This window comes from Hordeum vulgare, chromosome 3H, assembly GCF_904849725.1.
Source record: "Hordeum vulgare subsp. vulgare chromosome 3H, MorexV3_pseudomolecules_assembly, whole genome shotgun sequence".
In the NCBI taxonomy this organism is placed as follows: Eukaryota; Viridiplantae; Streptophyta; class Magnoliopsida; order Poales; family Poaceae; genus Hordeum; species Hordeum vulgare.
In genome coordinates this window covers 525,749,451-525,821,539 of record NC_058520.1, presented here as the reverse complement: position 1 = coordinate 525,821,539, position 72,089 = coordinate 525,749,451, and the positions used below count along the sequence as shown (strand labels likewise).

Sequence of the window (72,089 nt, the reverse complement as noted above, 5' to 3'; positions counted from 1 at the left end):
TGTTTTCCTTCGAAGGTGATGGTGGTGGAGTTGCTGCAGTCTGGGGTTGATTCTCCGTCTTCCAAGGGATAGGTGCTCCATCATGGAAAGATGATCGAGTCTCCGGAATCCTCAAATCTGCAGCCAACCGTATTGATTTAAATCTATACTCATACTCACACTGGGCTTGGAGGTGATCAATTCTGTCATAGAGCCTGGAGAGGTGCTTCCCAATGTCATTGGCATCGATCTTGTGCTTGTTGGTGAACTCCGTGATCATCATGTGGTTGGCGTTGAGTCCGCGTTCCACCATCCCTTGGCACTTGAATACTTGTTGCTCCATTGCTTCGAGCCTCGCCTCCATGCTTCCGGTCTTCTTGGGGCCCTCAACATCATGGTTGTGCAGCACCCCCTCATGCATCTTGATAGATTGAGGGTGTTGCAACACTCCCGTGAGGTAGGGATTGATGACCTTCTCGAAGAACTTGTCCTTCGGAACTTTTGGGGACGCCATAGCGATCTATATTTGTCTACACAGTAGCTCAAAACGAAAATAGAGGATATTTGCGTGATACGAGGGCCAGACCTTTTGGGAGAATATATAATGAATTTTTTGTTGGGCAACGTCGCATGGGAAACAAAAAATTTCCTACGCACACGAAGACCTATCATGGTGATGTCCATCTACGAGAGGGGATGAGTGATCTACGTACCCTTGTAGACCGTACAGCAGAAGCGTTAGAGAACGCGGTTGATGTAGTGGAACGTCCTCACGTCCCTCGATCCGCCCCACGAACAATACCGCGATCAGTCCCACGATCTAGTACCGAACGGATGGCACCTCCGCGTTCAGCACACGTACAACTCGACGATGATCTCGGCCTTCTTGATCCAGCAAGAGAGACGGAGAGGTACAGAGTTCTCCGGCAGCGTGATGGCGCTCCGGAGGTTGGTGATGACCTTGTCTCAGCAGGGCTCCGCCCGAGCTCCGCAGAAACGCGATCTAGAGGGAAAACCGTGGAGGTATGTGGTCGGGCTGCCGTGGAAAAGTCGTCTCAAATCAGCCCTAAAACCTCCGTATATATAGGTGGGAGGGAGGGGGCCTTGCCTTGGGGCTCAAGGAGCCCCAAGGGGGTCGGCCGAGTCCAAAGGGGGGAGGACTCCCCCCCCCAAACCGAGTTGGACTTGGTTTGGTGGGAGGGAGTCCCCCTTCCTTCCCACCTCCTCCTTTTTTTTCCTCTTGATTTTCTCTTCTTGGCGCATAGAGCCCTTTTGGGCTGTCCCACCAGCCCACTAAGGGCTGGTGTGCCACCCTCAAGGCCTATGGGCTTCCCCGGGGTGGGTTGCCCCCCCCCCGGTGAACTCCCGAAACCCATTCGTCATTCCCGGTACATTCCCGGTAACTCCGAAAACCTTCCGGTAATCAAATGAGGTCATCCTATATATCAATCTTCGTTTCTAGACCATTCCGGAAACCCTCGTGACGTCCGTGATCTCATCCGGGACTCCGAACAACATTCGATAACCAACCATATAACTCAAATACGCATAAAACAACGTCGAACCTTAAGTGTGCAGACCCTGCGGGTTCGAGAACTATGTAGACATGACCCGAGAGACTCCTCGGTCAATATCCAATAGCGGGACCTGGATGCCCATATTGGATCCTACATATTCTACGAAGATCTTATCGTTTGAACCTCAGTGCCAAGGATTCATATAATCACGTATGTCATTCCCTTTGTCCTTCGGTATGTTACTTGCCCGAGATTCGATCGTCAGTATCCGCATACCTATTTCAATCTCGTTTGCCGGCAAGTCTCTTTACTCGTTCCGTAATACAAGATCCCGCAACTTACACTAAGTTACTTTGCTTGCAAGGCTTGTGTGTGATGTTGTATTACCGAGTGGGCCCCGAGATACCTCTCCGTCACACGGAGTGACAAATACCAGTCTTGATCCATACTAACTCAACCAACACCTTCGGAGATACCTGTAGAGCATCTTTATAGTCACCCAGTTACGTTGCGACGTTTGATACACACAAAGCATTCCTCCGGTGTCAGTGAGTTATATGATCTCATGGTCATAGGAATAAATACTTGACACGCAGAAAACAGTAGCAATAAAATGACACGATCAACATGCTACGTCTATTAGTTTGGGTCTAGTCCATCACGTGATTCTCCTAATGACGTGATCCAGTTATCAAGCAACAACATCTTGTTCATAATCAGAAGACACTGACTATCTTTGATCAACTGGCTAGCCAACTAGAGGCTTCCTAGGGACGGTGTTTTGTCTATATATCCACACATGTAAATGAGTCTTCATTCAATACAATTATAGCATGGATAATAAACGATTATCTTGATACAGGAATTATAATAATAACTATGTTTATTATTGCCTCTAGGGCATAATTCCAACAGTCTCCCACTTGCACTAGAGTCAATAATCCAGCCCTCACATCATCATGCGAATTACATTGTAATAAATCTAACACCCATACAGTTCTGGTGTTGATCATGCTTTGGCCGTGGAAGAGGTTTAGTCAGCGGGTCTGCTACATTCAGATCCGTGTGCACTTTGCATATGTTTACGTCCTCTCCCTCGACGTAGTCGCGGATGAGGTTGAAGCGTCGTTTGATGTGTCTGGTCTTCTTGTGAAACCGTGGTTCCTTTGCTAAGGCAATGGCACCCGTGTTATCACAGAACAAGGTTATTGGATTCAGTGCGCTTGGCACCACTCCAAGATCCGTCATGAACTGCTTCATCCAGACACCTTCCTTAGCCGCCTCCGAGGCAGCCATGTACTCCGCTTCACATGTAGAATCTGCTACGACGCTTTGCTTGGAACTGCACCAGCTTACCGCACCCCCATTAAGAATAAATACGTATCCGGTTTGCGACTTAGAGTCGTCCGGATCTGTGTCAAAGCTTGCATCGACGTAACCTTTTACGGCGAGCTCTTCGTCATCTCCATACACGAGAAACATCTCCTTAGTCCTTTTCAGGTACTTCAAGATATTCTTGACCGCCGTCCAGTGATCCACTCCTGGATTACTCTGGAACCTACCTGCCATACTTATGGCCAGGCTAACATCCGGTCTAGTGCACAGCATCGCATACATGATAGAACCTATGGCTGAAGCATAGGGGACGGAGCGCATATGCTCTCTATCTTCATCAGTTGCTGGGCACTGAGTCTTACTCAATCTCGTACCTTGTAAAACTGGCAAGAACCCTTTCTTGGATTGTTCCATTTGGAACCTCTTCAAAACTTTATCAAGGTATGTGCTTTGTGAAAGTCCTATCAGGCGTTTTGATCTATCCCTATAGATCTTAACGCCTAGAATGTAAGCAGCTTCTCCTAGGTCCTTCATAGAGAAACTTTTATTTAAGTAACCTTTTATGCTCTCTAAGAACTCCACGTTGTTTCCAATCAGCAATATGTCATCCACATATAATATTAAAAACGCCACAGAGCTCCCACTCACTTTCTTGTAAATACAAGATTCTCCAACCACTTGTATAAACCCAAATGCTTTGATCACCTCATCAAAGCGTTTGTTCCAACTCCGAGATGCTTGCACCAGTCCATAAATGGATCGTTGGAGCTTGCACACCTTGTGAGCATTCTTAGGATCGATAAAACCTTCGGGTTGCATCATATACAACTCTTCCTTAAGGAAACAGTTAAGGAACGCCGTTTTGACATCCATCTGCCAGATTTCATAATCGAAAAATGCAGCTATTGCTAACATGATTCTGACGGACTTAAGCATCGCCACGGGTGAGAATTTCTCATCGTAGTCAACTCCTTGAACTTGTGAAAAACCCTTTGCCACAAGTCGAGCTTTATAAACGGTCACATTGCCGTCAGCGTCCGTCTTCCTCTTAAAGATCCATTTGTTCTGAATAGCCTTGCGGCCCTCAGGTAGTACCTCCAAAGTCCACACCTTGTTTTCATACATGGATCCTATCTCGGACTTCATGACTTCTAGCCATTTGTTGGCATCTGGGCCCACCATTGCTTCTTCATAATTTGCAGGTTCATTGTTGTCTAACAACATGATTGACAAGACAGGATTACCGTACCACTCTGGAGCAGCACGTGATCTCGTCGACCTGCGTGGTTCAACAGAAACTTGAACTGGAGTTTCATGATCATCATCATTAACTTCCTCCTCAACCGGCGTCGCAATGACAGAGGTTTCCCCTTGCCCTGCGCCACCATCCAAAGGGATGAGAGGTTCGACAACCTCGTCAAGTTCTATCTTCCTCCCACTCAATTCTCTCGAGAGAAACTCCTTCTCGAGAAAAGCTCCGTTTTTAGCAACAAACACTTTGCCCTCGGATTTGAGATAGAAGGTGTACCCGACTGTCTCTTTTGGGTAACCTATGAAGACGCACTTTTCCGCTTTGGGTTCCAGCTTTTCACGCTGAAGCTTTTTGACATAAGCATCACATCCCCAAACTTTAAGAAACGACAACTTTGGCCTTTTGCCATACCACAGTTCGTATGGTGTCGTCTCAACGGATTTTGATGGTGCCCTATTTAAAGTGAATGCAGCTGTTTCTAATGCATAACCCCAAAATGATAACGGCAAATCAGTAAGAGACATCATAGATCGAACCATCTCTAACAAAGTACGATTACGACGTTCGGACACACCATTACGCTGTGGTGTTCCAGGCGGTGTCAACTGTGAAACAATTCCACATTTTCTTAAGTGATCACCAAACTCGAAACTCAGATATTCACCCCCACGATCAGACCGTAGGAACTTGATCTTCTTGTTACGATGATTTTCCACTTCACTCTGAAATTGCTTGAACTTTTCAAATGTTTCAGACTTGTGCTTCATCAAGTAGACATAACCATACCTACTCAAATCGTCAGTGAAGGTGAGAAAATAACGATATCCGCCGCGTGCTTCCACGCTCATCGGACCCCACACATCGGTATGTATGATTTCCAACAAGTCACTTGCACGCTCCATTGTTCCGGAGAACGGAGTCTTAGTCATCTTGCCCATGAGGCATGGTTCGCACGTGTGAAGTGAATCAAAGTCAAGTGACTCCAAAAGTCCATCAGCATGGAGTTTCTTCATGCGCTTTACACCAATATGACCTAAGCGGCAGTGCCACAAAAATATGGCGCTATCATTGTTAACTCTAACTCTTTTGGTCTCAATGTTATGTATATGTGTATTGCTATCAAGATTCAATATGAACAATCCTCTCACATTCGGTGCATGACCATAAAAGATGTTACTCATAGAAATAGAACAACCATTATTCTCTGACTTAAAAGAGTAACGTCTCGCAATAAACAAGATCCGGATAAAATATTCATGCTCAACGCAGGCACTAAATAACAATCATTTAAGTTCATCACTAATCCTGACGGTAACTGAATGAAACTGTGCCGACGGCGATTGCATCAACCTTGGAACCATTTCCTACGCGCATCGTCACTTCATCTTTCGCCAGCCTTCGTCTATTCCGCAGTTCCCGTTTCGAGTTGCAAATATGAGCAACACAACCGGTATCGAATACCCAGGCACTACTACGAGAGCCGGTTAAGTACACATCAATAACATGTATATCAAATATACCTGATTTTTCTTTGGCCGCCTTCTTATCTGCCAGATACTTGGGGCAATTGCGCTTCCAGTGACCCATACCCTTGCAATAGTAACACTCCGTTTCAGGCTTAGGTCCAGCTTTGGGTTTCCTCGGTGGATTGGCAACAGGCTTGCCGCTCTTCTTCGAATTACCCTTCTTGCCTTTGTCGTTTCTCTTGAAACTAGTGGTCTTATTCACCATCAACACTTGATGTTCTTTACGGAGTTCAGACTCTGCGACTTTCAACATCGCAAACAACTCGCCGGGAGACTTGTTCATCCCTTGCATGTTGTAGTTCAACACAAATCCTTTATAGCTTGGCGGCAGTGATTGAAGGATTTTGTCAGTGATAGCTTCTTGCGGGAGTTCAATCCCCAGCTCAGCTAGACGGTTTGAGTACCCAGACATTTTGAGCACATGTTCACTGACAGATGAGTTTTCCTCCATCTTGCAAGCATAGAATTTATCGGAGTTCTCATACCTCTCGATCCGGGCGTTCTTCTAAAAGATAAACTTCAACTCCTGGAACATCTCAAATGCTCCATGACGCTCAAAGCGACGTTGAAGTCCCGGTTCTAAGCCATACAAGACTGCACATTGAACTATTGAGTAGTCCTCCTTACGTGCTAACCAAACGTTCTTAACATCCTGATCAGCCGTAGCGGGTGGTTCATCTCCTAGCGCAGCATTAAGGACATAGTCCTTCTTCCCAGCTTGTAAGATTAGCTTAAGATTACGAGCCCGGTCTACAAAGTTGCTTCCATCATCTTTCAACTTAGCTTTCTCTAGGAACATATTAAAATTCAGGATGCCTGTTGCGTGAGCCATGATCTACAACACAAATATATTCAAAGTGGACTTAGACTATGTTCAAGATAATTTAGAGTTCAACTTAATCAAATTATTTGCTGAACTCCCACTCAAAAAGTACATCTCTCTAGTCATTTGAGTGGTTCATGATCCACCTACACTATCTCAAGTCCGATCATCACGTGAGTTGAATACAGTTTCAGTGGTAAGCATCCCTATGCTAATCATATCATCTATACGATTCATGATCGACCTTTCGGTCTCATGTGTTCCGAGGCCATGTCTGCACATGCTAGGCTCGTCAAGCTTAACCCGAGTGTTCCGCGTGCGCAACTGTTTTGCACCCGTTGTATGTGAACGTTGAGTCTATCACACCCGATCATCACGTGGTGTCTCGAAACGACGAACTGTAGCAACGGTGCACAGTCGGGGAGAACACAATTTCGTCTTGAAATTTTAGTGAGAGATCACCTCATAATGCTACCGTCGTTCTAAGCAAAATAAGGTGCATAAAAGGATTAACATCACATGCAATTCATAAGTGACATGATATGGCCATCATCACGTGCTCCTTGATCTTCATCACCAAAGCACCGACACGATCTTCTTGTCACCGGCGCCACGCCATGATCTCCATCAACGTGTTGCCATCGGGGTTGTCGTGCTACTCATGCTATTACTACTAAAGCTACATCCTAGCAAAATAGTAAACGCATCTGCAAGCACAAATGTTAGTATAAAGACAACCCTATGGCTCCTGCCGGTTGCAGTACCATCGACGTGCAAGTCGATATTTCTATTACAACATGATCATCTCATACATCCAATGTATCACATCACATCGTTGGCCATATCACATCACAAGCACACCCTGCAAAAACAAGTTAGGCGTCCTCTAATTTTGTTGTTGCATGTTTTACGTGGTGACCAAGGGTATCTAGTAGGATCGCATCTTACTTACGCAAACACCACAACGGAGATATATGAGTTGCTATTTAACCTCATCCAAGGACCTCCTCGGTCGAATCCGATTCAACTAAAGTTGGAGAAACCGACACTTGCCGGTCATCTTTGAGCAACGGAGTTACTCGTAACGATGAAACCAGTCTCTCGTAAGCGTACGAGTAATGTCGGTCCAAGCCGCTTCAATCCAACAATACCGCGGAATCAAGAAAAGACTAAGGAGGGCAGCAAAACGCACATCACCGCCCACATAAAACTTTTGTGTTCTACTCGAGAAGACATCTACGCATGAACCTAGCTCATGATGCCACTGTTGGGGAACGTCGCATGGGAAACAAAAAATTTCCTACGCGCACGAAGACCTATCATGGTGATGTCCATCTACGAGAGGGGATGAGTGATCTACGTACCCTTGTAGACCGTACAGCAGAAGTGTTAGAGAACGCGGTTGATGTACTGGAACGTCCTCACGTCCCTCGATCCGCCCCGCGAACAATCCCGCGATCAGTCCCACGATCTAGTACCGAACGGACGGCACCTCCGCGTTCAGCACACGTACAGCTCGACGATGATCTCGGCCTTCTTGATCCAGCAAGAGATACGGAGAGGTAGAAGAGTTCTCCAGCAGCGTGACGGCGCTCCAGAGGTTGGTGATGACCTTGTCTCAGCAGGGCTCCGCCCGAGCTCCGCAGAAACGCGATCTAGAGGAAAAACCGTGGAGGTATGTGGTCGGGCTGCCGTGGAGAAGTCGTCTCAAATCAGCCCTAAAACCTCCGTATATATAGGTGGGAGGGAGGGGGCCTTGCCTTGGGGCTCAAGGAGCCCCAAGGGGGTTGGCCGAGTCCAAAGGGGGGAGGTCTCCCCCCCCAAACCGAGTTGGACTTGGTTTGGTGGGAGGGAGTCCCCCTTCCTTCCCACCTCCTCCTTTTTTTTCTCTTGATTTTCTCTTCTTGGCGCATAGAGCCCTTTTGGGCTGTCCCACCAGCCCACTCAGGGCTGGTGTGACACCCTCAAGGCCTATGGGCTTCCCCGGGGTGGGTTGCCCCCCCCGGTGAACTCCCGGAACCCATTCGTCATTCCCGGTACATTCCCGGTAACTCCGAAAACCTTCCGGTAATCAAATGAGGTCATCCTATATATCAATCTTCGTTTCCGGACCATTCCGGAAACCCTCGTGACATCCATGATCTCATCCGGGACTCCGAACAACATTCGGTAACCAACCATATAACTCAAATACGCATAAAACAACGTCGAACCTTAAGTGTGCAGACCCTGCGGGTTCGAGAACTATGTAGACATGACCCGAGAGACTCCTCGGTCAATATCCAATAGCGGGACCTGGATGCCCATATTGGATCCTACATATTCTACGAAGATCTTATCGTTTGAACCTCAGTGCCAAGGATTCATATAATCCCGTATGTCATTCCCTTTGTCCTTCGGTATGTTACTTGCCCGAGATTCGATCGTCAGTATCCGCATACCTATTTCAATCTCGTTTGCCGGCAAGTCTCTTTACTCGTTCCGTAATACAAGATCCCGCAACTTACACTAAGTTACTTTGCTTGCAAGGCTTGTGTGTGATGTTGTATTACCGAGTGGGCCCCGAGATACCTCTCCGTCACACGGAGTGACAAATACCAGTCTTGATCCATACTAACTCAACCAACACCTTCGGAGATACCTGTAGAGCATCTTTATAGTCACCCAGTTACGTTGCGACGTTTGATACACACAAAGCATTCCTCCGGTGTCAGTGAGTTATATGATCTCATGGTCATAGGAATAAATACTTGACATGCAGAAAACAGTAGTAATAAAATGACACGATCAACATGCTACGTCTGTTAGTTTGGGTCTAGTCCATCACGTGATTCTCCTAATGACGTGATCCAGTTATCAAGCAACAACATCTTGTTCATAATCAGAAGACACTGACTATCTTTGATCAACTGGCTAGCCAACTAGAGGCTTGCTAGGGACGGTGTTTTGTCTATGTATCCACACATGTAAATGAGTCTTCATTCAATACAATTATAGCATGGATAATAAACGATTATCTTGATACAGGAATTATAATAATAACTATATTTATTATTGCCTCTAGGGCATAATTCCAACATTTTTCCCGACCAAAATGAGTATTCCACAAGAAAACGGAGTCCGAGAGGCACAAGAGGTGCCCACAAGCCACCCAGGCACGGCCACGGGGCTAGGCTGCGCCTGGCAGGCTTGTCGCCTCCTCGTGCGCTTTCCGGACTACTTTAAATTTTTCTATTTTTTCTAAAAATTCCAAAACGGAGAAAATTGCTACTGGAAAAGTTTTGGAGTCGGTTTACTTACCGAATCACATACCCCTTCGTTTTTGGCGTCTGAAACAAGCTCATAAATATCCCTTATGTACTCCTCAGGAGTTATGGTATTAATAATATTGCTTTCAAAATTTATGGGAGTACCTGAGATATAATGCTTGATTCTTTGCCCATTTACAACTCCCGGAAAATTACCTTCCGTGTTGTTGATCTTTATGGCACCGGAACGATATACTTCCTCAACAATGTAAGGACCTTCCCATTTAGAGAGAAGCTTGCCTGCAAAAAATCTTAAACGAGAATTGTATAGCAAGACATAATCACCTACGTTGAACTCGCGTTTTTATATCCTTTTATCATGCCACCTCTTAACTTTTTATCTAAACAACTTGGCATTTTCATATGTCTGAGTCCTCCATTCATCAAGTGAGCTAATATCAAATAACCTCTTCTCACCAGCAAGTTTGAAATCAAAGTTGAGCTCTTTGATTGCCCAATAAGCCTTATGCTCTAGCTCAAGAGGTAAATGACATGCTTTACCGTAAACCATTTTGTACGGAGACATGCCCATGGGATTCTTATAAGCAGTTCTATAAGCCCACGGTGCATCATCAAGCTTCTTAGACCAATCCTTTCTAGACCTATTAACAGTCTTTTGCAGAATTAGTTTAATTTCTCTATTACTTAGCTCTACTTGACCACTGGACTAAGGGTGATAGGGAGATGCAATTCTATGGTTGACATCATACTTAGCAAGCGTTTTACGGAAAGCACCATCAATAAAATGTGAACCACCATCAGTCATTAAATACCTAGGGACTCCAAATCTAGGGAAAACAACTTCTTTAAGCATCCTAATAGAGGTGTGATACGTCCCTAACGTATCTATAATATTTTATGGTTCCATGCTATTATCTTGTCAAACTTTGGATGTTTTGTATGCCTTTTATATCTTTTTTGGGACTAACTTATTAACTCAGTGCCAAGTGCCAGTTCCTATTTTTTCCGTGTTTTTGACCCTTTTCAGAGGAGAATATTAAACGGAGTCCAAACGGAATAAAACCTCCGAAAAGAAAAAAAATTCCGGAACAGAAGATACGCAGGAAGCTTGAGAACCAAGGCAGAGGGCACCAGGGGAGGCCACAAGCCCCTTAGCCGCGGCCTGGGGGCGCGCCTAGCAGGCTTGTGGGCCCCCTCTGGCTCCTCTGCCCTACTTCTTTCGCCTATAAATCCCCGAAAAATCCAAAACCACGAGAGAGAGCCACGAAAATACTTTTCCGCCGCCGCAAGCTTCTCTCTCCGCAAGATCCCATCTGGGGCATGTTCTGGTGCCCTGCCGGAGGGGGATTCGGACATGGAGGGCTTCTTCATCAACACCATTGCCTCTCCACACGCTTATAGCCAAAACAAGGCCTTTACCGATCATATTGTCGATGCTATGATGAAATCTCTTGAAGAGAAACTTGAATTGGAAGTTTCTATTCCTAGAAAACTTCATGATGAGTGGGAACCTACTATCAAAATCAAGATAAAAAACTAAGAATGCAATGCTTTGTGTGATTTGGGTGCTAGTGTTTCCATGATTCCAAAGTCTTTATGTGATGTTCTAGGCTTCAATGAGATTGATGAGTGCTCTCTTAATTTGCATCTTGCGGATTCTACTATTAAGAAACCTATGGGAAGGATCAACGAAATTCTTATTATTGCAAATAGGAACTATGTACCCGTAGATTTCATTGTGCTTGATATTGATTGCAATCCTACATGTCCTATCATTCTTGGTAGACCTTTCCTAAGGACTATTGGTGATGTCATCAATATGAAGGAAGGGAATATTAGATTTCAATTTACATTAAAGAAGGGCATGGAACATTTTCCTAGAAATAAAATAAGATTGCCTTATGAATCCATGATGAGGGCTACTTATGGTTTGAGTACCAAAGACGATGATACGTGATTCTATCGCCTTATGCCTAGCTAAGGGTGTTAAACAATAGCGCTTGTTGGGAGGCAACCCAATGAATTTATCTTTGCTTTTGCTTTCTGTTTTGTTGCGTCCACACTATCATAATTCTGTTATGATTGTGTTTTTGTGTTTCTTTTTGTGTTTCAGCCAAGTAAAACCTTTATGACTAGTTTTCGTGATGGTTGTTTGGTCATGCTGGAAAAAGACAGAAACTTTTCGCTCACGAAATTATTTTTCATTTTTATACAGAAATAGATTTTGAGTTGATTCTTTTTGCTTCTGGCTGATATGCCAATTGCCCAAATTGTCGTAATATTTCAGAACTTTTGAGATACCAGAAGTATACGAAGTATATAGATTGCTACAGACTGGTCTGTTTTTGACAGATTCTGTTTTTGTTGTGTTGATTGCTTATTTTGATGAAACTATGGATAGTATCGGGGGTACTAGCCATGGAAAAGTGAGAATACAGTAATCTAACACCAATATAAATAGAAATCAAGTTTGCTACAGTACCTAAAGAGGTGGTAGTTTGTTTTATTGTGCTAATGATATCACGAGTTTCTATTTAAGTTTTGTGTTGTGAAGTTTTCAAGTTTTGGGTGATGTTCTCATGGACAAAGGGATAAAGAGTGGAAGGATATCAAGCTTGGGGATGCCCAAGGCATCCCAAGATAAATTTAACGACACCAAAAATCCTAAGCTTGGGGATGCCCCGGGAAGGCATCCCCTCTTTCGTCTTCAATCCATCGGTAACATTACTTGGAGCTATATTTTTATTCACCACATGATATGTGTTTTGCTTGGAGCGTCGTGTATTATAGGAGTCTTTTATTTTTGTTGTGTCACAATCATCCTTGCTGCACACCTTTTGAGAGAGACATGCACTCATCGTGAATTTGCTAGAATACTCATTGAGCTTCGCTTATATCTTTTGAGTTAGGCAATTTAGCTCACATTTACTTCACTTATATATTTTGAGCTAGATAACTTTGCTCTAAGTGCTTCATTTAGATCTTTTAGAGCACGGCAGTGTCATATTTTGGAGAAATAAGAACTCTCGATCTTCACTTGTATCTTTTTGAGAGTGCTCTCTCTGAGTAACTTGGTAGTTGGCTTGTGCTATGAAAGTAGTCCTAAAGTTGATAGGCATCCAAAGAGGATACAATAAAAACTTCCATATTCATGTGCATTGATTAGAAAGAGAAGTTTGATTCCTCTCATTAGTTTTGAGATATGGATTTGGTAATATTAAGAGTCATGCTAGTAGGGAGTTGTGAATCTAGAAATACTTGTGTTGAAGTTAGTGATTCCCGTAGCATGCACGTATGGTGAACCGCTATGTTAGGAAGTCGGGGCATAATTGATTTATTGATTGTCATCCTTTGTGTTGCGGTCGGGATCGCATGATGGTTAACACCTACCAACCCGTCCCCTAGGAGTATGCGTTTAGCACTTTGTTTCGACTACTAATAAAAACTTTCGCAATAAGTATGTGAGTTCTTCATGAGTAATGTGATTCCATGGTATAGATGCACTTTCACCTTACACCAGTGCTAGACTCTCTAGTTCCACGCAACTTTCGCCGGTACACAAAACCACCATAGACCTTCATCAAAACAGCCACCATACCTACCTATCAGGGCCTTTTCATAGCCATTCCGAGATATATTGCCATGCAACTCCCACCGTTCCGTCTCATGATTTGTGCCGTCACTTTAATATTGCCATTGCATGATCGTAAGACAGCTAGCGAGTCATACGCTAAGCTAGATTGTTGCACATCCCGGTACACTGCGGAGGCATTTCCTATAAGAGTCATCATTGTTCTAAGCATTGAGCTGTGAGTAAATAAAAGTGTGATGATCATCATTATTAGAGCATTGTCCAATGTGAGGAAATTAAAAAAAAGAGGCCAAAGTTGCCCACACACAAAAAAAAGAGAGATGTGGAAAGAGGCCAAAGAGCCCAAACCAAAAAAAGAGAAAAAGAGAAGGGACAATGCTACTATCTTTTTCCACACTTGCGCTTCATAATAGCACCATGTTCTTCATGATTGAGAGTCTTGTTTTGTCACCGCCATATACTAGTGGGAATCTTCATTGTGTAACTTGGCTTGTATATTCCAATGATGGGCTTCCTCAAAATTGCCCTAGGTCTTCGTGAGCAAGCAAGTTGGATGCACACCCACTAGTTTTCCTTTGAGCTTTCACATACTTATAGCTCTAATTGCATCCATTGCATGGTAATCCCTACTCTTTCACATTGATATCTATTGATGGGCATCTCCATAACCCTTTGATACACCGAGTCAATATGACCATCTCCTATTTTTTGCCTCAAAACCTCCACCACACTCTATTCCACCTATAGTGCTATATCCATGGCTCACGCTCATGTATTGCATGAAAGTTGAAAAAGCTTTGAGAAAGTAAGAGTGCGAAAACAATTACTTGGCCAATACCGGGGTTGTGCATGATTTAAATCCGTTGTGTGGGGATGATGGAGCATAGCCAGACTATATGATTTTGTAGGGATAACTTTCTTTGGCTTTGTTATTTCGAAAGTTCATGATTACTTTGCTAGTATGCTTGCAGTATTATTGTTTTCATGTCAATAGCAAACTATTGTTTTGAATCTTACGGATCTGAACATTCATGTCACATGAAATAAGTTACAAAGGACAAATATGCTAGGTAGCATTCCACATCAAAAATTCAGTCTTTATAATTTCCCTACCCGAGGACGGGCAGGAGTTAAGCTTGGGGATGCTTGATACGTCTCCAACGTATCTATAATTTTTGATGGTTCCATGATATTATCTTGTAAAACTTTGGATGTTTTGTATGCCTTTTATATCTTTTTTGGGACTAACTTATTAACTCGATGCCAAGTGCGAGTTCGTGTTTTTTCCGTGTTTTTGACCCTTTTCAGAGGAGAATATTAAACAGAGTCCAAACGGAATAAAACCTCCGAAAAGATTTTTTTCCGGAACAGAAGATACACAGGAAGCTTGAGAACCAAGGAAGAGGGCACGAGGGGAGGCCACAAGCCCCCTAGCCGCGGCCTGGGGGCCCACGCCTAGCAGGCTTGTGGCCCCCCTGTGGCTCCTCTGCCCTACTTCTTCCGCCTATAAATCCCTGAAAAAACCAAAACCATGAGAGAGAGCCACGAAAATACTTTTCCGCCGCCGCAAGCTTCTGTCTCCGCAATATCCCATCTAGGGCACGTTATGGTGCCCTGCCGGAGGGGGGATTCGGACACGGAGGGCTTCTTCATCAACACCATTGCCTCTCCGATGATGGGTGAGTAGTTCACCATAGACCTTTGGGTCCATAGCTAGTAGCTAGATGGCTTCTTCTCTCTCTTGGATCTTCAATACAAAGTTCTCCATGATCTTCATGGAGATATATCCGATGTAATCTTCTTTTGCGGTGTGTTTGTCGAGATGCGATGAATTGTAGATTTATGATCAGACTATCTATGAATCTTATTTGAGTTTCTTCTGATCTCTTATATGCATGATTTCATATCCTTGTAATTCTCTTCGAGTTGTGGGTTTTGTTTGGCCAACTTGATCTATGATTCTTGCAATGGGAGAAGTGCTTGGTTTTGGGTTCATACCGTGCGGTGACCTCACCCAGTGACAGAAGGGGTAGCGAGGCACACATCATGTTGTTGCCATCAAGGGTAAAAAGATGGGGTTTATATCTATTGCATGAATTTATCCCTCTACATCATGTCATCTTGCTTAAGGCGTTACTCTGTTTGTCATGAACTCAATACACTAGATGCATGCTGGCTAGCGGTCGATGTGTGGAGTAATAGTAGTAGATGCAGAAAGTATCGGTCTACTTGTCTCGGACGTGATGCCTATATGTATGATCATTGCCTTAGATATTGTCATGACTTTGTGCGGTTCTATCAATTTCTCGACAGTAATTCGTTCACCCACCGTAATATTTGCTATCATGAGAGAAGCCTCTAGTGAAAACTATGGCCCCCGGGTCTACTTCACATATATATTTTCAGCCCTACACTTTTACTTTGTTGCACTTTCCGCCTTCAGATCTCACATTGCAATCAATCGTGAAGGGATTGACAACCCCTTTGTAGCATTGGGTGCAAGTTTGTTGTTTTTGCGCAAGTACTTTAGAGACTTAGCTTGATACTCCTACTTGATTGATACCTTGGTTCTGAAACTGAGGGAAATACTTACTGCTACTGTGCTGCATCACCCTTTCCTCTTCAAGGGAAAAAACCAACGCAAGCTCAAGAGGTAGCAAGGTGTTGTGATCAGCACTACTCGTTGGGATAGCTTCTACCCACTTAGTAACGTAATCAACATCAACTAGGATATGAGTATACCCGTTGGACTTTGGAAAAGGTCCCATATAATAAAAAACCCAAACATCAAATGGTTCAATGACAAGTGAATAATTCATAGGCATTTCCTGACATTTACTGATATTACCTATTCTTTGACATTCATCAGAAGACAAGACAAACTTACGAGCATCCTTGAAGAGAGTAGGCCAATAAAATCCGGATTGCAATACCTTGTGTGCAGTTCTATCTCCCGCATGGTGTCCTCCGTAAGCCTCGGAGTGACACTTCTATAAGATATGTCCATGTTCATGCTCAGGTACACAACGTCTAATAACACCATCTTCTCCTTTATAAAGGTGAGGATCATCCCAAAAGTAATGTCTCAAATCAAAGAAGAATTTCTTCTTTTATTGGTATGTGAAACTAGGTGGTATATATTTGGCAACAATATAATTTGCATAATCAGCATACCAAGGTGTACTACGTGAAGCATTGATGACATTCAATTGTTCATCTGGAAAGCTATCATCAATAGGTTGTGGGTCATCAAGAACATTCTCCAACTTAGACAAGTTGTCTGCTATGGGGTTCTCAGCACCCTTCCTATCAACAACATGCAAATCAAATTCTTGTAGCAAGAGAACCCATCTGATAAGTCTAGGTTTAGCATCTTTCTTTTCCATAAGATACTTAATAGCACCATGATCAGTGTGAATAGTAACTGTGGAATCAACAATGTAAGATCTGAACTTTTCACATGCAACCACGACTGCTAAAAATTCCTTTTCAGTAGTAGCATAGTTTCTTTGGGCATTGTATAGATTTTTACTAGCATAATGAATAACATTCAATTTCTTATCAACTCTTTGTACTAGAACAACACCAACAGCATAATCACTAGCATCACACATAATTTCAAAAGGTAGGTTCCAACCAGGTGGTTGAACAATAGGTGCAGTTATCAAGGCCTTCTTAAGTATTTCAAATGCTTCCTCACAATCATCGTCAAAAACAAAAGGAATATCCTTTTGCAAGAGATTGGCAAGAGGCCTAGAATTCTTAGAAAAGTCCTTAATGAACCTTCTATAGAAACCAACATGACCAAGGAAACTTCTTATACCTTTAATGTCTGTAGGGCATGGCATTTTCTCGATCGCATCAACTTTAGCCTTCTTGACTTCAATACCTTTTTCAGAAATTTTATGTCCTAAGACGATGCCTTCATTAACCATAAAGTGGCACTTCACCCAATTCAAGACAAGGTTGGTATATTTACATCTCTGCAAAACTCGATCAAGGTTGCTGAGGCAATCATCAAAAGAAGACCCGTAAACGGAGAAGTCATCCATGAAAACCTCAACAATATTTTCAAAAAAGTCAGACAATATAGCCATCATACATCTTTGAAAGGTAGCAGGTGCATTACATAAGCCAAAAGGCATACATCTGTAAGCAAAGAAACCAGAATAACCATCTAGAAAGCAGAAGTGTGTGTGTTTAGACAATCTTTCTAGCATTTGGTCAATAAAAGGCAAAGGGTAATGATATTTCCTAGTGGCTTTATTGAATTTCCTAAAATCAATTACCATCCTATAGCCAGTAATAATTCTCTGTGGGATCAATTCATCTTTATCATTAGGGACAACGGTAATACCTCCCTTCTTAGGGACGCAATGCACCGGACTTACCCAATCACTGTGAGCAATAGGATAGATAATACCTGCTTCCAGGAGCTTTAGTATTTCCTTTCTTACTACCTCTTTCATCTTAGGATTTAATCTCAGTTTATGCTCAACAACTGGTTTGGAATCAGGATCGGTTTTCATTTTATGCTGGCATAGAGTGGGACTAATGCCCTTAAGATCATCAAGAGTATATCCAATAGCAGCACGGTACTTCCTCAAAGTTTTAAATAATTTCTTTTCTTCATGCTCTGAAAGGCTAGCACTAATAATAACAGGATATATCTATTTTTCATCAAGATATGCATACTTAAGAGTATCAGGTAACTGCTTAAGCTCAAACACAGGATCACCCTTTGGTGGGGGTGGATCTCCAAGTAGTTCAACAGGCAAATTATTCTTAAGGATAGGATGTTGTTCAAAGATAACTCTATCTATCTCATTCCTTTCATCCATATGCATATCATTTTCATGCTCAAGCAAGTATTGCTCTAAAGGATCAGTAGGAGGAACACCAATAGAAGCTAGAGCAATAATTTCATCGTTACTAGACAATTCTTTTTCATGAGTTTGTCTACCAAACTTGGAGAAATTGAATTCATGTGACACACCTTCAAAGCCAACAGTGACAGTTTGCTTCTCACAGTCAATATGAGCATTGACAGTATTGAGGAAAGGTCTACCAAATATGATGGGATAAAAGATATCTTGTGTGGTAGCAAGAACGAGAAGATCAGCAGGATACTTAGTTTTACCACACAAGACTTCAACATCTCTAACAATTCCCAAAGGGCAGATAGTATCTCTATTGGCAAGCTGAATAGTAACATCAATAGATTCCATCACGACAGGTGCAATCTCGTCTTTAATTTCATCATATAAAGATTGATGTATTGCACTAACACTAGCACCCACGTCACATAAACCATGATAAAAATTATCTCCTATCTTAACAGAAACAATAGGCATGCCAACAACATGCCTATGTTTGTCTCTAGCATGAGGTTTAGCAATTCTAGCAGCATCTTCACAAAAGTGAATATCATGCCCATCAACATTGTCGGACAGGAGATCTTTGATAATAGCAATGCTAGGTTCAACTCTAATCTGCTCAGGTGATGTAGGTGTTCTAAGGTAGCCCTTACGTATCACAGTTGGAGCTTTAGCATGCTCCTTTATTCTAACAGGGAAGGGTGGTTCTCAATGTAAGCACTAGGAACAATGGGATCATTATAAGCAATGACTTTCTCTTCAACTGGATTGGGTTTAACTATATTGACTTCTATGGGAGGATGATATTTAAACCACTTCTCTTTAGGGAGATTAATATGAGCAGCAAATGATTCACATAATGAAGCTACTATCTCAGAGTCAAGTCCATGTTCAGCGCTAAAATCACAAAAAGTATTTGTTTCAACGAAGGATTTAACGCAATCGAACTTAAGATTCATACCTGACTCCTTACCTTCATCAAACTCCCAATCTTTAGAGTTGCGTTTAATTCTTTCCAATAAATTCCATTTGAAGTCAATATCTCTCTTCATAAAAGAACCGGTACAAGAAGTGTCAAGCATGGTGCGATTATCATGAGAAAGCCGAGCATAGAAGTTCTGAATAATAATTTCTCTCGAGAGCTCATGGTTGGGGCATGAATATAACATTGACTTAAGCCTCCCCCAAGCTTGAGCGATACTTTATCTATCACGAGGCCAAAAACTATAGATATAATTCCGATCACGATGTACCAAATGCATATGATAAAACTTTTGATGAAATTCCAATTTCAATCTATTGTAGTTCCATGATCCAGTATCATCACATATCCTATACCATGTCAATGCTTTATCCCTCAAAGATATGGGAAAGACCTTCTTCTTAACCTCATCCTCGGGCAAACCTGCAAGCTTAATAAGTCTAGGTTTAGCGTCTTTATTTTCCATAAGATACTTAATAGCAGCGTGATCAGTGTGAATAGTGACTTTGGAATCAACAATGTAAGACCTGAACTTTTCACATGCAAACACGACTACTAAAAATTCTTTTTCCGTAGTGGCATAGTTTCTTTGGGCATTGTCTAGAGTTTTACTAGCATAGTGAATAACATTCAACTTCTTATCAACTCTTTGTCCTAGAACAACGCCAACAGCATAATCACTAGCATCACACATGATTTCAAAAGGTAAGTTCCAATCAGGTGGTTGAACAATAGGCGTAGTTATCAAGGCCTTCTTAAGTATTTCGAAGGCTTCCTCACAATCATCGTCAAAAACAAAAGGAATATCCTTTTGCAAGAGATTTGTAAGAGGCCTAGAAATCTTAGAGAAGTCTTTAATGAACCTTCTATAGAAACCAACATGACCAAGGAAACTTCTTATACCTTTGATATCTGTGGGGCATGGCATTTTCTTGATCGCATCAACCTTAGCCTTATCGACTTCAATACCTCTTTCAGAAATTTTATATCCTAAGACGATGCCTTCATTAACCATAAAGTGGCACTTCTCCCATTTCAAGACAAGGTTGGTGTCTTTACATCTCTGCAAGACTCGATCAAGGTTTCTGAGGCAATCATCAAAAGAAGACCCGTAAACGGAGAAGTCATCCATGAAAACCTCAACAATCTTTTCAAAAAAGTCAAATAATATAGCCATCATACATCTTTGAAAGGTGGCAGGTGCATTACATAAGCCAAAAGGCATACGTCTGTAAGCAAAGGTACCGAAAGGGCATGTGAAAGTGGTTTTCTCCTGATCAGATTGTGCAACAGGTATTTGGGAGAAACCACAATAACCATCTAGAAAGAAGAAGTGTGTGTGTTTAGACAGTCTTTCTAGCATTTGGTCGGTAAAAGGCAAAGGTAATGATCTTTCCTAGTGGCTTTATTCAACTTCCTAAAATCGATCAACATCCTATAGCCAGTAATAATCCTCTGTGGGATCAATTCATCCTTATCATTAGGGACAACGGTAATACCTCCCTTCTTAGGGACGCAATGCACCGGACTCACCCAATCACTATGAGCAACAGGATAGATAATACCTGCTTCCAGGAGCTTTAGTATTTCTTTTCTTACTACCTCTTTCATCTTAGGATTTAATCTCCGTTGATGATCAGCAACTGGTTTGGAATCAGGATCAGTTTTAATCTTGTGCTGGCATAGAGTGGGACTAATGCCCTTAAGATCATCAAGAGTATATCCAATAGCAGCACGGTGCTTTCTCAGAGTTTTCAATAATTTCTTTTCTTCATGCTTTGAGAGGCTAGCACTAATAATAACAGGATATATCTCTTTTTCATCAAGATAAGCATACTTATGAGTATCGGGCAACTGTTTAAGCTCGAACACAGGATCACCCTTTGGTGGGGTTGGATCTCCAAGCAGTTCAACAGGCAAATTATTCTTAAGGATAGGATATTGTTCAAAGATAATTCTATCTATCTCATCCCTTTCATCCATATGCATATCATTTTCATGCTCAAGCAAGTATTGCTCTAGGGGATCAGTAGGAGGCACATCAATAGAAGCTAGGGAAATAGTTTCATTCTTACTAGACAACTCTTTTTCATGAGGTTGTTTACCAAACTTGGAGAAATTGAACTCATGTGACACACCTTCAAAGCCAACAGTGACAGTTTGCTTCTCACAGTCAATATTAGCATTGACAGTATTGAGAAAAGGTCTGCCAAATATGATGGGACAAAAGCTATCTTGTGTGGTAGCAAGAACGAGGAAATCAGCAGGATACTTCGTTTTACCACACAAGACTTCAACATCTCTAGCAATTCCCAAAGGGGAGATAGTATCTCTATTGACAAGCTAAATAGTGACATCAATGGGTTCTATCTCGACAAGTGCAATCTCGTCTTTGATTTCATCATATAAGGATCGCGGTATTGCACTAACACTAGCACCCACATCACATAAACCATGATAACAATGATCTCCTATCTTAACAGAAACAACAAGCGTGCCAACAACAGGCCTATGTTTGTCTCTAGAATGTGGTTTAGCAATTCTAGCAGCATCTTCACAGAAGTGAATATCATGGCCATCAATATTGTCGGACATGAGGTCTTTGATAATAGCAATGCTAGGTTCAACTCTAATTTGCTCAGGGGGTGTAGGTGTTCTAATGTAGCCCCTACGTATCATAGTTGAAGCTTTAGAATGATCCTTTATCCTAACAGGGAAAGGTGGTTTCTCAATGTGAGCACTAGGAACAATAGGATCATTATAGGCAATGACTTTCTCTTCAACTCGATTGGGTTTAACTACATTGACTTCTAAGGGAGGATGATATTTAAACCACTTCTCTTTGGGGAGATCAATATGAGCAGCAAATGATTCACACAATGAAGCTACTATCTCAGAGTCAAGTCCATATTTAGCGCTAAAATCACAAAAAGTATTTGTTTCAACAAAGGATTTAACGCAATCAAACTTGAGATTCATACCTGACTCCTTACCTTATTTAAACTCCCAATCTTCAGAGTTGCGTTTAATTCTTTCCAATAAATTCCATTTGAAGTCAATATCTCTCTTCATAAAAGAACCGGTACAAGAAGTGTCAAGCATGGTGCGATCATGATGAGAAAGCCGAGCATAGAAGTTCTGAATGATAATTTCTCTCGAGAGATCATGGTTGGGGCATGAATATAACATTGATTTAAGCCTCCCCCAAGCTTGAGCGATGCTTTCTCTGTCACAAGGCCAAAAATTATAAATATAATTCCGATCACAATGTACTAGATGCATAGGATAAACTTTTGATGAAATTCCAATTTCAACCGGTTGTAGTTCCATGATCCAGTATCATCACATAGCCTATACCATGCCAATGCTTTATCCTTCAAAGATAAGGGAAATACATTCTTCTTGACCTCATCCTCGGGCAAACCTGCAAGCTTAAATAAACCACAAACTTCATCTACATAGATTAGATGCAAGTCGGGATGTGATGTTCCATCTCCTGTAAAAGGATTAGCCAGCAGTTTCTCAAGCATACCCGAAGGAAATTCAGAACAAGTATTTTCAGTAGGTGCAGCGGGTTGAGGAGCAACTCCTTGTGCTTCCGTTCGAGGTGAAGATACCCCGAACAAGCTTCTCAAAGGATTAGTTTCCATAGTGACAAGTGACAATAAATTTCATTACACTATATAAATGTTTCCTTACCAAATTCCACTTACCAAAGGCGCTTCACTCCCCGGCAACGGCGCCAGAAAAGTGTCTTGATGACCCACAAGTGTAGGGGATCTATCGTAGTCCTTTCAATAAGTAAGAGTGTCGAACCCAACGAGGAGCAGAAGGAACTGACAAGTGGTTTTCAGCAAGGTATTATGTGCACTAGAAACCGACTATATCGACCGACCTATATGAACTCACTCACTGATGAGTGAGAAATGGAAAAGAAAAGGCTATTTCACTTCAAAAAGGAAGCCTATTTGCGTGATTTACGAGACCAGACGTATGATCTTGTACGTGCCAACCCAGCTAGAGGTCTTTTGACTTTCGTTTGGGCCATGGCGGCAAGTGCTCCTAAGATCATAGAAGCAATGCTGCAGAAAAAGAATATTTGTTGTAATGTACCCCCATAGAAAGCAACAATATAAACACATGACATATTTGCAGAAATAGAGATTTTAGGCTCAATAGAAAGGACTGTTGTCACCGGGGTGGGTGAACCCTCATAGATATCAGGTGCCCACATATATAGAGTCAAAAGAGAGATTGAGTCCGAGGGAGAGGGGGGATTTCTTGGGGCTCGAGAGATTGAATAGATAGGGCCCCACAAGTTGTTAATTGGCCGCTGGGGAATTCACACAAAAGGGAAGGACTTATTCTCAACGAAAAAAGCGCTCTCTGAACCGAACGTCCGCACTGAAATTATCTGTAAAAGATAGTTGTGTGACAAGATAATTCGTAGCAACTAGCAAGTAACAAAGGTGCAGCAAGATGGCCCAATCCCTTTTGTAGCAAGGGACAAGCCTGGACGAACTCTTATGTGAGGTAAAGCGCTTCCGAGGACACATGGGAATTTCTGTCAAGCTAGCTTTCATCATGTTCATATGATTCACGTTCGCTACTTTGATAATTTGATATATGGGTGGACCGGTGCTTGTGTGCTCTCCTTAATTGGACAAACATCCCACTTATGATTAACCCCTCTCGCAAGCATCCGCAACTATGAAAGAAGGATTAAGACAAAGTCTAACCATAGCATTAAACTAGTGGATCCAAATCAGTCCCTTATGAAGCAACGCATAAACTAGGGTTTAAGCTTCTGTCACTCTAGCAACCCATCATCTACTTATTACTTCCCAATGCCTTCCTCTAGGCCCAAATAATGGTGAAGTGTTATGTAGTCGACGTTCACATAACACCACTAGAGGAAAGACAACATACATCGCATCAAAATATCAAACGAATACCAAATTCACATGACTACTTATAGCAAGACTTATCCCATGTCCTCAGGAACAAAAGTGACTACTCACAAAACATAATTATATTCATGACCAAAGAGGTATTGAATAGCATTAGGTATCTGAACATATGATCTTCCACTGAGTAATCCAACTAGCATCAACTACAAAGAGTAATTAACACTACTAGCAACCTTACAAGTACCAATCGGAGTCGCGAGACGGAGATTGGTTACAAGAGATGAACTAGGGTTTGGAGATGAGATGGTGCTGATGAAGATGTTGATGGAGATGAGTCCCCTCCGATGAGAGGAGTGTTGGTGATGATGATGGCGACGATTTCCCCCTCCGAGAGGGAAGTTTCCCCGGCAGGACGGTCCTTCCGGAGCTATAGATTGGTTTTGCTCAAGTTCCGCCTCGTGGCGGCGGCGTCTCTTCCCGAAAGCCTCCTCCTGATTTTTTCTGGAACGAAACCCTCCTTATAGCAAAAGATGGGAGCCACAGGGGAAACAGTGGCCCCACAAGCCACCCAGACGCGACCAGGGGGGTAGGTCGTGCCTCGTAGGCTTGTGGCCTCCTGGTGGCTCCCCTCCGGTACTTCTTCCGCCCAGTATTTTTTATAAAATCCAAAATAATTCCTCGTTGATTTTCACGGCTTCTGGAGTTGCGCAGAATAGGTATCTCAAACTTTCTCCTTTTCAGACCAGAATTCCAGCTGCCGGCATTCTCCCTCTTCATGTAAACCTTATAAAATAAGAGAGAAGAGGCATAAGTATTGTACCGTAAAGTGTAATAACAGCCCATAAAGCGATAAATATCGACATAAAAGCATCATGCAAAATGGACCTATCAGTTGGCCAACACAGGAAGAGAGGGATATGATGGACCATATTCGCATAAAGTTAAGGGCCTTGGCTACCCATGGCCTAACCAGAATCGACCTGATATGTTGCTGGTTTTTGTGGCGCATCCAGCGTGTGAGTGTAAGACCCGGCTTAATGTGCGAATATTCAGGTGCTTCATCCAACGTCCAACTCTTCTCCACCCAAAATATATCCGATAACGTTCTCGGTAAAGAGATGAAGAAGTTTTTTTCCAACTCAAAAGAGAGGTGTAGCATTACTGGTTTGGGCCCATTCTATGTGTTGAATCCTCCTCCATCGGTATTGATCTGTTCTCATTGGGTATACTTTATTCCTTTGTTGAGTTTATTTTGACCCGCCAGCTTTATCATGCTCTTTTGTTTACAAGAGGGTTCTAGCTTTTGGAACACCACAACTCGGATGCATGTTCCTTCCATGAGCGAAAGAAATGATCTGGCTCAGGGTGATCCGGCTCTTGGTTCATCTTCAGAAGAACAATCGGAGGTAGAACTTGACTCACTTGGCTGCTTGTTTACCAGTATCGCTCACATGCCTCCTTCTCATGGCGAATCTGAAGCCAGCCAGACCAGTGATTGATACGTCTCCAACGTATCTATAATTTTTGATGGTTTGATGCTATTATCTTGTCAAACTTTGGATGTTTTGCATGCCTTTTATATATTTTTTGGGACTAACTTATTAACTCAGTGACAAGTGCCAGTTCCTGTTTTTTCCATGTGTTTTACCCCTTTCAGAGGATATTTTGAAACAGAGTCCAAACGAAAGAAAATCCCCGAAAATATTTTTTTTTGTAACGGAAGAAGATCGGGAAGCTTGAGAGCCAAGGCAGGGGGCCTCACGGGCCCCACAAGCCCCCACCCCGCAGCCAGGGGGGAGGCCGCGGCCCACAGGCTTGTGGGCCCCCTGGGTGCCCTCTGCCCTAGGGGTTGCGCCTATATATTCCCTAAAAATCCCAAAAAATCAGGAGATCATCGAAAATACTTTTCCGCCACCGCAAGCTTATGTCTCCGCAAGATCCCATCTGGGGCACGTTCTGGTGCCCTGCCGGAGGGGGATTCGGATACGGAGGGCTTCTTCATCAACACCATGACCTCTCCGATGATGCATGAGTAGTTCACCATATAGACCTACGGTCCATAGCTAGTAACTAGATGGCTTCTTCTCTCTCTTGGATCTTCAATACAAAGTTCTCCATGATCTTCATGGAGATCTACCCGATGTAATCTTCTTTTCCGGTGTGTTTGTCGAGATCCGACGAATTGTGGATTTATGATTAGATTATCTATGAATCTTTTTTGAGTTTCTTCTGATCTCTCTTATGCATGATTTCATATCCTTGTAATTCTCTTCGAGTTGTGGGTTTTGTCTAGCCAACTAGATCTATGATTCTTGCAATGGGAGAAGTGCTTGGTTTTGGGTTCATACCGTGCGGTGACCTCACCCAGTGACAGAAGGGGTAGCGAGGCACGCATCGTGTTGTTGCCATCAAGGGTAAAAAGATGGGGTTTTCATCATTTGTTTGAGATTATCCCTCTACATCATGTCATCTTGCTTAAGGCGTTACTCTGTTCGTCATGAACTCAATACACTAGATGCATGTTGGATAGCGGTCGATGTGTGGAGTAATCTATACTATTAAAGGGGGATCTGCCATGTGTCGTGATGGTTTGACCTCCTTCGATCTTCCCCTCCCAACGCTAACGCTGGCTACCCTCTCACCCACGTTTCCCCACCGATTTTTATTCAACCCTTTAAAAAACAGTGAGTTTAATTAAAAAAATCTGTTTCTCCCTGCGACTGCAAAATCTGCTGGCACCTCTCTCCCACGACTAAAAATCGGGATAACATGACGTCCAACTCCCAGGCCCCAACTTCCCCACTCCATCGCTCGTGTCGCTCCCCTCCTCCGATGGCCATGGTTCTTGCGCGGCAAGGGCTACCAGGAGCGCCGCCGCCGCCAGAATGCTCCGCGCCAGCCCCGCGCAAGAAGACCCAGGCTGCCGCGCGCCATCCCGGCGCAAGAAGCCGGCACCAGCGGCCCCCCTCGACCCACCTTCCTCCTCCCGAGTGTCTTCCCCGCCACTTGGCCCGGCTCACCTAGCTCCCATCTGGCAAAGCTCCTTCCCCACCCCGCCGTCGCACCTCACGCCCGTCTCCTCCGGCCAGCCTCCGCACGCAACCTCCCCCTCCCGTTTCAGAAGGGAAGGGAAGAGAAGAGAAGAGGGAGAGCGAGCAGGTGAGCCGACGACCATGGCGCTCGCATATACGTCGGCCCCGTCGTCCGTCCTCGGCTGTGCGTGATTCTGCTTAGCGGCGTGACGGGGTGCCTACTCCGCGCCCACGCCATGGTCGGCTCGGGACGCCACCCTCCCCCCTGCGTGCTTCTTATCGGGACGCCGCCATCGGCCTCGGACCACACCGCCGCCGCGATGGATGCACAGGTCTCCTCCCTCGGCCCATGTTCTTCTTCTTCTTCTCTCTCTCTCCCCCTAACGTGTTTCAATTTGGTCCTGATGTGTTTCGATTTGGTAGCCTGCCTATTCTCCATGGCTGCCCTGCCCCTTCTCCTCCTCCTCCTAACTGCCGATGCTTGGCAGGAGGAACACGAGCCGCCGCCTCCCGGATGCAGCTCTTGAGTGTGCTCGACAAGGTCCGTCTTCCCTTCCCCATTTCTCTCTCTAATCCCCCATGCTCACATGTGGTATGCTCTTCTCTTGTAGATGTGCAGGAAGAAAAGGGCCATTGGATTGTAGAGGAAGAGTGGGATGTTGTTCTTTGTTGCTCGTCCACATTGCCCCTGGTAAGCTGGTTGCTCTCCCTCCTTCTAGATTCGTATGTCGGTATGTGTCTGTTGCTAAAACAACAGTCACCACCAATTAGCCTTGTTTGTGTAGTTAAATGTTGCACTCAACGGACAATGAAATTGGAATTCTTGGTGTTGACGACAGTTAATCTTGTTAAGAATGAAGGGTCTTGCTATAGCGCTCCTTCGCAAACGTCACAAAACGTTCTAGCCCATTGAAAAGGAAACCTTCCAGAAATGGTTTCAGGGCCTGGTGAAAAAGGATGGTTGGATTGCTCAACTCACGGTTTGCAACAACAAAATATTAAAACATGGAAATACTGCAAAATAAATAGTTATATGTGTGCTCCTTTGCTACTTACTGATGCAACCGGGTTCAGACTTTCAGGAACTTCATAGGGCACTGTTAGTTGCACACAATGATGAAGGAAGATCAACTTGTGAAGAAGCAGCAACTCATATTATAGTTACAAAAAGTGTCATATTCACACGGTAGAATGCTCACCTGTACTCTACAACAGGATGAACTCTTAGGGAAGAATCGGACATCGCCCTTGCAATAGGTGAATTGCGTTATGCTAACTTCCAAATAAATGAAAAGTAACTAGCACGCGTTAGTAGGATTCGGGCCAACTAGGAGGCATTTAGTTCTAAATTGCTAGGGAAACTGGAACATTATTGTACTGAATCAAACGGTCCAGTTATACAATGTGCCAATTTATCACTTGCCAATCCAGAATTTATTTTTGTATAACTACTTGTCTCCGATACATGCAGCAGAATTTTAGTTAAGTTCAGAAGTCATGTTACTTATTTCCCATCCCGCTTTCCAAACAAGTACCCAAAAGGAACTCCTATGCATGCAGCAGAATTTGTTTATAATTCTGCTATCAGGGGGTGATCACGATAATGCGAAATTAATTTCTTTTAATAACTACACTTGTAAGTTGGAACTTATCTATGTGCAGACAAGTTTGTTAGGAACAAAGATAAGGGGGAAATGCAGGGCCTCCAGGAAATCGGTTGAATCTTGGAATGAATGACTGGTTGTAGAAATAAGATGGTTTCTCCTTTTGCTCATCGTATTTTAAGGATTGCGGGAGCTGGGATTTTCTTATACTGCGAGTCACTTGTTATTACGGTAATCAACAACTCGGAAAGTTTTACCCGAAAAATGAGTTTTTTTTTCTCATTGTCGTGTCAGTAAACTACATTGTTGTTTTGTTGATTACTGTTTAAATCGTAATACATGTCTTGTGTACATCCATGCTTAATAGACATTTTTATGCGAATGTTTATGTTTAACATGCTGCGATGGGGATCGGTTTGGCCTGGTGATTTCTTTTCTTGGTCTTATTTTCTGTTGATACAAGTACTCATGTTGATTATTGCTGCCAATTTCTTGATTTCTTTTCATGGAGATCATTGAAGTTTTTTCTTCTTCTCTGAACTTCTATGAGTTTTGAAATGCTTTGTGCTTTCATTCATACATTGAAATAAGAGAATACATAGTCTCAAGAGATCAAGACACTATATGTTGTGATACTATACGTGGGAGGGAGGGAGTACTATTGTTTCCATACTGTCACCATTCTCTGCATTTCTTGGCCCTTTTCTCGCAACATCTTGTGTGCACTCCTGCGCTAAGCCCCTAATGTGTCGTCGACTTATGTCATACTTCATGATTGCTTTAGAACTTGTTTTTCATACTGAATATACCGTGTGAGAAAGTATCATTTAATACCTCGAGAAAAATGGAAAATTATTTGCAACTGTTAAATCATGTTGGCATATCACTAAGCCTAACCTAATGTGTCGTCGACTCATGTCATACTTGCATTGCAGTTTTTCTTTTAGAGGATTTACACCTGAAATCCGTTTTTTATCAATAAAAACGTGGATCTCAGTTTGGTTTCATATTATGCAGGATCTATATATGTTAGAGTTTATGAGGACATGATTGATCTGCTAAGGGCTGCTATTGTTGGGCCTTCTGGAACTCCATATCATGACGGTCTTTTCTTCTTTGATGTTCGTTTTCCTCCCGAGTACCCGCGATGTCCACCGGTATGTTGGCAATTCACCACCAATGCAATCTCTTAACAAAAACCTATCCGATATGCACAGAAAGTGTACTACCATTCAGGTGGGCTTCGGCTAAATCCAAACATGTATGAGAGTGGCAAGGTGTGCCTTAGCGTGCTGAACACTTGGTGGGGTTCTGGATGTGAGAAGTGGAGCAAGTCAAATTCCACCATGTTGCAGGTGTTGATCTCCATCCAGGGCCTCGTGTTGAATGATAAACCATACTTTAATGAGCCAGGCTACAAAAACACGGTTAATATACCTCTTGGTGAAAAGAATTCCACGGCATATAATCAGACTGCGTTTGTTCTATCCTGCAAGACTATGATGTATTCACTTCGTAAGCATCCTAAGGTAATTTACATAACCCTCATTTCTTGCCATGGTTAAAAGATGTATTGGTTACTCTTCATGGCGTAAAAGAAGATTCTCACTGGCCATGGTTAGAAAGTTACTGATACTCGTGCTGAAAATAAACTACATACATCCAAATTGGGTTAGAAATAATCTCCTACAGTACTTAAGTAAATCAAATTGTCTATGTTTTTTATTTTCTACTATGAACATGGAAGCATCTTTCTTTTTATTCCGAACAATATGATAAACAATGACAGATTACTGGGGCGTCCTAATAGCTCAATTATGTTTCTTTTGTATCAATTATACCTGCCATCTCCTCAATTTCCTTTTTAGTTGTGTTAAGTACAGCCCTGTGAAGTTAGACAATCTGCACCCATAGAGGAGTTGTTTCTTGTGAGTCATGACATGAAATTACCAACTTCAAATTTTCCACATCTTCGTAAAATGTACATTATATTTTATTTATGGAATGTTGAACAAAAAGGAGAAGAAAAATGATCTTCTGAAATATCACCACTATTGTGCACCAGTATCTTCTAAAGAGAACAGAGGTCCCATCCCGAGTGGAACAGGTTTGTAGCACATGGCAAAAAATACATCATTGGGATTTATACCACGTGTGCATTGTTCTTCATGCCACTGAATTCATTCTTACAAGCCTTTCACCTGCTGCAGCATTTTGAGACCCTTGTCGTGCACCATTTCCATGAGCGGGAGCGAGCCATCCTGGAATCATGCAGCGCATACGCGTCTAGCATTGTCGTCGGATCATCGGTCAGGGATGGCGCCAAGTACGCCCGCAACAAGTGCTTTGCAGGATTCAAGAAGTCCCTTGAAGACTTTGGTACCAAATGTTGCCTTTTCAATAATGTTTTTGTTCATTGAGAAGTCTTGCTGACATCAAAATATTTCTATTTGTGATCCTGTTCCTTATCAAACTGAAATATATTGCCATTGCAATTTAAAAAATGTGATTCACCTTGAATTATTATAAGAACATTTGTAGTGAGATGTATGATTACATTCTCCTTGTATTGATTATTCAAAATATATTTGCATGGTTCTAATTGTCCGATAATGGTACTCCCTCCCACCTGAATTAATTGACGCAACCTCGAGGGAGTAGAAATAATGCAGCTTGGTTCATCCGAACAATTTAATTGAAAAACAATTAGAGAATGTCTTTCTCTTTTTTGTTTTGTCTTTTTATGTTTTTTTCTTGTAGTAAATAGATGCTTAATCAGCTTCTGTCTATTCAGTTGTTGTTGGTAAGAACATTGGTCCCTTATAAAGTGATGTACAAAGTCAAGATATTTTGAGTCTAATGCATAAGATGGGCTGCAAGGTGTTTTTTAATAGTAAGAGAGTCGAGATTAAATATAATCTCCAAGATTCGGAATATGACTTTTTTTTCATAACATAATTTGTATCCCGTTGCAACGCACGGTACTCAACTAGTAGTAGTAGATGCAGAAAGTATCGGTCTACTTGTCTCAGACGTGATGCCTATATGTATGATCATTACCTTAGATATCGTCATGACTTTTCGCGGTTCTATCAATTGCTCGACAGTAATTTGTTCACCCACCGTGATATTTGCTATTTTGAGAGAAGCCTCTAGTGAACACTATGGCCCCCGGGTCTACTCCACACCATATTTTCAGCCTTACACTTTTTACTTCGTTGCACTTTCCGCATTCAGATCTCACTTTGCAAACAATCTTGAAGGGATTGAAAACCCCTTTGAAGCGTTGGGTGCAAGCTTGTTTGTTTTTGCGCAGGTATTTTGGACTTGACGAGACCCTCCTTCTGGATTGATACCTTGGTTCTCAAACTGAGGGAAATACTTACTGCTCCTGTGTTGCATCACCCTTTCCTCTTCAAGGGAAAAACCGACGCAAACAAGAGAAGTAGCAAGAAGAATTCCTAGCGCCAAGGAAGGACTTTGGTTACCGTAGCAGAAGACTTTCTGGCGCCGTTGTCGGGGAGGAAGATCAAGTCAAGAACTCATCCAAGTAGGTTTCGCAAACTCATCTCTTGCATTTACTTTGTTTGCCAGTTGCCTCTCGTTTTCCTCTCCCCCACTTCACAATTTGCCTTTTTCGTTTGCCTTTTTCGTTTGCCTTTTTCGTTCGCCCTTTTTCTCGCCTGCTCTTTGTTTGCTTGTGTGCTTGCTTGCTTGCTGAAGTCACCATGAATGAAAACACCAAACTTTGTGACTTCTCTAATACTAATAATAATGATTTTATTAGTACTCCGATTGCTCCCGCCACTAGTGCGGAGTCATACGAAATCAATGCCGCTTTGCTGAATCTTGTTATGAAAGAGCAATTCTCTGGCCTTCCTAGTGAAGATGCCGCATCCCATCTCAATACCTTTATTGAGCTTTGCGATATGCAAAAGAAGAGAGATGTGGATAATGACGTGATTAAATTGAAGCTTTTTTCCTTTCTCGTTACGAGATCGCGCAAAAACTTGGTTTTCTTCTTTGCCCAAAAATAGTATTGATTCTTGGGATAAGTGCAAATATTCTTATATATCCAAGTATTTTTCCGCCATCTAAGATCATCTCTCTCTGTAATGATATCATGAATTTCAAGCAGCTTGATAATGAACATGTTGCACAATCTTGGGAGAGAATGAAATTGATGAATAGAAATTGTCCCGCTCATGGCTTGAGTCTTTGGATGATTATTCAAATCTTTTACGCTGGCTTGAATTTCGCTTCTAGAAATATCTTGGACTCCGCCTCAGGTGGAACGTTCATGGAAATCACGTTAGGGGAAGCCACAAAGCTCTTAGACAACATCATGACGAACTACTCTCAGTGGCACACTGAAAGGTCACCTACTAGTAAGAAAGTACACGCTATAGAAGAAATTAACTCGTTGAGTGCTAAGATGGACGAGTTAATGAATTTGGTTGCTAGTAGAAGTGCTCCTTTGGATCCTAATGATTTGCCCTTGTCTTATTTGATTTATAGTAGTAACGCTAGCTTGGACGTTAATTTTGTTGGTAGGAATAACTTTGGAAACAACAATGCTTTTAGAGGAAACTATGTTCCTAGGCCTTTTCCTAGTAACTCCTCTAATAATTTTGGCAACTCCTACAACAATACTCATGGAAATTACAATAGAATACCCTGTGATCTAGAGAGTAATATCAAAGAGTTCATCAACTCTCAAAAGATTTTCAATGCGTCCATAGAGGAAAAACTACTCAAAATTGACGATTTGGCTATGCGTATTTCCATGATTGAGAGCCAAGAAAGAACCGCCCAAATTCATGCTAGACATGAATGGCTTAAAAAGGCGTGTTCTCGTGATGAGAATCACGAAGATCTCAAAGTGCTTGGTGTGACTCCCATTGAATCCTTGTTTTCTTGTGTCAAACCTAATGATTATGGGGCTGGATATGAATCCACTTTGGTTGAAAAGTGCCCCAATGATTCCGAGTCCATCTATCTTGATGCTAAAAGCATTGAAAGTGGAGTAGAAGATGTTAAAACTTTGAGTAGTAATGAAATTACTACCATGGATTTCAAGGAATTTAATTATGATAGTTGCTCCTTGATAGAATGCATTTCCTTGATGCAATCCATGTTAAACTCTCCACACGCTTATAGCCAAAACAAGGCCTTTACCGATCATATCGTCGAAGCTATGATAAAATCTCTTGAAGAGAAACTTTAATTGGAAGTCTATATCCCTAGAAAGCTTCATGATGAATGGGAACCTACCATGAAAATCAAAATCAAAAACTATAAGTGCAATGCTTTGTGTGATTTGGGTGCTAGTGTTTCTGCGATTCCAAAGTCTTTATGTGATGTTCTGGGTTTTAATGAGATTGAAGAGTGTTCTCTTAATTTGCATCTTGCTGATTCTACTGTCAAGAAACCCATGGGAAGGATCAATGATGTTCTTATTATTACGAATAGGAACTATGTACCCGTGGATTTCATTGTGCTTGACATCGATTGCAATCCTACATGCCCTATTATTCTTGGTAGACCTTTCCTAAGGACTATCGGTGCTATCATCGATATGAAGGAAGGGAATATTAGATTTCAATTTCCTTTAAGGAAGGGCATGGAACACTTACCTTGAAAGAAAATAATATTGCCTTATGAATCCATGATGAGGGCAACTTATGCTTTGAGCACCAAAGACGACGATACGTGTTTCTATCACTTTTGTGCCTAGCTAAGGGTGTTACAATAGCGCTTGTTGGGAGGCAACCCAATGAATTTATCTTTTTCTTTCTGTTTTGTTGCGTCCACACCATCACAATTCTGTTGTGATTGTGTTTTTTGTGTTTCTTTTGTGTTTGAGCCAAGCAAAACCTTTATGACTAGTCTTGGTAATGGTTGTTTGATCCTGCTGGAAAAAGATAGAAACTTTTCGCTCACGAGATGATTTTTCATTTTTATTCGGAAAGAGCTTTTGAGTTGATTCTTTTTGCTGCTGGTTGATATGCCTTTTCCCCAGGCCTTCGTAAGTTTTCAGACTTTTTGAGGTACCATAAGTATACGAAGTATACAGATTGCTACAGACTGGTCTGTTTTTGACAGATTCTATTTTTGTTGAGTTGGTTGCTTGTTTTGATGAAACTATGGTTAGTATCAGGGGGGTACTAGCCATGGAAAAGTGAGAATATAGTAGCCCAACACCAATATAGATAGAATTCAAGTTTGCTACAGTACCAAAAGGAGTGGTAGTTTGTTTTCTTGTGCTAATGTTATCACGAGTTTCTGTTTTAGTTTTGTGTTGTGAAGTTTTCAAGTTTTGGGTGATGTTCTCATGGAAAGAGATAAGGAGTGGAAAGAGCTCAAGCTTGGGGATGCCCAAGGCATCCCAAGCAAAATTCAAGGACACCAAAAAGCCTAAGCTTGGGGATGCCCCGGGAAGGCATCCCCTCTTTCGTCTTCAATCCATCGGTAACATTACTTGGAGCTATATTTTTATTCACCACATGATATGTGTTTTGCTTGGAGCGTCTTGTATCTTAGGAGTATTTTCTTTTTGTTGTGTCACAATCATCCTTGCTGCACACCTTTTTGATAGAGAGAGACATGCACTCATCGTGATTTTGCTAGAATGCTCATAGTGCTTCACTTATATCTTTTGAGCTAGATACTTTTGCTCTAGTGCTTCACTTATATCTTTTAGAGCACGGCGGTGCGTGACTTGGTAGTTGGCTTATGCTATGAAAGTAGTCCCAAATGTGATAGGTATCCAAAGAGGATGCAAAAACCTCCATCTTCATGTGCATTGAGTAGAAAGAGAAGTTTTGATTCCTCTCAATTAGTTTTGAGACATGGATTTGGTGATATTAAGAGCTATGTTAGTAGGGTGTTGTGAATCTAGAAATACTTGTGTTGAAGTTAGTGATTCTCGTAGCATGCACGTATGGTGAACCGCTATGTTAGGAAGTCAGAGCATAATTGATCTATTGATTGTCATCCTTTGTGTTGAGGTCGGGATCGCGCGATGGTTAACACCTACCAACCCTTCCCCTCGGAGTATGCGTTTAACATTTTGTTTCGATTAATAATAAAAACTTTTCACAACAAGTATGTGAGTTCTTCATGACTAACGTGAGTCCATGGTATAGATGCACTTTCACCTTCCACCATTGCTAGCCTCTCTAGTGCCGCGCAATTCTCGCCGGTGCACAAACCCACCATATTCCTTCCTCAAAACAACCACCATACCTACCTACTATGGCATTTTCATAGCCATTCCGAGATATATTGCCATGCAACCCCCACCGTTCCGTCTCATGACTTGTGCCGTCACTCTCATATTGCCTTTGCATGATCGTAAGATAGCTAGCGAGATGTTTCAACGTCATACGCCATGCTAGATCGTTGCACATCCTCGTACACTGCCGGAGGCATTTCCTATAGAGTCATGATCATTTTGAGGTGTGAGTAGATAAAAGTGTGATGATCATCATTATTAGAACATTGTCCCATGCGAGGAAATAAATAAAAAAAGGCCAAAGAGCCCAAAAAAAAGAAAAAAAAAGGCCTAAGATCCCAAATGAAAAAAATAAAAGAGAGAAAAAGAGAGAAGGGACAATGCTACTATCTTTTTCCACACTTGTGCTTCATTATAGCACCATGTTCTTCATGATTGAGAGCTTCTTGCTTTGTCACTACCATATGCTAGTGGGAATCTTCATTATATAACTTGGCTTGTATATTCCAATGATGGGCTTCCTCAAAATTGCCCTAGGTCTTCGTGAGCAAGCAAGTTGGATGCACACCCACTAGTCCTCCTTTTGAGCTTTCACATACTTATAGCTCTAGTGCATCTCTTGTATGGCAATCCCTACTCATTCACATTGATATCTATTAATGGGCATCTCCATAACCCTTTGATACGACGAGTCAATGTGACTATCTCCTCCCTTTTTGTCTAACAACCACCACCACACTCTATTCCACCTATAGTGTTATATCCATGGCTCACGCTCATGTATTGCGTGATAGTTATAAAAAGTTTGAGAAAGTAAGAGTGTGAAAACAATTACTTGGCCAATTTCGGGGTTGTGCATGATTTACATTCGTTGTGTGAGGATGATGGAGCATAGCCAGACTATATGATTTTGTAGGGATAACTTCCACTGGCCTTGTTGTTTTGAAAGTTCATGATCACTTTGCTAGTCTGCTTGAAGTATTATTGTTTTCATGTCAATAGCAAACTATTGTTTCGAATCTTACGGATCTGAACATTCATGTCACGTGAAAGAAGTTGCAAAGGACAACTATGCTAGGTAGCATTCCACATCAAAAATTCATTCTTCATCACTTCCCTACTCGAGGACGAGCAGGAGTTAAGCTTGGGGATGCTTGATAAGTCTCCAACGTATCTATAACTTTTGATGGTTTCATGCTATTATCTTGTCAAACTTTGGATGTTTTGCATGCATTTTTATATATTTTTTGGGACTAACTTATTAACTCAGTGCCAAGCGCCAGTTCCTGTTTTTTCCATGTTTTTGACCCCTATTAGATGAGATTTTGAAACAGAGTCCAAACGGAAGAAAATCCACGAAAAGATTTTTTCATAACGGAAGAAGATCGGGAAGCTTGAGAGCCAAGGCAGGGGGGCCTCAAGGGCCCCACAAGCCCCCACCCCGCGGCCAGGGGGGAGGCCGCGACCCACAGGCTTGTGGGCCCCCTGGGCGCCCTCTGCCACAGGGCTGCGCCTATATATTCCCTATAAATCCCAAGAAAATAAGGAGATCATCGAAAGTACTTTTCCGCCGCCGCAAGCTTCTGTCTCCGCAAATCCCATCTGGGGCACGTTCTGGTGCCCTGCCGGAGGGGGATTCGGATACGGAGGGCTTCTTCATCAACACCATGACCTCTCCGATGATGCATGAGTAGTTCACCATATAGACCTACGGTCCATAGCTAGTAACTAGATGGCTTCTTCTCTCTCTTGGATCTTCAATACAAAGTTCTCCATGATCTTCATGGAGATCTACCCGATGTAATCTTCTTTTCCGGTGTGTTTGTCGAGATCCGGTGAATTGTGGATTTATGATCAGATTATCTATGAATCTTATTTGAGTTTCTTCTGATCTCTCTTATGCATGATTTCATATCCTTGTAATTCTCTTCGAGTTTTGGGTTTTGTCTGGCCAACTAGATCTATGATTCTTGCAATGGGAGAAGTGCTTGGTTTTGGGTTCATACCGTGCGGTGACCTCACCTAGTGACAGAAGGGGTAGCGAGGCACGCATCGTGTTGTTGCCATCAAGGGTAAAAAGATGGGGTTTTCATCATTGGTTTGAGATTATCCCTCTACATCATGTCATCTTGCTTAAGGCGTTACTCTGTTCATGATGAACTCAATACACTAGATGCATGCTGGATAGCGGTCGATGTGTGGATTAATAGTAGTAGATGCAGAAAGTATCGGTCTACTTGTCTCGAACGTGATGCCTATATGTATGATCATTGCCTTAGATATCCTCATGACTTTGCACGGTTCTATCAATTGCTCGACAGTAATTTGTTCACCCACCGTGATATTTGCTATTTTGAGAGAAGCCTCTAGTGAACACTATGGCCCCCGGGTCTACTCCACACCATATTTTCAGCCTTACACTTTTTACTTCGTTGCACTTTCCGCCTTCAGATCTCACTTTGGAAACAATCTTGAAGGGATTGACAACCCCTTTGAAGCGTTGGGTGCAAGCTTGTTTGTGTTTGCGCAGGTATTTTGGACTTGACGAGACCCTCCTACTGGATTGATACCTTGGTTCTCAAACTGAGGGAAATACTTACTGCTCCTGTGCTGCATCACCCTTTCCTCTTCAAGGGAAAAACCGTCGCAAACAAGAGAAGTAGCAAGAAGAATTCCTAGCGCCAAGGAAGGACTTTTGTTACCGTAGGAGTGATGCTGAGGTAATTCCAATTTCTTCCAGATCCTCAGAAAAAATTGTTACAAGAAGGACCAGGTAAGCTACCCGGAAGGTACAAATGCCGAATCAAGCCGCTCATTTAGCTTCCAAATTTCTCTTGAAGAAAACATAGCTTGTAGGTCAATCAAAACTCAAGACCAGAGTGACGTGGGCGCATTGGACCCAGGCTTGTCCAATGCACCACCAGCTCGCAAGCCTCATGTTGAGGTACCGTATAATTTTACCGGCTCCTTTCTAAAGTTGGTACCTTTAAAATAGACTCTTAGTCTTTAACTTTTCCATAATTCATGAATCTTCCCCATCTTCGGACGCCTCATCGGCAACTCAACTTCCCACTTTTAAACAGTTTCTGACGCTTGGCACTGGATCAATAGGCCAGTCCAATAAATCATATAAAATATTGCCAAAAATATATAAAAATGTAGAATATTGGCATGAAACAATAAAAATTATAGATACGATGGAGACACATCACCCTTCTACAAGAAGCAACTACAAAGCCAATAGCTTCCTCCGCTACAACCCCAACGGATGCCAATGCCAAGACAAGTTCAATACAATGCTTCACTTGCAAGGGTCGAGGCCACAAGACTTTTGAGTGCCCAACAAGACGCACCACAAATTCAAAAAATCCTAAAGAATCGACAAATTACATCTAGGTATATCAAGTGCATATCAATATGTACCGTTCCATCTCCTGCATAAGAATTACCTAGGAGATTCTTTAACATACCCCAAGGAATTTCATAATATTTAGTAGGTTCGGTAGGTTGAGAGATAACTCTTGTTGCTTCGGGTTGAGATGAAGATACCCCGAACAAACCCCTCACGATTATTATCCATAATGACAAGTAGTAGTAAAATTCAGTTCATAATAAATTTGTTCCCTTACGAAGTTCCACTTATCAAAGGCACTTCACTCACTCGCAATGACGCCTGAAAAGAGACTTGATGACCCACAAGTATAGGGGTTCAAGCGTAGTCCTTTTGATAAGTAAGATTGTCGAACCCAACGAGGAGCAGAAGAAAATTACAAGTGGTTTTAGTAAGGTATTTTCTGCATTTACTAAAAGTATCGGTGATAGATAGTTTTGTAACAAAGTATTTCAAAGAAGTGACAAGTAACAATAGTAGCAATGGTGCAATAAGGTGGCCCAATCCTTTTTATAGCAAAGGACAAGCCGAATTTTTTTCTCTTATAGGGAGCAAATAGTTCTCGAGGACTAATGACCCACAAGTATAGGGGATCTATCTTAGTCCTTTCGATAAGTAAGAGTGTCGAACCCAAAGAGGAGCAGAAGGATCTAACAAGTGGTTTTCAGCAAGGTAATATCTGCAAGCACTAAAATTATCGGTAACAAGTAGTTGTGTGGTGAGATGATTCGTAGCAAGTAGCAAGTAACAAAAGTAACAACGGTGCAGCAAAGTGGCCCAATCCCTTTTGTAGCAAGGGACAAGCCTGGACAAAGTCTTATAGGAGGTAAAGCGCTCCCGAGGACACGTGGGAAATTCTGTCAAGCTAGTTTTCATCATGTTCATATGATTCATGTTCGTTACTTTGATAGTTTGATATCTGGGTGGACCGGCGCTTGGGTACCGCCCTTACTTGGACAAGCATCCCACTTATGATTAACCCCTCTCGCAAGCATCCACAACTACGAAAGAAGAATTAAGACAAAGTCTAACCATAGCATTAAACTAGTGGATCCAAATCAGCCCCTCACGAAGCAACACATAAACTAGGGTTTAAGCTTCTATCACTCTAGCAACCCATCATCTACTTACTACTTCCCAATGCCTTCCTCTAGGCCGAAATAATGGTGAAATGTTATGTAGTCGACGTTCACATAACACCACTAGAGGAAAAACAACATACAACACATCAAATTATCGAACGAATACCAAATTCACATGACTACTTATAGCAAGACTTATCCCATGTCCTCAGGAACAAAAGTAACTACTCACAAATCATAATCATATTCATGACCAGAGAGGTAATGAGTAGCATCAAAGATCTGAACATATAATCTTCCACCAAGTAATCTAACTAGCATCAACTACAAAGAGTAATTAACACTACTAGCAACCTTACAAGTACCAATCGGAGTCACGAGATGGAGATTGGTTACAAGAGATGAACTAGGGTTTGGAGATGAGATGGTGCTGGTGAAGATGTTCATGGTGATGAGCCCCCTCCGATGAGAGGAGTGTTGGTGATGACGATGGCGACGATTTCCCCCTCCGGGAGGGAAGTTTCCCCGGCAGGATCGTCCTGCCGGAGCTCTAGATTGGTTCTGCTCAAGTTCCGCCTCGTGGCGGCAGCGAATCCTCCGAAAAGCCTCCCATAGTTTTTTTCTGGAACAAAACCCTTCCTGTAGCAAAAGGGGGGAGCGAGAGGGCCAAGCGGGAGCCCACACGGCCCCTAGGCGCGGCCGGGGGGGGGGCGCCTAGCAGGCTTGTGGCCTCCTGCTGACGCTCCTGTGGTACTTCTTCGGCCCAGTATTTTTTATAAATCCCAAAAAAAATCCAATTTGATTTTCACGGCTTTTGGAGTTGCGTAGAATAGGTATCTCAAACTTGCTCCTTTTTCACTCCAGAATTCCAGCTGCCGGCATTCTCCCTCTTCATGTAAACCTTGCAAAATAAGAGAGAAAAGGCATAAGTATTGTACCGTGAAGTGTAATAACAGCCCATAAAGCGTAAATATCAACATGAAAGCATGATGTAAAATGGACGTATCAAGGACACATGTGAATTCTCATATAATCACGTTCGTCATGTTTAGTTGATTCATGTTCGTTACTTTAATAATCAGATATGTGGGTGGACTGGTGCTAGGGTGTTGTTCTTACTTGAACAAACAACCCTCTTATGATTAATCCCTATCACAATCATTCACAACTATGAAATAATAATTAATATAAATCTAACCAAACCATGAAACATATGGATCCAAATCAGCCCCTTACGAAACAACACATAAATTTGGGTTTAAGTTTCTGTCACTCTCGCAACACATCAGCTACTTATTACTCCCTAATGCTTTCCCTTAGTCCCAAGTAAGGTGAAGTCATGTAGTTGACATTCACATGACACCATTAATATAAAAGCGACATATATATCATCAAAATACTGAATGAATACCAACATCGCATGATTACTTATAACAAGACTTCTCCCACGTCCTCAAGAATGAAAGTAACTACTTACAAATCATATTCATGTTCAAGATCAAAGGTGTGTTGAACATGCTTACTGATTTGAACATATAATCTTCCACCAAGTAAACCAACTAGCATCAACTACGACATGTAATCAACACTACTAGCAACACACATGTACCAATTTGAGGTTTTGAGTTAAAGATTGAATACAAGACATGAACTATAGTTTGATATGGGATGGTATTAGTGAAGATGTTGATGAAGATTGGTCCTCCCACGAAGGAGGAGCATTGGTTATGACAATGTCTTTGGTTTCCCCCTCCCCATGGAAGTTTCCTCGGCGAAATCGCTCCAGCGAAGAGCAAAAGTGCTCCTGCCCATGTTCTGCCTCGAGATGGAGGCACTTCATCCCGAAAGCCTTCTTATGATTTTTCTAGGACAAATAACATCTTATAGGAGAAGATGGGCCCTCGGGGCAGCCAGGTGAGCCACGAGCCTGCATGGCACGCCCTAGGGGGTAGGGAGCGCCACGTGGGCTCGTGACTCCCTTGTGGGCCCGCCTCTGGTAATTTCTTCTCCAGTATTTTTTATATATTATAAAATAATTCTCCATAAATTTTCAGATCATTTGGAGTTCCAGAGAATATCCAACTCTTATATAGCCTTTTTTGGTCTAGAATTCTAGTTGTCGTCAATCTTTCTTTATGTGAACCTTCCAAATTAAGAGAGAAAATACATTAGTATTGCATCATAAAGTGAAATAACGATAAAAACATAATAAGCGTGAATAGGAAAATATGATGCAAAATGGACGTATCAGCCCACAAGGGCCCACGGAGGTGGGTACTTGACCATCCTTTATAGGAGTAATTTGCTACTTTTATTTTATCCATTGCAATAAATCTTTCATACAAACTTGCATTTAATCTTGTAACTAGCAAGGCTAGTGAGTCTGTCAACATCACTAATTTCATTGGGGCAGATGAGGTTTTGTATTTGTGCATCTATGTACTGATCACTGGTTGTGTTGCAAACTCCTACTAGTTTGATAAACCTTAAGGTCATCCATTTAGAGGGAAATTACTATTTGCTATACAAACCCTTGCACTTGGGAGCCCAACACCTTCCTAGTTGAGATGACACACCACCCTGATCTTTTTAACATGATCTTGCTCCCGAAGAGGATGACTTTTTTGAGGTCACAATGTTGCATCAAGAGTTTCTCCCCTTCACCACTATCCATGGAACTATCTTTGACAACGATGTCATGTCTCTCAAACTGATTCGAGGCCTTCACTCATAGCCTTATCGTCGAGTCACATAGTCTACGACAATCATGCTTGTCAAATTGTCGAACGCCTCCACTACATGACCTCATCGTCATCCGCGTTAGCTCTTGTTTGTTCTCGTCCAAGCTGACATTCAACTGGATACAATCAACTTTTTCGTAGATATGAGGTCGTGTCGGTGATGACGTAGTCCCTCATGTTTACACATGTTTTATCATACAAACAAGATATTGTGCACTCTCGTTACTAACCAAATTGTAGTATAACTTGTTTTCCCAACGAACATCAGCTAGATAAGATTTTGCCTTTTGAACATTGAAAACTAAAAGCGTCTACAACCAGACCCCTCATATCCGCCTCAAATATCCGGACAGGCCATCGAGTCAGTGACCGGACACAAAAACGCGATCCAATCGAATCCCTCATACCGTCTCAAATGTCCGGACTAACCGATACCCATCATATCCATCTCAAATATGAAGACGATATAAGGGCTCGCGGATGCGCCCATGCACGCCCGACCAGTCCACCACATAGGACACGCCCCCATGCCAGACCATGTTTTCTCTTTTCTTGTTTTTTTTCTCTTGTTCTCCACCAAACACGTGCAAGTGACCGAACATATGAGAAAAAAAGAAAACTGACCGGAAGATTAAAACGGACGCATCCTTTCACTGACCAAACTAGGGGATCATACACTTGTTAAGAGCATCTCTAGCAGAACCCGTAAAAGGGCCAGACCCGCAAAATTCCGGCGAGTATACGGGTTCGGCCCGTTTTAGTGGTCACAACAGACCCGTATCGCGTATCCGGCCCGTATTTTTTTACAACGGCTCAGAAAAGACCCCCAACCGGCATATATGCGGTTTCACACGCGTTTACGGGTCAAACCCTATCCTCCGCCGCCGCAGCTTCGTCGCGATTCATCTCTCACTCCGTCCTAATTTCTCGCCGTCGGCGAGACAAAAAACCCTAGCGGGTCGTCCTGACCATGGACAACCACGAAAATGGAGGGGATGACGCCGAGCGCCGTCGTCGTCGCGCCTCCGACGACGCACACAAGCGGGGATCGTGGGGGTGGCTGAACTACGGTGATAACCCACAAGTATAGGGGATCGCAACCGTTTTCGAGGGTAGAGTATTCAACCCAAATTTGTTGATTCGACACAAGGGGAAGCCAAAAAATATTCTTGAGTATTGGCAGTTGAGTTGTCAATTCAACCACACCTGAAAGACTTAGTATGTGCAGCAAAGTTTCAGTAGCAAAGTAGTGTGATGGTAACGTCAGTAGCGGTAACAGTAGCAGTAGTGACAACAGTAACGGTAACAGTAGGAGTAGTGACAACAATAGCGGTAAAGTAACTTAGCAATAACAAGTATAGGAAAAACTCGTAGGCATTGGATCGATGATGGATAATTATGTCGGATGACATTCATCATGTAACAGTTATAACATGGGTGATATGTAACTAGCTCCAGTTCGTCAATGTAATGTAGGCATGTATTCCATATTTAGTCATACGTGCTTATGGAAAAGAACTTGCATGACATCTATTGTCCATCCCTCCCGTGGCAGCGGCGTCCTAATGGAAACTAAGGGATATTAAGGTCTCCTTTTAATAGAGAACCTGAACAAAGCATTAGCACATAGTGAATACATGAACTCCTCATACTGTGGTCATCTCCGGAAGTGGTACCGGCTATTGTCACTCTGGGGTTGCCGGGTCATAACACATAGTAGGTGACTACAACTTACAAGATAGGATCAAGAACACACATATATTGATGAAAACATAATAGGTTCAGATCTGAAATCATGACACTCGGGCCCTAGTGACAAACATTAAGCATAGCAAACTAGTAGCAAGATCAATCTTAGAACATAGTGGATACTAGGGATCAAACCCCATCAAAACTAACTCGATTACATGATAGATCTCATCCAGCCCATCACCGTCCAACAAGCATACGACGAGATTACTCACGAACGGTGAAGAGCATCATGGAATTGGCGATGAAGGATGGTTGGTGATGACGACGGTGTCGATTTCCTCTCTCCGGAGCCCAGAACGGACTCCAGATCTGCCCTCCACAGGAAGAACATGTGGTGGCGGCGGCTCCGTGTCGTGAAACGCGATGAACTCTTCTCTCTTAATTTTTTCTGGGCGAGAGAGAATATATAGAGCTGGAGTTGGAGGTTGCGGAGCCATGAGGGCCTCACAAGCCTGTCAGGTGCGACCGGGGGAGGGGCGCCTCCTGGGCTTGTGGGCTCCTGGCTCCGTGTCTTGAGGTAATTCTTGCGCCAACATTTTATATATATTCCACAAAAAATCCTCGTAAATTTTCAGGTCATTCTGTGAACTTCTATTTCTGCGCAAAAACAACACCATGACAATTCTGCTGAAAACAGCGTCAGTCCGGCTTAGTTTCATTCAAAACATGCAAATTAGAGTCTAAAACAAGGACAAAAGAGTTTGGAAAAGTAGATATGATGAGACGAATCATACGACCGCCGACATTCGAACGCCGCAAGCTCGAGGAGTACGAGCGCGAGCTCGCGGCCTGACGCATCGGCTCCTACAACTCCTCTACCGTTGGGAGTTCGTCCGCGGGCGCCTCGTCCTCGCGGACCATCACTCTGGTGAAGAGAAGGCTGGATCGACCTCGACTCCGACGAGGACTGAGCTCCTCCGCCGCGTCGTCGCCGCATCACCCGTCATTTTTGGTAGCATTGGCTCGGGTACTCTGCACAACCTGCAACCCCCTACCTAGTAGTAGTATGAAGAACTGATGTAGTTTGATGAAGAAGCATGATGTAATTTGATGAATGATGTAGCAATTTCACTCACGAATCTTTTTTTTTTCTTCAAATTTTACAATTTCGTATACGGAATCTGATCTTTAACACACGAAAATGGCCCCGCAAAATTGCTCCACAATGACCCGTAAAACCCATTTTACGGATCGCTCTTTTACGAGGTTTCTTAGAGATGTTCTAAGTGCGGCTGTATATGCTCTAGCTAACCTACAGTTTGTGCACGCTTTGAGAAACCGACCTCGGCTGGAGAGAGAGAGAGGGGTGTACGCTTTACAGCTAAGCGTGATACAGTCACGGGATCCTGTCCGTACACGTGGCACCAATGTGTGCCCGTCTTCCACGGAAATTCAAAATCTTTCAAAACTCCCCGACCGGACCGACACCGTCCCACTCCCACTCCCTCTTCCTTGGCCTCGCGAATCAGCGAACAGCCCCTCTCATCCCACCGACCAATGGGACCCAGGATATGGCCCACCCCACGAGCGCACCTTCTCGTACGCGGCCGAGACCCTGACCCTGACCCGAAACCTACCGGCTTCCCCCCGTGCGAGCGAGCCCGAACGAACGTACGAGCAAAATGACGCTCCGCTCCTGACCTGACGCAGCCCCAAACCTCCCCTCTCCCTATTTCACTCGCATTTCCCACCCTCGGAAAATCGTTTTTTACCTTTTTATTCCCCTCCCATCCTCCCCCCTCCCCCCTCTCTCCCCCGCCTCCTCCGATCCAAACTCCCCACGAACGCCACCGCCACCGCCACAATTTGAAACCCTAGCCCGCCGCATCGATCCGCGGACGGCGATTGCATTGGAGGCCGCCAGGCTCCAGCGTTTCGTCTAGCGGCGGCCGACCATGTCGACCGAGGACGAGAAGCTCCTCAAGGAGGCGAAGAAGCTGCCGTGGGACGAGCGGCTGCAGCACAAGAACTGGAAGGTGCGGAACGACGCCAACATCGACCTCGCCGCGCTCTGCGACTCCATCACCGACCCCAAGGACGCCCGCCTCCGCGAGTTTGGTGAGACCCGCTCCCGCCGCCCCCCGATCCGCCCCCATTACGCGCTCGGATCCGCGCGATGCCTGATTCGCGCGCTCCCATTTCGAGATTCCTGCCGTATTCCCTCGAGTTAGATCTGAATGGCCCGTGTTTTTTTTCTCCCTTTGCTCCTGTGGTGGTTAGGACCGTTGTTCAAGAAGGCGGTTTCGGATTCGAACGCGCCCGTGCAGGAGAAGGCGCTGGATGCGCTGCTAGCTTTCCAGCGAGCCGCTGATGCTGATGTATCCAGGTGCGTGTCTACAGGATGCTGCGACATTTGCTCTCGTGCTTCTAGTTACCTTTCCGTTGATTTTTGGGGCCTGCCTTGCGCAGGTATGCCAAGGAGGTGTGCGATGCGATCTGTGCCAAGTGCCTCACTGGTAGACCTAAGACTGTTGAGAAGGCTCAAGCTGCATTTCTCCTTTGGGTGGAGCTGGAGGCGTCAGAGGTCTTCCTTGTAAGTCCAGCCGCAGTTGGTGATTACTTTCAGTATGACTTAAGATGATTCGTATGCATCGATCACACAATTATGGTATGGTCTCAATCGTTTTGTCTGCCACAACTTAAGCCACACATTTTGTAGGTGTATGGTTAGATGTAATTGCTGGCTTATGTAATGCCCATGTACCAATGCTGTTATAACTTACACAAGGTTAGGCCTATGCCATATGAGTGAACGGTCAGTAACTCAAACAGTTACACCCCTCTCACTAGCACATCTTAGTTATCACTTAGCGGACAGTGATAGAGTTGGCCATTGTTTCCTTGGAACTCGGTGCATGAAACCATTGGTGAATGTCTGTGGCAGGAAAACCAATTTCCCTCCTTTGCCTTCAGCCCTGTACTTCGTTTGTGGCATGGTAGACCCCAAAATTCTGCAAGTAGTTTAGCTGTTCCATTCGTCCATTCACTTTATAATAGAGCAAGTTTTCGTTTAATTGTTGCAAGGACACCAGGCTTGTGTGTTTCCTGAGCTTTGCATTACCAGGGAGCGCCTGTAAGTCTGACTGATGGTGAAGGCAACGCTTAACCTTTCTTCACCAACCATCTGTATTCATACGTACTATTTTTGTAACCACCATCTGTAAGCAATCCCTGCCCAGCCCACCCAAGTACTGTGAAAACAAAGTTCTCCTGCTCAACTAACATGCACTGTGATGATGGTGGTGGTGGTGGTGGTCTTAGATCTAACAATAGAAGCAATGTCATGGAAATGGTATATACACATGAAAGGCAGATGGACCTGCACTTTGGCAATGTGGAATACACTTCTGAGCAATGCTGCCTTCATAGCTTTCAGGACAACCAATTGGACTCCCCGGATCCTGTGGATTTGGTCAAGTAAATGCGGGCCAAAACTCTTAAGGCCTTTGCTTTGCCTGCTGGTCAATGGTAGGCTCATGGGAGAAGATAGGCTCAATGCCAGATGAATGCTCATAAGGCGCAACTACTTGGTGTCTAATGGATTTTCCTGCATACTCTGTGACTCTGGAGCACTGAAAGATCACCGCCATCTCTTCATTGACTGCCCTTTCACTGTTCACTGTTGGTACAAACATGGAATCCAGTGGAACCACAAGACTTCCTTCATGGAAGTTTCCGTTGCCATGGCTTGCACATTAAGAAGCAAAGAAACTAATTATTTTGCCAATGTCGTGCCCTGTTTTGACTCTTGGTGTTCCCTTTTTTTGGAGAACTGTTCCCTGTGTTTAGGACTCCCCTGCTTGTCTGGTTTCAATGTGTGACTTCCCTTTGGGTCCTCCTTTCCCTAGAAAATCTGCACTACCAGCCTCCCTACAGTTCTCTTTTGGGGAAAAGGGGGATATATGCATTTGCATAGTAGTTGTTAATAATAGTGTTTATAGTATAATTTACTCCGTCTACTTACAAATATAAGTCTTGTCGGTTTTCAGTGCACAGGCTATGATGTTCATAACACTAGCAAAAATATTGAACTTATATATTGTAAAAGTATCTGAAGATAAATGCAATGGCATTATTATGATGTAAGTTCACGTACCACATAAAACAATGGTCAAAGTTTCAAAGCCTTGGCCGCATGGATTCCACTATGACCTATACGTAGAAGCTTCAGATGGCATCCCAATCATCATTTGTTTGCAAATGCATGTACATGCCTGAGTGTTTCAGTATTTTGTTATTCTGATGATGTGACATCTTGCCACAAGGCATTCATGACCAGCCTTTATCTAACACGACGTTAATTTTTTGTTTCTTACCCAATCTGTTTAAAATGTTACCCATCTCCACAACATGCCCCCTCTTGTAATTATGATTGATAGCATGCTAACTTGCTCAAACTGATTCAAATTTCTTATGGTACCAGGAATCTATGGAGAAGGCTGTAAAGAATAAAGTGGCTAAAGCTGTTGTGCCTGCTATTGATGTCATGTTTCAAGCACTCAGGTAAGTTCTTAGCTGGTAAATTGGCTTGTAACCACAAGTGTTTATCAAACTCTTTTAACATCTTCCTTTTTCTGCCAGTGAATTTGGAGCTAAGGTTGTACCACCTAAAAAAATTCTGAAGATGCTTCCTGAGCTATTTGATCATCCAGACCAGAATGTTCGGGCTTCTTCTAAGGGCTTGACGCTTGAGCTTTGTCGATGGATTGGCAAAGAGCCTGTAAAGTCAATATTATTTGAGAAGATGAGGGATACAATGGTGGGATTATTTGTACCAGTTCAATGGATTTCATTGATAATATGTGTTATGAGCCAACTTGTAATCACATTTTTTCTGTTTGTAGAAAAAAGAGTTGGAAGCAGAGCTAGCAAATGTCTCTGGAATTGCTAAGCCAACTCGCAAGATAAGGTCAGCTTTTTAAAATCACATCTCTATCTAATATTTTTAGCATTCTTTACATGAAAATTTCGGATTTAACCTTGTATAACAGGTATCTAAAATTCTAAATTCTAGGTTCAAGCTGCTATTAATTCTACACAAACTATGATAAAATGCCAGAACACATTCATAATATGTTTTGTGTGATCGTTTTATGTTTGATTTTTTTATTTTTTTATTTTGTTAGACTGGATGGTTGTACTGTTAGTCATTTGTTAATAACCCATTTCATCGTTGCATAAGGAGTGGTATGAAAGCACATCATAATATTTCTCTATGAGATTTTGTTTACAGTCTGACCAACTTGATGAATGTAGGTATGAAAGCAATTCAATATCTACATCTACAATCCAATAAAAGAAGTTAAATTAGTGACTTTCGTACCTAAGAATACTTTGTTAGGTGTAAATTGATAAGTAAAATCCATTGATCCGATGTAAGCCAAAACACAAGTTTTCAGTATTTGTTTTATGAACGGTGTGATGCTATCATTTGTACATTGTTGTATAGTTGTGAGTTATGACCATGGAATATAAAAAAGCTACTCCATTCCCAAGCATAAGATACAACTTGGATCACTGTTTTGTTTATCAATTATCACTATATATATGGGCTATTGGTTTTGTTTTGTTATTTTAGTTTTTTTCTCTTATTCGGTACTCCTGGAGGAGGGTTTATTGGCCCCCTCGTATTTTGGGCCAAACTTTTGACCGTATATATGACTAACAAAATATAAAGTGTATGCTACAAAAAGTATATCATTGGATTTGTATTCGAAAGTGATTTATCAATTATCACAATATATGGGCCATTGGTTTTGTTTTGTTATTTTAGTTTTTTTCTCTTATTCGGTACTCCTGGAGGAGGGTTTATTGGCCCCCTCGTATTTTGCGGCAAACTTTTGACCGTATATATGGCTAACAAAATATAAATTGTATGCTACAAAAACTATATCATTGGATTTGTATTCGAAAGAGGTTTATAAATTATCACAATATATGGGCTATTGTTTTTTTTTCCTCTTATTCGGTACTCCTGGAGGAGGGTTTATTGCCCCCCTCGTATTTTGGGCCAAACTTTTGACCGTATATATGACTAACAAAATATAAAGTGTATGCCACAAAAACTATATGATTTTTTGTATTCGGAAGAGGTTTCCCATGTTATAATTTTTGTGACATGTAATTTACCTTTTATTAGTTAAATCTAGGTCAAATTTTGACTCAAAATAAGAGGAGGCCTAATAAATCTGGACGGGGGGAGTAATAAGGTCTAAGTGTGGATGAACCAAAATCATATTTACAAGGATGGTTAACAAGGCAAAATCGTAGGGTACATCTCCATGTTATAAAACATTCTTCTAAGTTTTTCTAGTGGCGTTAGTTTCTTGGTCACAAGAAGCTGTGCCCTAAAGAATGTGTTGATTTACTGCCAAATATTTTTTTTAAGCATGCTCACAATTGGTGAATACAACATGTTTATATATTTTTTGACTTGGCCCATCATGTATTAAAAGTGGATATAATTTAAATATTGTTTACCAGATCTGAACAAGAAAAGGAGCTTGAGGAGGAAGCTGTGCCAGAGACAACAGGCACCAGTACTTCTGAAGTTGCAGTGCCAGATGGTCTGTTGTTTTCAGGAGCATTTTTATTGTTAATTTCATTTCTGTTGTTGACAAGTTTCCTATATTTAATTTGCGACAAAATACTGATACAATCGTATTTTTAGCCCCTATGGAGATCGATGAATATGATCTTGTTGATCCTGTGGATATTTTAACACCACTTGAAAAGTCTGGATTTTGGGATGGCGTGGTATGTGACCTTTCTTGCATAAACATACTGCCAGAGTCGTACTAATCATTTGTTATTGTTCTATAAACTTGTGATGTCATTGTGTTATCTGCAATTCCAGAAAGCAACTAAATGGTCGGAAAGAAGGGATGCTGTTGCAGAGCTTACTAAGCTTGCTTCAACCAAAAAAATCGCTCCTGGTGATTTTAATGAAGTTTCCCGAACACTTAAAAAGGTTAATATTGGATTGAATTTTACGATATTTCATGCATTAAGATTTAAGATCTGTGTCCATTTCTTGGTTAGCATGACAAAATCAGATATTATTTTGAGCAGTTACCTGACTCATATTATGTTCTTTTGTTTCCTTATATTTTACTCCCTCCGTCCCAAAATTCTTGTCTTAGCTTTGTCTAGAAATGGATGTATCTAAATACTAAAACTTGACTAGATACATTCATATCTAAACAAATCTAAGACAGGAATTTTGGGACGGAGGGAGTACTAGAGAAATGCCTTTTCATTGTTTTTCCTGACATCTTTTAATTTTATAGTTTCTACTTGGAGTAATTCGCAGGAGAATGTTAACTTGATACAACCTGCACAATGTTTTCTCAGAAATATTTTGTGTGGATTCTCATTGCTCAAAATTAGCTCATATTGTGTTGTTTTGGAAATTTCTAGCAGTATAGTGTAGCAATACTTAACGGGGAAGGAACTACCTGCACACCATATTCTTTGGGAGGTCATGTTACGTCGTTGAATGCCATTGGTTTATTGTAGCAGGCTGGTAGTATTTGTGATAAAAGCAGCCTTTTAATTGTTTTCTCTTACTTCTCTTATCTTGCCAATCTATTGTTGCTAGTCAGCAAGTGTTAACTATCTGAGAAGTGTTCAGGTTCCTAGGTGCTACCATGCAGTTGTTGTTTCTAATAATGTTTGTGATTCACTTTCTTCCCTTTGTCTTTGTCCTATTGCAGCTCGTTACAGATGTTAATTTGGCTGTTGCAGTCGAAGCTACCCAAGCAATAGGGAATTTAGCTAAAGGTTTAAGAACTCATTTTTCCGGAAATTCACGGAATCTGCTTCCTGTTTTACTTGTAAGTCAAATTACCCTTTTCCTTAATAACCATGGATCACCCTTCCTGTTTTATTTGTCTGTCAAATTACCCTTTTCCTTAATAGCCATAAATCACCCTTCCTGTTTTACTGTTCTGCTTGGTCCACCTTTCTTTCCAAGTGTGGCATGTGATTTTCTGTGATAGAGGGAAATGCAAGATTCTATGTGAATAAGATTGACTGGGTTCTTCTATAACCACTCTAGATGTTACATAAAAGTTGTCCTCTTGTTATTACAGTAAATTTATTTTATAGCATATATGATCTATTGCCTGATTGTTGCCCAAGGTGTCTAGGACGAAGACACCGTGATAACCATGGGTATAGAGGTTGTTTTGATGTAGTGCACACACACACACACACCACACTTTTGGAGACAAATTCGTGTTTAGGTTGACATCGTGATATTACGATTTATGTAATATTCAGACCACCAAGAAAGATATATTTGGTGATTTAGCTGTATAATAAACAGTTTGTATTACAGACTATCCTCTTTTGATTTGACATGATCGTGTTGTTTAAATTAACCCTTACATGGCTCAGGGCAATGGGTATATTTGTTCCTCTTACTGGCTGACGAAGTTCTTATGCTGCACTAACTTGAAATATCGATCAAGTAAAGTGACATGTTTCACTTAATTTACCCCTTGTTCTGTTAAACAGGAAAAATTAAAAGAGAAAAAGCCAACTATGTCGGAAGCACTGACTCAAACACTCGAAGCAATGCATAAGTCTGGCTGTATTGCTCTTCTTGATGTGATTGAAGGTTAGTATTTGTTTTGGCTAGTAAAAAACCTGTATGTTATATACTCCCTCCATTCCTAAATATAAGTCTCCGAGAGGCGATTTCTTATGCATGGTGATAGCTACACACCCTTTAGTATAACTGCCTTTTTTGATATACGAGGTGTCGGGTTTCAATGGCATTGGCACAAGTGCATTTATGTTGTATATGAATGACCTTTTCTAACTTCTATTTGTCTTTTTTGTTACCCTTTTGACACAAGTGTCCTTTTTTTTGTGTAGAAAGGGCGTTTTTCACTTCTCTCGGTCTTTTTTCCTTGCCTTTTAGGAATAATCACATGTTTGCTTGCCTAGCTGGTCCAAAACCATGATATTTTTGCTATAGAGTTATTTTTCATATTTCAAAATAATTTATCAAATTAGTTAGAGATAAAAATTGGGGCCATGTGTAGCTACCACCATGGGTAGGAAATTATTTCTGATAAATCTTTTTAGAGGTTCCACTAAAAGACTACATACGGATGTATATAGACATACTTTAGAGTATAGATTCATTCATTTTGCTCCGTATGTAACCCCCTAGTGAAATCTCTAGAAAGACTTATATTTAGGAATGGAGGGAGTAGTAAATAAAAGTCCGAAGTGTTATAAAGTAGTTCTGTTTATACATAAAAAGGCGAATGTGTTAATCCTAACACAAACTTTGTATTTGGCTCAAAACGTGAGTACATAATTTGTTTATTGTGTTATTGCAGATGTTCGGGTCGCTGTAAAAAACAAGGTCCCTCTTGTTCGATCCTTAACGTTGAACTGGGTTGCATTTTGCATTGAAACAAGCAATAAGGCAACTGTCCTAAAGTTGCACAAGGAGTATGTTCCTATCTGCATGGAGGTGAATAACCAATTTTGGTTTACTGGTTGTGATTTTCTTCTTATAATATATTTGCATTTGCCTTCATGTATCTGCACTAACTTAATTTCCTATCCTTAGTGCTTGAATGATAGCACCCCAGATGTTCGAGATTCTTCATTCTCTGTTTTGACTGCCATAGCTAAGGTTTGTGTCTTTTGAGCGTGTCTTCCTCTTGGCATCTGTATATCTTTGATGTTACTTACGTTCTATGCTTTTTTTGGGCACTTTACTATCTGTATAGATGGTTGGAATGAAACCCTTGGAACGGTCCCTGGAGAAGTTAGATGACGTGAGGAAAAAGAAACTTTCAGATATGATTGGCTCTGCCACTGATACTGTTTTAAGTTCAGGGACAGGTTTGAGCTGCTGTTCCTTTTCCCTTTTTTCCAGTTGGGAACAATACATCTATGTTCTGTATTCATTTCTACACCAACACTGTTGCGAAGCTAACAAACACCAACTATGCCATTTCAGTACCTACCTCAAGTTCAGGAGCTGCCACATCTGCTCGTGAGGTACCTTTTCTATGTTTTGATTTCGTTATTAACACAACGGCACGTACAATCTGTAATCTGTAGTTTCTCTTCCAAGACCCAACCTGCTTTTCTGCAATTGTGCTGGGCTGCATGGCTTTCTCTTTGGAATCGTGTTTGCCACCTGCCTTCAGCTATGTGCTACACACTAGGCAGGACGATCAGCTGGGTGTGCCAAGCTGTTCTCTTCTAGAACACTGTTAGAATAATTTTTGACGATTGCTCTAAGATTTTTTGGGTATGGCTCGGCTAAAGATGCTGTCGGGCATATATCAAAAATTGGAAATAGAAGCCACCAGTGACATTAAGCAGTACTGGACGAAGCTGAAGGACAACATTTATCGTAATAAAATCTTTGCAGGACCACTGCTTAAAATACTTAATAGCTAGCAGAAGAGGCGGAGACAAGCCTGGGGCAACTAGGGCTATAGCCCTAGGCCTAGTACTAAAGTAGTGATCTAAACGCTCTTATCTTTCTTTACATAGGGAGTACAAAGTATTGAAATTTTTGAGAATTTAGGCATAACTCGCTGTTAGCTTTGCCCCTGGCTAGTAGTGGAGCATGATATATCAGTTGACAAACCAAACCCTGATTGTTCATGGTTGTGTAGGTTACAGATAGCTCAACAATGAGGAGATCTGCTGCAAGCATGCTTAGTGGAAAGAAGCCTATCCATGCGGCGGTTTGTATTATTTTCCCTGCTCCTGGATGCGCATAACCGTACTATGTTTGAGTTTCTATTCTAAATTTGGCCACCATGTTACTATTTTTGTAAGGCCCCGGCTAAGAAATCTGGACCAGCAAAACCAACTGGAAAAAAGACAGATGGCGGACCACAGTCAAAGGCTTCTGCTGCTCCTGAGATTGAAGATGTTGAGGTGGCTTACTCGACTTGCTTTATCATAAGTACATTGTTCCGGTTTAGAATCAAAATCATTTATGATTTTCATAGTAAAACATTAACTCTGTAACTTGTCTTGGTTGCTAGTCTGGAGCACATACTTGTGTATTTTGTTGATAGTCACAATTTTCTGTGGGAGTTTTGTAAATTTCTAAGTCTTGAAACTACTTGATGTATATTCCTCCTAGTCCAGTATTTCGAGTCTTTGAATCTACCATAAGAGTACTGAAACCTTAGATATTTAACTGAAGGTGTTTCCATTATACCCAACTGATTTTGATTGACTGTAATGAGATATTATGTTTTCAAAGTAATAGCTCACCAAGAAAGTCAGGTGTGAACTCACATGCTTGCTTGTTTCTGTTTGCTTTCTTGCAGCCTTCAGAGATGAGTTTGGAAGAAATAGAGGAGAGATTAAATTCTGTTGTGAAAACAGAGACAATTACGCAGTTAAAGAGCACTGTCTGGAAAGAGCGTCTTGAAGGTTAAAACAGATCACGTGCTTCGTGTTTTGTTCTTTATCTTATTTGGATTGTCAGATTAAGCTTTGATTTGCGTCTTTTTACATCTACATGCTAGTGCTACCTTAACGAAGGAAATCATGTCGTATCATTGTTTGATATTTTGCTATTTATGTGCTGTTTTTAATATTCTATGCCATGTATGAAAATGGAACATTATTCTACTAAACCATGATGCTTCCATGATCTACATTTAAACCCTAATATTTTACTATTTGGCAGCCATTGGCATGCTAAAGCAGGACGTCGAAAATCTCACTGAACTTGACAAATCTGCTGAACTGTTGGTCCGTTTATTATGTGCTGTGCCTGGATGGAATGAAAAAAATGTGCAGGTAATTACTGATGATTTTTGGTTTAGTGAGAAATATTTCCTTATTGAAGTAATGTATATTTTGTAATTTGTATTAAACAGGTTCAACAACAAGTTATAGAGGTCATCACCTACATTGCCTCAACTGTAAAGAAGTTCCCAAAGCGATGTGTCGTTCTTTGCCTTCTTGGTATGAGCTTCTCTTACTTCAGTTTGACAAAATTTGATAACTTTTCACAACCAATTATCGCTTATGTCTTGTAGAGTGCCTATTATAGCAGAGTTACTGATTTCTAAAATCATTTTCTTTCAGGCATAAGTGAAAGGGTTGCTGATATAAAAACCCGAGCATCTGCAATGAAATGTCTTACCGCTTTTTGCGAGGCAGTAGGTCCAGGGTTTGTGTTTGAGAGGGTATGAGACAACACTGCAATTATGTCATTGTTGTAGTCATTTTATGCGCATTCACTCTTTCTTCCTAAGCCCAATTTGGTGTTGAGGTGGTTGTCACCTATGAATCTTAATGATTGCAACCACCATAATTGTCCACATCATTTTTGTAGTTATACAAAATAATGAAAGAGCACAAGAATCCAAAGGTTCTTAGTGAGGGTATTCTTTGGATGGTATCTGCCGTTGAAGACTTTGGGACTTCGAATTTAAAACTAAAGGTGCTGTTTGCTATGGTTTTATCGTTTGGCATATAAAGACACCATCCTCTTGTTCTTAGTCTTCTTTATGGTTGCAGGACATAATCGATTTTTGTAAAGACACGGGTCTGCAATCTAGTGCTGCTGCAACCAGAAATTCAACTATCAAACTGATCGGGATGCTGCATAAGTTTGTAGGGCCAGGTTGTTTACTCGTTTCTTAATTTATTTATGGCTTGATGGGTTTCTCAGTTGTTGTTGTTATTGTTTAAATAAGTCTTTCCTGTAGATATAAAGGGTTTCTTGAGTGATGTCAAACCGGCACTTCTCAGTGCTCTCGATGTTGAATATGAAAAGAATCCATTTGAGGTATGCTGTCTTTGTCATCATTTGGGACTTGTTTTTTCCTTTTGAGTTTAACAGCAACAATTGTTCTGAATTAACAGGGTGCTGCTGCTCCTCCGAAAAGAACAGTTAGAGCTTTGGACACTGCATCGTCTACATCTGCTGCCTCATCAGATGGCCTGCCGAGAGAAGACATAAGTTCTAAGATAACACCTGGTTTACTGAAAAATTTGGGGAGCCCAGACTGGAAGGTATTCTACAGACAGTTGGTTTCTCTTTAACCTCTTGGGCTATTTCTGTGAGTTTGCATGCATTTGGTATTGATGTTGATATTGTGCTTATGTGAAACGACAGTTAAGGCTGGAGTCCATAGAAGCAGTCAACAAAATTGTGGAGGAGGCCCATAAGCGCATTCAGCCAACAGGAACAGGTTCATTGTTTTGTCAATCTTGAATAACTCTTAAATATTTTATGCTGGGTTATATCATCTAAGTCACAGCATTACTTTTGTTATCTTGAAACTGCAGTGGACCTTTTCATGGCACTAAGAGGCCGTCTTAATGACAGTAACAAAAACTTAGTCATGGCGACCTTGTCATCGATTGGTATTCTTGCATCTGCTATGGGCCCTTCTGTTGAAAAATCAAGCAAGGTTTATAACCAGCCCTACTTTGTGTGTACTTTTTCTTAGTAATGTCCTTTCACACCTATAATAACTGCAATTTTGTGTTATGATGTAGGGTATCTTGGCAGATGTGCTGAAGTGTATTGGTGACAATAAGAAGCACATGCGAGAGTGCACTTTGACTGCTCTTGATTCCTGGGTTGCCGCTACTCAACTTGATAAGATGGTTCCATATATCGCAGTAGCTTTGGCTGATCAGAAAAGTGGTTCAGAAGGGCGAAAAGATCTCTTTGATTGGTTGTCTAAGCATGTCTCGAAAATGAGTGATCCAGCTGAGGCTTTGCCTTTACTGAAGCCGTCTGCATCTTCTTTGATGGTATTAGTCAAACTATTGAATTATTTCGTTGGTATTAATTGGTTTAAACTCATATATAGTTCATGGGAATTCTAATGATATCTATATCCATTTGTTGAAAAGGATAAATCGTCCGAAGTCCGTAAAGCCGCTGAGACCTTTATGAATGAAATTCTCAAGATTTGTGGCCAAGCAGCGGTATGATTTTGTCCTTTTAATTCATTTGCCTGTTTTTTCTGAATCTTTTTCCATTGGCTGAATACGCTGTATGATGTAGGTTGCAAAGAACTTGAGAGATCTGCCATCCCCTACTATGGCCATTGTAGCAGAGAGGTTGAAACTGTCCAGTGTGCATGAAGGTGTCTTACAGAATCTTAATTCACATTCTAGATTTCCCCCTCAATGCTGGTTGTTCTGTACTGATTTGGTATTACCGCACCATTTAAACAGGAATATCTGATTCTTTGAAGACGGTGACAACAAGCATGAGTTTGCCGTCAAAAGGTGGTTTGAAGAACGTCAAACCTGGCCTAAATGATCGCGCGTCAAACGTTGGCAAAGCTGCATCTCAAGTGGGTAGCTTTGCTGTCTATGTCATTGTAGAAAATGACTTATTTTTTCTTACAGTTATTTTATTATTATCAGAGAGGAGTTCCAGCAAGGGCATCTGTTACTATGATCTCTTCTCAAGACTCGTTACAGTCTCAGGCATTATTTAACATTAGGGACTCAAACAAGGTAGGACATCATGAAGTCCTGCAACTAGCAAAGCTGTGCATTGGGTTCTTATATTTGTATCTGTATTTAATTGTGCAGGAAGATCGCGAGCGACGGGTGTTGGTACGTAAATTCAAGTTTGAAGAACCACGGCGTGAGCAAATAGACGAACTGAAGGTCCGTGTTGTGAAAAAACAACTGGTTTAAGCATACTGCATTACTTCCCCAGATATATTTCTTTACTCGGTTGTTGTCTCATCATGCCATAAAGTGTGCTGTTATTTGTTAGTTATAGCATGTACTTACCATTTATCAATAAGCAGAACAGTATACCTAGCGGGCACACAATTAGTGTAATGCCGAGTAGGAAGGCAGAAACCGCTGGTAAAAAAAAAACAGAAGCTATTAAGAACAAACTGTCACATGTCAAGGATTGTTACTTCTCCTTGATGCTGGTTTGTTTTCAAGCACAAATCCATGTATCCAACAGTTCTGTACGACTTAATTTATGCAAGCAGTAGCAGGTTATATGCACATGTCAGAACTCAGAGCTGGTCAATTGGTAATGCAAGTTAGTAGGCAGCAGAACTTTGTGATTAGCAGTAGCAGGCATGCTGGTTTCCAAAGCTGGTATCCATGCTGCCGCGTTGACTAGCAAACACCTTCTTATCTTATCACATCACAATATGTTAGAATCTTGTTTTAAATTCAATCATGAAATGTGTTCACTTTTATTTTTTGCACACATGGAGTAATGTGTGCAAATACAACCACATCTCAGAAATGTGAGCATCCTCCTGCGATGCATTGAAGAAGAATTTAGTGTTTCAATACGTTTCATGTTTGGTTCATTGGACTTATTGATCTGATTATGTCTGACAATTTATTTAGTTTACACATGTAGACAGTGTAGCTAGTTCGCCATTTACTGACAACTATCTGATTCTGTGAAAAATTTATCTGCAGGTTGATTTATTTAAGCATTTCCGAGAAGATGTTAGCTTGCGGTTATGGAACTCAGACTTTAAGAGGCAGATAGATGGTATTGAGTTGCTACAAAAGGTTGGAAATTGATGGCAATATTGAAACTTATTCTTGTGCAGTAAACTGTGCAACATAGCTCGTATGATTGTGACACTATCCAACTGTGCAGGCACTTCCTTCAAGTGGCAAAGAAGTGGTTGAGCTTCTCGATATACTACTAAGATGGTTTGTCCTGCGCTTCTGTGAATCCAACACGACATGTTTGTTGAAGGTTTGCTAGTTCAGAACTCGACGAGTCTTATTTCTTTTGTTGAAGCACTCCAGCTCAATTGGTCTCTGTATTCTGTTCATTTGTCTTGTAGGTTCTTGACTTTCTACCGGAGCTATTTGACGGTCTGAAAGATCAATCTTACATGTTAACGGAAGCAGAAGCTGCAATCTTCCTGCCTTGCCTTATAGAGAAGGTAATACCATCTTAAATACATTCTGGGAATATTTTCCATTTTTTTTTTTGCTTTGGAACTTGCTCCTTTTATTCTTATATGGTATGGCAATATGTGACAAGAATTTTTAATTTTGAACCACTGTTGTATCGCAGTCTGGTCACAACATTGAAAAAGTCAGAGAGAAAATGGGGGAGCTTATAAAGCAAATGATCAACATCTATTCTCTTCCAAAGCTGCTTCCCTATATATTGGAGGGGCTGCGCTCCAAGAACAACCGAACTAGGATAGAGTGTGTTGATATTATTGGATACTTCATGGATCATAACGGGACTGAGGTCTGGATCCCCTCTCCCCCACCCACCCACCCCAATTACCAGCGGTTGTCTTTAGTAGCTGGTAGATTTTCTTTCATACTTTTGGGTCCTGCTTATTTCTGTTCACGCAGGTTGGTGGCTTGTTGAAAAATTTGCCATCTGTCGCGGCATTAACAGCAGAGCGGGATGGAGAAATCAGAAAAGCCGCTCTTAATACACTTGCCACTGCTTACAAGAACCTTGGTACATCCTTTTGCTAGTTTTTTCAGAAGATGGTTCTTCATGCTATGTTAGAACTGATTTCCTGGTATTGCCCGATCAATTGTTCGAAATATTCACCCCTTTAGCTCCATATCCTGAACCATTACTCCTGGGTATTTCTTTTGATTTTTCAAACGTGCACACTTGCATATTTGAACAAGTGACAGATCGCTGCATTTTTCACATTAGATGCATGAGCAACCATTACGTCTTAGCTACATGTTGTATAAATGGTTTTCATGAGGTTCTTAGTCTACTCTCTTTGGTCAAGCAGGGGATGATGTATGGCGATATGTTGGAAAACTTTCAGATGCCCAAAGAAGTATGCTCGATGATAGGTTTAAGTGGAAGGTAACCATCTATGAATTCACAAGAAATTTATAGTACTCGGAAGTTCAAAATTATTTAGCTACCTGGTAAAGTCAAGGACCTAAATCACCTTGTTAATGCTTTATTATCAGGCTCGAGAAATGGATAAGAGGAGAGAAGGAAGACCTGGTGATGCTCGAGCAGCATTGAGGCGTTCAGTCAGAGAGAACGGGTTAGTTCCTTGTGTTGGAATCATGCATTCCCTACCCCTCACCAACCCAGGGATGAAAATTGCAAGATGGAGAATTTTGAACAAAAACATAACAGTTTACTTTTGCTTTCCTCGTGATGTCTGATGGCTTCTTGTTCATATTTATTCATATTCTTCCATTTTGGCTGTAGATCCGATGTAGCAGAACAGAGTGGGGAATTGGTTTCTCGTTCAATGGCAGGATCAATGATGTCAAGGTGCTTCATCTATCTTATTAATCGGTTTGCAGTTCCTTTTGTATTTCATAATACAACTTGTTTTGTGTATTCTTGTCCACTAGTAGGGAAAATTTCGGGTATGCCGATGCCCATACGGTACCTAGGCAGATGGCAACAGCAGTGACTGGTCCTGCAGACTGGCGTGAAGCTCTTGATATTGTCGCATTAGGTTTGCCTGAACAGGTAGTGCTGTTGCTCAGTTTCTCATAGTTCTGCCGTCTCTTGTTGATACATTCTGTTTTCACTCCTTATTCTATGCTGTATTGTGATATCTATAACTTCAACCCCTACTTGTTGCCATAATTTTACATCAATTGTTGAAGCGCAAGCATTGTTCTTTCATGTTTTTGTTTATGCAGTCTGTTGAAGGAATGAAAGTCATATGCCACGAGCTAACTCAGGCGGTTGATCCCGAAAGCTCTGCGCTTGACGATCTCATTAAGGAAGCAGACAGATTAGTTTCATGCTTGTCTGTTATGGTAAGCCTACATTGCTTTTTATGCTTAGCTTTCCTTGCCCTGCTAACTCCAGTGCTGGCAAATCTTTTCAGGTTCCAAAAACATTTAATTTCAGCCTATCTGGGGCATCTTCAAGGTCATGCAAATACGTTTTAAATACTCTCATGCAGGTCTGTTAATATGTTTATGTTCAACATTATTTTGTTTTTATATGTATTTGTTAAATTGTTATTTATGAGTTCTTTGTAATTGCAGACTTTCCAGATCAAACGTCTCGCTCACGCAGTGAAGGAGGGTACACTGGATAACCTTATCACAGAGCTACTACTATGGCTTTTAGATGAGCGGGTTCCTCTGATGGATGATGGCAGTCAACTACTTAAGGCTCTTAATGTCTTAATGCTTAAAATCTTGGTATGTATGTTTCTTTTCTTTGCTTTGGCTTGCTGGCTGCTCTTTGTTCATGATCATCTTCTGCAGGATAACGCCGAGAGAACTTCCTCATTTGTTGTACTAATCAATTTATTGAGGCCCTTGGATCCTTCAAGATGGCCATCCCCTACTCCCTCAGAGTCCCTTGCTGTAAAAAATCAGAAGTTTTCAGATTTGGTTGTCAAATGCTTAATTAAGTTGACAAAGGTATGTTGTCATTTTTGTTTGACCATTCTGAATCTGTACAGATATCATTTCTGATTGCATATGTTGTCTTTCAGGTTCTTCAGAGTACAATATATGAGGTTGACCTTGATCGCATTCTTCAAAGTGTTCATATTTATTTACAAGAACTTGGTATGGAAGAGATACGAAGGAGGTTTGTGCTGATCCCTTGCAGTTTAATATTTAGCTGTTCATTTGATTTCTTCTTGTACATTAGACAATTGCATATGCTGTAGGGCTGGAGCTGATGACAAGCCATTAAGAATGGTCAAAACTGTGCTGCATGAACTTGTCAAGCTACGAGGCACAGCAATAAAAGGTCACCTTTCAATGGTTCCTATAGACGCTGAGCCTCAGCCAATCATCCTGGCATACATTGATCTTAATCTTCAGGTAGAATTTGCAACTGCACCCTTTGATTGTTCCGTAAAGCTTCTATGCACCTCCCCTTTTTTCTAAACAATACTATTGGGTCACCCTAGACCCTTGCAGCAGCTAGGATGTTAACCCCATCTGGACCTATGGGTCAAACTCACTGGGGTGATGCTGCATCGAACACTCCAAATCCATCAATTCATTCAACGGATGCACAATTGAAGGTTACACCAATTCCTTTCTCCTATCAATGTTGTGCTTGTGTGTAAATATTTTTGTTACTTCATTGAATGATTTTACTCAATTTAACAATTTTTGTCTGTGATCAGCAAGAGCTTGCTGCCGTATTCAAAAAAATCGGTGACAAGCAAACATGTACGATTGGTTTGTATGAACTCTACCGGATAACCCAGCTGTACCCAAAGGTATTTTGCCAAGTATAATCATGTCCAGCTTTGGCTTCGGATGGTTAGTGGGATTCTAAAAGCTATATGAACCTTGCTGCTGATTAATAATTACTGTGGAATTAACTGTTTTTTTCTTTGAAGAAGTAAATCTATAACCTATGCATTTAGTTTGCTAATTTGCGATGAAAATTTATACCATTCAAAAACATGTTCCTCTCAGGTTGATATATTCGCTCAGCTTCAGAATGCAAGCGAAGCATTTAGAACGTACATCAGAGATGGGCTAGCTCAGGTTTGTAATCTAGACCATAGACAGGAGGGTTCAAGTTCCTTTTGTAATCTTGACATGGATACAATAATACTCTTTTGGTGCATCCAGGTGGAGAAGAATGCCGCAGCTGGAAGAACACCCTCTAGTCTTCCATTGTCAACGCCACCTCCAATAGCATCAATACCCTCTCCAAAGTTTGCACCTTCTCCTGTTCATACAAAATCGATAAGTAGCAAAACGGATTGTAATGAAGACGACCCCTTCAGAGTCCAAGGAGACTCTGATTTTAGGTTACAATCAGATCAACAGACCGATAGATTCCAATCCTCAGGTCTACTTCCCTCTCCCACCTCTTTGCATTTGGATACCTGACTTTCATCTGATTCATGGAATTATCTATATCTATCCCAGCAGGGACATTGGATGCTCTCAGGGAAAGGATGAAAAGCATCCAAGCCGCAGCTGTAGGTGGCAATTTCGATGGACCTCAGACTCGGCCATTGTCAAGTACTAATGGCAGTACTCTCCATGGGGGGGCACGAGTGGATGGTGAGCCACAAACACAAAGTAATATTCCACCCATGGACGAGAGAGCATTATCTGGGCTGCAAGCACGGATGGAGAGGTTAAAGAGTGGGTCTATGGAACCACTCTAAATATAGTTGACAGTACTATGAGAAATACCGACCATTGTAATTGACTGTAAATTTGCAGCATAGTCATGCTATTTGTAGATAGGTATGTCGAGGTACTACATGATGCGGGGCCGACGTTTTGTAACCCCCGTTCCTGGTCAACCCATTCTTGAATAGTATTCTGGTGTAGTTGTAGAGAAGCTAGTCAGAGGTTTTGCTTGTAGCTTGCCCGTTGAGGGCCTAATTAGTATTTTGACACATTTTTTGGTCCGATTGAGTTTTCCTGTGTTGTATAGCAATACAATTGAGTGTGATGAATTAACTGGATCAGTACGATGCGGTTAGGGGTACACTAGTGTTGGCGTGGCTTCTTAGATTTTTGTGATGTAAAAATTTGCATAAAGTGGCTATTCTTTCTGTTGAGTCCTATGCAGCCCATGCATAAAGTGAGCGCAAGCTTGACATATGGTTACATTAGAGCTGATAAAGACCAACAAGTGGAAATAGCTCCGCCTCCTGGGCTCACTAAGACACTGAGCCATTTAAAAAAAAACTTATATTTATGAACAGAGGGTGTATGTTTTAATGTAACCTAGGAATGCATCCAATCCGTCATTGAAATGCATCTATTCGGCAGTGCCGTACTCGACCTTTAAAGATTTCATTATGGACTACATACTGATGTATATAGACATATATTTGAGTGTAGATTCACTTATTTTGTTTTGTATGTAGTTTATAGTGAAATCTTTAAAAGGTCTTATATTTAGGAACGGAGGAATTACATAAGAAGTCTGTTCAACATGCACCGGCCTGCATGGTGTACGACTCTGGGAGTCTTCCATTTGTTCGTCCACCTTTGTCGTGGATGATGTCCAACATCTCTTGATCATCACTTATGTCATATGCCTGACGCAATTCGGCAAACAGAAAGCGGGCATGTCCAACATCTCCCTATCATCACCGGATGTCACACCCGATCGAGACAATCTGGTGAACAGACACCTGACTCCCGATGATGAATAGAAAGCATCACCCAGTTGATCGCGAGTCGATGAATTGGAGGGGCACATTTAGGTCGATGCTTCAGGGCACGTACACATCGAATGTGGTCGTGGACTGGTGTTGTTGAGAAAGTAGTAAGGCGGCAACATCTCTATCTATCAGGCCAACGAGTACATCGGGAGCGGCAACGCTCCTGCCCCGGCTCACCGCCCTTCTTCACCTTGGGAGGTGGCGGGGCTGCCAAAGCTGCTTGCTCCTTGCTCCTTTGCATGCGATGGCGCACATTACGGATTGCCAAGTTGATCTTGCGGGTGGCCACCAACTTTGGATTCTCCATCAATGGCTCCGATGAACGACGAAAAGGGAGGGAACAAGGTGCAGTGGGTGGTACTTATAGTGGAGAGGGTAGGAAGTCGTGGGCTCTGGCGTGGGAACATTGTGAAGGTGGCCAAATGTGTGGGCTTCAGTTGAGGCTTTGGATGAGTCGGGAGTGTCAGAGTCCTACGTCGTAGAGGTCCGGACTCCCTCAAACCTGAAGCCGCCTCCAACTTTGCATCTAGTTTGCAGGAATTCAGAAGCGCAGACGCGTTCACGTACGTATGCGGCACGATGTTGGATGGTAAAAAACGCCCTCACACCTCGATCCGAACATATGCGAGCGATTTGTGGAACGCTGTTGGAGATTCCCTAAGAATAAACATTTGTTCTTACCCATATCATTTTCTCTTCCTTTTAGTGTAGCCTACAAAGCAATCCAATCCGCCGAAGAAACTTTCCCACCATGAGCTGTGGAGCAGCACTATGAGTTGCAAATAGCTTTTGTCTTATCAAGTTTAACCTAAAGTTGTAGTACCTCCTTTTTGAAAAGAAGGCCTATAATTTTTGTCTGAATTAGCAAAGTTTGACCAAGTGTATAAAAAACTATCATGAACTACAATACCAAATTAATGTCATTAGTACACATTAAAATATTTTTATATTATATCTAAGTATTGTAGTTCTTGATGTTTTTTACTATAAACTTGGTAACAATACACATCTCTTGGCTTGAGACAAAACTTAGAGCATCTACAATAGAAGGTGTAGATGCAAAAATACCCAACTTTTACATATCTGAGGCCCAAAAACGTCTCTCTAATAGATGACATAGATGCAAAAAAAGTTACATCTTCGCCTCCCGGAGATGTAAACTACAACACCATACGGTGTAAATTTGCATCGACCATGCACTGGAGATGTAGAAAAGCCCAGCCGCACGCCAACCACCAACCGATGTTCCATTTTATTTCCCAACCCCTCTTCTTCCTCCTATCGTCCTGTTGCCGTCGCCCCACACCAGATCCGCACCTCCCGGCACTCCCGCCGCCGGTTTCAACCGTCGGTCGTCGCTGCACGCCGCGAATCGGGCCTATTCCGCCCCCGCTCGAATCCACCGCCACCGCTGCACCGCCGCTCGAATCCACCGCCCGCCCCATCCCATGGCCACACTGTCGTTGCCATGCGATTGAGGAAGACCCCGAAGAGCAAAACCAACTTCTTCGGTGTGAGGGCAAAGCCCTCGGCCATTTCAGCGTGGAGTTCATCGATGCCGGTCGCCGCTTTGGGCTCGACACCTACTCGACCGTTGACATGGCCGCACATGCCTATGACGTGGTGGTGTGGCATGCTAGTAGGCTGAAGAAGGACCTCAACTTCCTGGAGATCGAGACCCGGGAGGATGCGGAGATGCTTGTGTCGGGGGGAGGCATTCATATGGAGCAGATTAAGAGGAAGAAGATGCCCACCATTGTCGTTAGTCCTGGCAATAGCGGCGATCCAACGATAGCGAGGTTCGCACGGGAGCATCTGGAGTATGGTCAGGACGAGCATGAGTTCTTCTCAAAGCGAGATGTCGAGCAGAAGAAGAAGACGAAGAAGGAGGACGAGGCCGACCCCTTGCTACGGCGACAGAAATCCCCGGCAACGGCGCCAGAAATCCTTCTGCTGCCTCTTGAGCTTGCGTTGGTTTTTCCCTTGAAGAGGAAAGGGTGATGCAGCACAGGAGCAGTAAGTATTTCCCTCAGTTTGAGAACCAAGGTATCAATCCAGTAGGAGAATCGCGTCAAGTCCAGAGTACCTACGCAAACACAAAAGAGCTTGCACCCAACGATGTAAAGGGGTTGTCAATCCCTTCAAGATTGATTGCAAAATGAGATCTGAAGGCGGAAAGTGCAACGAAGTAAAAGAGTAAGGCTGAAAATATGGTGTGAAGTAGACCCGGGGGCCATAGTGTTCACTAGAGGCTTCTCTCAAAATAGAAAATATTACGGCGGGTGAACAAATTACTGTCGAGCAATTGATAGAACCACACAAAGTCATGACGATATCTAAGGCAATGATCATACATATAGGCATCACGTCCGAGACAAGTAGACCGATACTTTCTGCATCTACTATTATTACTCCACACATCGACCGCTATCCAGCATGCATCTAGTGTATTGAGTTCATGACGAACAGAGTAACGCCTTAAGCAAGATGACATGATGTAGAGGGATAAACTCAAACCAATGATGGAAACCCCATCTTTTTACTCTTGATGGCAACAACAGGATGCGTGCCTTGCTACCCCTTCTGTCACTGGGTGAGATCACCGCACGGTATGAACCCAAAACCAAGCACTTCTCCCATTGCAAGAATCATAGATCAAGTTGGCCAAACAAAACCCACAACTCGAAGAGAATTACAAGGATATGAAATCATGCATATAAGAGATCAGAAGAAACTCAAATAAGATTCATAGATAATCTGATCATAAATCCTCCTCTGAAAAGGGTCAAAAACAACCGTCGGCCGCGCCTAGGGGGCTTCAGGGGTCCCCTGCTGGCCCCTGCCTTGGTTCTCAAGTCTGACGCGTATTTTCTGTTCCAGAAAAAAATCTTTTTGGAAGTTTTATTCCGTTTGGACACCGTTTAAAATCCTCCTTTGAAATGGGTCAAAAACACGGAAAAAACAGGAACTGGCACTTGGCACTGATTTAATAAGTTAGTCCCAAAAAAAGATATAAAAGGCATACAAAACATCCAAAGTTTGACAAGATAATAGCATGGAACCATAAAAAATTATAGATACGTTGGAGACGTATCAAGCAGCCCCAAGCTTAACTCCTGCTCGTCCTCTAGTAGGGAAGTGATAAAGACTAAATTTTTGATGTGGAATGCTACCTAGCATAGTTGTCCTTTGTAACTTCTTTCATGTGACATGAATGTTCAGATCCGTAAGATTCAAAAGAATAGTTTTCTATTGACATGAAAACAATAATACTTCAAGCAAACTAGTAAGGTAATCATGAACTTTCGAAATAACAAGGCCAAAGAAAGTTATCCCTACAAAATCATATAGTCTGGCTATGCTCCATCATCCTCACACAACTAACTTAAATCATGCACAACCCCGGTATTGGCCAAGTAATTGTTTTCGCACTCTTACTTTCTCAAACCTTTTACAACTATCACGCAATACATGAGCGTGAGCCATGGATATAGCACTATAGGTGGAATAGAGTGTGGTGGTGGTTTTGAGACAAAAAGTAGGAGATGGTCACATTGACTCGGCGTATTAAAGGGCTATGGAGATGCCCATTAATAGATACCAATGTGAATGAGTAGGGATTGCCATACAAAGGATGCACTAGAGCTATAAGTATGTGAAAGCTCAAAAGGAGAACTAGTGGGTGTGCATCCAACTTGCTTGCTCACGAAGACCTAGGGCAATTTAAGGACACCCATCATTGGAATATACAAGCCAAGTTATATAATAAAGATTCCCACTAATATATGGTGGTGACAAAACAAGAGGCTCTCAATCATGAAGAACATGGTGCTATTATGAAGCACAAGTGTGGAAGGAGATAGTAGCATTGTCCCTTCTCTCTTTTTCAAAGACAGATGGAGTACAAGCCTAGTGAGTAGGCTTATGTGTGTGATGCATTATAATGATTGTAATATGAGAGAAACCTAGTCTCTCAAGTCTCAACTATCGATATAGCTAGAAAACCTAGAAATTCAGAATTATTCTAATAAGTTTGTCTTGCTTTTCCTATTTGAAAGTGTATCTAGACCCTAACTGTATTTCGATGTTGATGATGATATGATTAGTGGTAGTAATGTCGGTTGTCATGTTTATATCAGAACATTGGTCTCTCGTGATACTATATGGCAAGACTCGAAGTTTTTTGTTTTGTTTTATTCGAGTATTAGGAATACCACACTACTATGATGGGTTGATGGGTTCAAGGAAGTTTGGGTATCTCACAAATCATTTTCATAGCCATCCCTCTACCCAACTTTTACGGGTTAAAACCCTAGCGAAAGTGCCGAATTGCCGGGACCTCTAGGGCTCGGGGGTCTAAGGTACGGGTCCGTGGAGTCCAAGCTTTATCTCTCGATACTCTGGGTCCGTGGAGTATCAGAACCCTAGGTCCTTAGAGTGAGGCCTTGCCTGTCTCAGTAGCCCTGGTCCTTAGAGTAGTGGTTCACCTCTCGGGTGACGCAGGTTCTCGAGGCCTTTAAGCTGAGTCCACATGATGGAAACTGTCACAAGTGGTGTATTGGGGGAGGGGTATAAATACCCGCCCTTCTTCCTCCTTCAACTCTAAAACTTAATTTGAGCTTCTCCACCATTACCAAACCCTAAAATCTCAATTGATCTTCATTGTTCCACTCAAACAACACCAAGCTTTGAGGATTGAAAGAGAAACACCCGATCTACACTTCCACCAAACCATTTTGATATCTTCATACTTGTTCATCACCAAAACTTGTTGCTCTTGGAGATATAGGACTCCTAAGCGTTAGGAGTCAAGGCCCAGAAGCTTCCTTACTTGTATTCTCCGAGATGTTTGTAAAAGTTTGGTGGTCGCCTTCAAGACCAAATACAAGCGATTTCAGGCTCATCCATTTGGGTGACTCAAAGGTAGACCAGGGTGAGCCACTTGGTGGGGTTCGGGGGCTTTGGCTTTCGCACCTCTGCAACAGACATTAGCACTCCCCCAAGAGTGTGAACTTTAGGATACATCCGCGTGTCCGACTTGTGTGACTAATCCTTTGCCATACCTTTACTTGTATTGCTTGCTAGTTACCTTATTGCCCTTTCTATATGATGTATTGAATTACGTGTCTATTGTTCTCACAACATAGATTTGTATATCTACAGACAAAACTAACATGGCCCACTGATTGCATATATTCTGAAAGGCAAAGGAGGTAGTTGCAGCCTAGGATAGAATCCAAACACTCCAAGCCTAGGCTAGCCTGGCCAAGCACAAATCAACGCAAACTCAGGCCCATGTCGGCCGCTCATTTCCCCAGGTACGAATCACATATCACCAACCAAACTAGCCCATAGTGCCCTGTACACCGGGGATGTTAGAGCAACTTGAGTGAATTGAAAAACACCACCACATTTGGGGCATCAATTGTAGAAAACCACGAGAAGACATTCTTTTGCAAAAACATCGCGTATTCAGTATTTTTTTGCAATACACACTTATGAGGCGATTTGCTGCTTTTGACCATTTTTCCGACGACTGGGCAACGACGCCGTCAGGTGGAAATCCCTTTGCCCCCTTGGTTCGGATAGACCGATCGACCGCATCGCACCACTCCACACTCCTCTCCCTCGGGCTCCCTTAATGAAGAAACCTGGCGGCGCTGGCGACGGCAACGCTTCCGCTGGTGATGCTCCAGGCGGTGGTGATGGAGATCCACCGGAGTTTTGCGGGAGGTCGAATCCTTCTGAGGCGCTGCCTCCCCCAATCCTCGGAGTACGCAGCGGCTAGGGCATTCTCCCCGGCTGTGAAGGAAAATCCGACGGGCAGCCAGCACTTTGCATCCTCCCTCGGCGGTGTGGTGTAAGACATCCAATTTCTCTCCCTCCTTTCTCTTTTCCCTGATTTGGTTTCTAGGGTTAGGGTGCTAGGGTTAGGAATTAATTGTTCAAGAGTTGTAGGTGTAAGAGCACAATTTATCCTAAGTAGTTATGGTGGTTGATGGCGATGCCCCTTGCGGACTAATCGTCTGCATTAAACATTCAGAGAATTATCAGGTGGCACAAGATGGTTAT

At 42.1% G+C, this 72,089-nt stretch overlaps 1 protein-coding gene and 1 pseudogene across 3 annotated transcripts; both read left to right on the top strand.

Moving 5' to 3' along the window:
* The first annotated feature begins 29,102 nt into the window (after positions 1–29,102).
* Positions 29,103–31,118, top strand: LOC123441967 (annotated as a pseudogene).
* Positions 31,119–46,639: 15,521 nt separating this feature from the next.
* LOC123444700 (protein MOR1) lies at positions 46,640–65,332 on the top strand. Of its 3 annotated transcripts, none has more exons than XM_045121510.1 (53): positions 46,640–46,959; positions 47,122–47,227; positions 47,311–47,434; positions 49,325–49,404; positions 49,483–49,660; positions 49,746–49,810; positions 51,385–51,467; positions 51,572–51,657; positions 51,758–51,871; positions 52,617–52,736; positions 53,422–53,524; positions 54,258–54,394; positions 54,494–54,559; positions 54,657–54,771; positions 54,890–54,930; positions 55,560–55,631; positions 55,726–55,827; positions 56,229–56,334; positions 56,594–56,706; positions 56,787–56,874; positions 56,998–57,098; positions 57,248–57,355; positions 57,433–57,538; positions 57,624–57,703; positions 57,781–57,930; positions 58,034–58,109; positions 58,207–58,331; positions 58,420–58,680; positions 58,783–58,857; positions 58,937–59,018; positions 59,110–59,231; positions 59,305–59,397; positions 59,476–59,553; positions 60,343–60,438; positions 60,530–60,631; positions 60,723–60,824; positions 60,959–61,141; positions 61,252–61,363; positions 61,656–61,732; positions 61,843–61,922; positions 62,093–62,158; positions 62,245–62,362; positions 62,539–62,658; positions 62,730–62,807; positions 62,893–63,051; positions 63,118–63,276; positions 63,351–63,448; positions 63,531–63,687; positions 63,777–63,893; positions 63,999–64,094; positions 64,297–64,368; positions 64,456–64,678; positions 64,759–65,332. In XM_045121510.1, exons 1-53 carry the CDS (start codon positions 46,797–46,799, stop codon positions 65,001–65,003), a joined length of 5,979 nt encoding a protein of 1,992 aa, XP_044977445.1. In that variant the 5' UTR covers positions 46,640–46,796; the 3' UTR covers positions 65,004–65,332. The 3 variants fall into 3 exon arrangements, with proteins under 3 accessions (XP_044977445.1, XP_044977446.1, XP_044977443.1); XM_045121511.1 differs by having other exon boundaries at positions 62,242–62,362; positions 64,762–65,332; XM_045121508.1 differs by having other exon boundaries at positions 62,242–62,362.
* The last annotated feature ends 6,757 nt before the right edge of the window (positions 65,333–72,089 follow it).

Coding starts and splice junctions, on each gene's coding strand:
- LOC123444700 (XM_045121508.1), top strand. CDS start 46,797: ATGTCGACCGAGGACGAGAAGCTCCTCAAGGAGGCGAAGAAGCTGCCG. Junction 49,405..49,482: donor GTCATGTTTCAAGCACTCAG/GTAAGTTCTTAG, acceptor TTTTTCTGCCAG/TGAATTTGGAGCTAAGGTTG. Junction 54,931..55,559: donor CTGCCACATCTGCTCGTGAG/GTACCTTTTCTA, acceptor ATGGTTGTGTAG/GTTACAGATAGCTCAACAAT.